Source organism: Bos mutus, chromosome 18 (genome assembly GCF_027580195.1).
Source record: "Bos mutus isolate GX-2022 chromosome 18, NWIPB_WYAK_1.1, whole genome shotgun sequence".
Taxonomy (NCBI): Eukaryota; Metazoa; Chordata; class Mammalia; order Artiodactyla; family Bovidae; genus Bos; species Bos mutus.
The window spans coordinates 4,683,039-4,745,939 of NC_091634.1; the positions used below are offsets into that span (position 1 = coordinate 4,683,039).

The window sequence follows — 62,901 nt, forward strand, 5'->3', positions numbered from 1 at the left end:
GGCCAGGGCCAGGACCCCGCACACGTCTCCCGAGCCCCGCACTGCCACCCAGGGCCCCCCGAGGCCGCCGGGAGGGGGCAGCGAGCCCCAGCGGGCCCGCAGGCCCAGCTTCATGGCAGCCACAGCCAGGAACACGGGCAGGAGGAGGGCCAGGGCGAAGGAGGCCAGGACGAAGCGAAGGCCGCTGCTGGCCGCAGCCAGGAGGAGCAGGGCCGGCGGCCGGGTCAGCGCGTGAAGGGCCACGCGGTTCTCTGTGTCCTTCACGCCAGCCTGCGGGCAGGAGGAGCAGTCAGCGAGGGGGCTCCCGAGGGCGGCAGGCAGTGGGGGCCGAGGCAGGCCCTGCCTGGGGTGGGAGCAATCGGAGGGGAGGGGACAGCACTGAGCCGGGGCCTGTGGCAGGTGTGCCTCGGCGTGAACACACTGCTGGCTGGCACACTGGGCTCTGAATGTGGGAGCAGGTGAATTAGGAACGGTGGGCAATCCGGGTTCAGCGGAGTTGCAGGCGTGAGGCACCAGGGGAGACTGGACAGAGGAGCCGCCCCACCAAGAGAGGAAGCTGGAAGGGGCTTGGGGGTCCTCGAGGGCCAGGCTTGGAGTAGTAGGAGGCCGGGGCACAGGGCTGAGGGGACGTGGGAAGATGGAAGGGCTTGTACTGCGGGGGGCATGGCTTGGATCTATGGTGGGTGAGCACTAACATCCCGCGTGCCATGTGGCGTGGCCACACACACACACACAAAACCGTTCTCGATCCCTAGGTTAGGGAGAAAGCACTAGAGAGAGAAGGGTCCAAGGCCGGAAGTGTCTTAGGAGCAAAAGATTGCTCTCCAGCGTCACCGCCGGCTCAGGAGGGTGGCTGAAGCCACTCGGGATGCCCCCCGCCCCCTCCTGGGCTCCCTGGTGCCCCTCATTCTGTCCCCGCCCCTCCCAAGCTCATTGGTGTCCCCATTCTTTCCCCGCCCCCTGCCGGGCTTTCTAGGGTCCCGCCCCCCCACCCCAAAGCGGTACCCTCCGTCCCACGCCCCCCGGGCTCAGTGGTGCTGCTAATGTCTCTCACCTTCAGCATTTCCAGCACTAAGGGTTTCTCATCTTCCCTCATCTCCCGCACCGACAGGTGGCTGGGGGCCATGGCAGCCCCCAGGCTCCCGCGCCCCCAAAGGAGCAGGCGTGCACCTGGCGAAAACAAGCAGGTCAGTGTCAGGAGGACACCTCTTGTTCCCCAAAGTGTCCCAGAGCTGCGGGCCAGCAGCTGCAGCGTGTCCAGGTCAGGACGCGGGATGCTGGCGGCCTCCAGGCGAGGGCCGAGACAGGACAGGCTTCCCGGTCAATCCAGCGACCTTCCGAAGCCTCTCGGGTCAAGCCCGCCCCCGGCGGTATTCGGCGACCCACGCCTAAAAGCCTGGTGCCTGCCAACACCTGCCAACACCGCGCTGCCTCCAGGCCCCGCGGCTGCCCTGGGGGTGAGTGAACCCCCCCAGCCAGGGAAAGGACCGCGCTCCCCGCCCCCAGCGCCCAGAGCGCCTCTGTCCCCCGGCCGCCCCGGAGCAGCGCCTGTCGCAGGAACAAGGACTTTCAGACACCTCTGTGGGTCGCTCCCACTTTTGACAAGGTGCGGGGGGCGGGGGGCAGGGTCGGGGAGGGGTCGCCGGCGGAAGTGACGTCAGACCCGCGCACTGGGGGCGGGGCAGCGCCTGCTCTCGGGCTTAGTAACCGTTGCCAAGCGTCTGGCCGGATAGGTTAGAGCCTGGAGGAGCGGCGGAGAGAGCGGGAGTGCGGGACGCTGGCAGGGGAGGGGGCCTGACAGAAGGGCCTGGAACTGTAGACCGGGTGGAGGCGGGCAGCGGGGCTTACCCAGCGCGCGCCCCGGCGGCTTCCCCGGCCGGCTTCCCGATGGCCCCTGGTTGCTAAGCGACCTGAGCGCAGGGGTGAGGCCGCGAAGGCGGCTTGATTCCCAATGGCTCCCCGGCTTCCGCAGGCGGGGCCGCGACAGCATCTCAGACCCACAGGTTCCCCAACTGCCCACCAGGGCTCTCAGTGATCGTCGGGATAAGCATCCCCGCCATCCACTTATTTTTCTGCGCGAGGAAGAGCGCGGTGACTTACAGAGAACAAGTGGCAGAACCGGTGTTCCAGATTCCAGTGCCTCCCCTACACCGTGACCGTTGCGTCCCTTTTCTTAAAAAATGGATAAACAGGGCCCCCACATAGGAGCAGCGGCTGGCCCCAAGACGCAAAGCCACCTGCGAACCAGGAAGCAGGAGACCCCCCAGTTTCCAAGTGGTGGCTATGGTCATGACATTGACCTCCCACCCCACCAATTAGAAAAAACACAAGAGAGGGGATTCTGGTCTTTATTAGCAAGCCCAGCCTGCAGCTCCCTCCGCCCAGCCCAGCCCAGCCCAGGCGGAGATGGGGTCCGGGCCTCTTCGTGGGGCAGGAAGAGATACCGGTGGTCCGACTCAAAACGTGTGCACCAGCTGGACCGAGGGCAGAGTCTGGACAATCTGGATGGAGGGCAAGCCCTGTGGGGCCACGCCCCCAGGTGCCGCTCCTGCGGGGACCACTTGTACCATCTGGGGGCCCGGGGCCGCGGGGACGCCCGCAGGAGCAGAGGCTGGGCCAGGCGGTGGGGGCGCCAGCAGCTGCAGCGCAGCGGCGCCTCCCCCAGCGCTGCCGTTCTCCAGCAGCTCTGCGGCCGGGGCGCTGCGGATAATGAGCAGCTTCTGTCCGGGCGGGCCGGAGGCTGGCGGCTCGGCCAGCCCCGACGGTAAGGTCTCTACCTCCTGCACACACAGCTGGGTCTGCTCCCCATCGGCCCCGCTCAGCACCAGCACGCTCTGCAGCCCCTCCTCTGTCTGCAGCGTCTCAAAGAGCACATCTGGGACCACCCCCGGGCCGGCCTCGCCCTCGCCAGGCTCCCCTGGGCCGGGGTCCGCCAGCAACTCCTCGGCTGCCCCGCTCTGAACCACCAGCAGATTAGGCGCCTCGGTGGTCACGGCTCCCCCGCTGGAACTGGACAGCGGACCCGTCACAGGCTGGAGCTGGACCGTGGTCACCTCCTGGGCCGGCTGGAGCTGGACGGTGGTCAGTTCCGGGGCTGGACGAAGGGGCTGGAGCTGAACCCCACTCACTTCCTGCGGGCCTGTCTCCCCACCCGCCACGTTCTGCAGAACTATAAGGCTCTGCCCTCCCACGTTCCCGGCAGCGTTACTTCCTCTCTGCACGCCTAACCCCCCAGGGCCTGGCAGCCAAACTACTCCAGCCCCCGGCCCAGCTTTCCCCGCAGCCCGCAGGCCCTGCCGGGCGCAGCTGCCCCCGCCAGCGGGGCCGGAGGAGGGCAGCAGGATGAGCTTGGGGGGCGCAGGCGGGGGCGGGGGCGTGGGCGGCTGGACGCTGCTGGGAATCAGCTGCAGGCCCTGAGCCGTCTGCACCAGGAGAAACGTCTGCGAGTTGGGAGCGGCGGGGCCGGGGGCCGCGGCCGGGGCCGTCCCCCCAGCCACCTCTAGGGAGAGCGTGGCCTGGAGGTGAGGGAGGACGTGCACATCCTGGGTGGCCGACGGAGCAGCGGCGGCGGCCAGTGGGGCCGGGGGCTGGGGGCCGGCTGCAGGGGCCGCAGGGGCATGCGTCCTCAGGTGCCGCTGCAGGTAGGCGGCCATGACGAAGCTGCGGCCGCAGACTGGGCAGGTGAAGGGCCGCTCGGCTGAGTGCGTGCGCTGGTGCAGCAGCAGGTTGGAGGAGTGTGTGAAGGTCTTGGGGCAGAGCGGGCAGCGGAAGGGCCGCTCGCCCGTGTGCACGCGCTGGTGCTGCCGCAGGTTGGAGGTCTGCGCGAAGCTCTTGCCACACACGCCACAGGCGTGGGGCCGCTCGCCCGTGTGCACGTGCCGGTGGCGCCGCAGGCATGACGTGTTGCGGAAGGCCTTGCCACACTCGCCGCAGGCGTAGGGCCGCTCGCCCGAGTGCAGCCTCAGGTGGTACTGGTAGTGCGAGGACCACTTGAAGGTGAGGCCGCACTGGCCGCACGTGAAGGCGCGCAGGCCCGTGTGCACGCGCTGGTGGATGGCGAGCAGCGACGAGCGCTTGAAGGCCTTGCCGCACTCGCCACACTGGTAGGGTCGCTCGCCCGTGTGGTCCCGCAGGTGGTAGCGCAGCCCCGAGGAGCCCTTGAAGGCCTTGCCGCACTCGGCACATTTGTAGGGCCGCTCCGCCGAGGCCGGCGCGGGCGCGGGGGCCGGCGGGCCGGGCGCTGGCCCCAGCGGTTCCTGCGGGCAGGTGACCTCGGCGGCTTCGGCCTGGGGGGGCGGGCGCCCAGCTGCGGCCTCCTCCACGTGGCTCTGCTGATGCGCCAGCAGGCTGGCCAGCTGCGGGAAGGCGCCGTCACAGCTGCCGCAGCGGAACGCCTGCCCACCCGCCGCCCCGTGGCTGTGCTGGTGGCGGGAGAGGCCGGCCACCGTCCGGAAGGACTTCCCGCAGGGGAGGCAGGCAAAGCCAGGGGCAGCGGCGGTGGCGGGAGCGGGCTGGGGCAGCGGGGACCGCGGCGGTGGCGGCGGGTCGGCCTTGGGCGCCTCGGAGGGCGCGGCAGCTGGCGGAGGCAGCGCCTCGGGCCCCGGGCACGGCTGGTGCTCCAGGAGCAGCTCCTCGCTGCCGAAGCCCAGCTCGCAGCCTTCGCAGCGGTACACCAGCTCCACCGTGGTCTCGGCTGCGGCCAGGAAGAGCTCGGGCACCACGGGCGGGGGCGCGGGTGGTGGCGGGGCGGGCGGGCTGGGCGGCGGCAAGGGCCGCTGCAGGTAGGCGTCGGAGACCAGGACCTTGCCACCAGCGGCGGGCTCGCGCGGCGGAGGCCCGGGGCCGGCACCCGGGGCAGGGGCAGTGGCGGCGCCGCCATGTGTGCGCTGGTGCAGCAGCAGGTTGGAGGAGTGTGTGAAGGTCTTGGGGCAGAGCGGGCAGCGGAAGGGCCGCTCACCCGTGTGCACGCGCTGGTGCTGCCGCAGGTTGGTGCTCTGCGTGAAACTCTTGCCGCACACGCCGCAGGTGTAGGGCCGCTCGCCCGTGTGCACGTGCCGGTGGCGCCGCAGGCTGGACGAGTTCTTGAAGGCCTTGGGGCAGTCCGGGCAAGGGTAGGGCCGCTCGCCCGTGTGCTGCCGCAGGTGGTACTGGTAGTGCGAGGACCACTTGAAGGCCAGGCCGCACTGGCCGCAGGTGAAGGCGCGCAGGCCCGTGTGCACGCTGCGGTGGATCTGCAGCAGCGAAGAGCGCTTGAAGGCCTTGGGGCAGTCGGGGCACTGGTATGGCCGCTCACCCGTGTGGCCCCGCTGGTGGTAGAGCAGCGCCGATGAGCCCTTGAAGGCCTTGGGGCAGTCGGGGCACTTATAGGGCCGCTCGCCTGTGTGCGTGCGCTGGTGGTGCAGGAGGCGGGATGACCAGCGGAAGGACTTTCCGCACTCCCCACACTCATACTGCGCCGGCGGGGCGGGGGCCACGGGCCCGGGCTTCTCACTGGCCCCCTCGGCGGTCGAGGCCGGCGCCATGTCCACGTGGGAGCCGACCATCACACCTGGGGAGGGACGCGGGGTCAAGGCAGGCCGGGGGCTCCCCGCCACCTCCACTCACACACCGGACCATCGCAGCCCCACACCCACAGGCCGGCCCTTTCAGAGGCAGGGAGCACCTCCCTTCGGACAAGGAGGCTGCTGCCCACGATGGAGACTGCCCGCGATAGAGGCCTTGGGTGCTCAAGGGGAAACTTCGGGCACACTGGGAGGAGCTGGTCACTCCCTGATACGGGGCATCCCCTCCAAGAGGCTGGACGGCTCTCTGCCCCGTCCCCCTAAAGACAGGCGTGTCCTTAAAGGACGCCGGGTCTCTAGTGCCCTGGCTCCAGATCCTTCGGTCAGCTCCCTCTAAAGACCTCCTCCTCCATCCTGCTTAGTACCTGCTCCCACTGCCGAAGCCCTTTCCCTCTAGACAAGCCTCTCCGACACCTACTCTCCACCGCTACGCATTCTGCTCCAGCGCCCCCTTCTGGCGGCTGAACCCCAAACCGACCACGGACGCTGCAGCCCGCACCCTAGCCCCCATCCAGACCCTCGCCACCCCCTTACCCAGTATACGGTGCTGCTGGTGACCCGAAGCCACCTGGCCTCGTCTCCCTGCGCATCCAAGCCCAAGGATCTCAAAGCTCCCTCCCCATCGCCCTGCACTGCCCACCAGGTGACACCTGGCGCGTCTTCTCTCCTCTCCTCTTGTCCCCTCTTGATCTTAGCAGGTGGAGCTTGCCACTGACCCTGTGTCTGAGAAAATAAAAGCAACCAGAACAGAATGTTCCCACAATGCAGCAATTACACCCGTGGTTCTCAACGAGGCCATGTGATCTGCACACCCCCCACTACGCCCCCACCCCAGGGGACATCTGGCCATGCTTGCAGACTGGGTTGGCTGTGTCAACTGGAGGGGCAGGGGCCAATGTCATCTAGTGGGCAGCGGCCAGAGACTCTGCTCCACGTCCTAAATGCACGGGACAGAACCACTCACCCCTAAACAGCAAAGAGCCATAGGTTCAAAATGCAAGGGGTGCTGAGGCTGAGAAACCCGGAACTGCCCCCCACCCCTGCCATCTGCCTCCTGCCTCTGGGCCAAAGACTCGGACTTTCCTCACCTCCTGGACCGTCCCCATCACTGCACCCAAGGGCTAAGTCTCCCATCTTTAAAAAGAACAAAGACCCTTCACCCCACTTCCTCCTCCAGCTGTGGCCTCCTTTCTGTCTCTGTGCAAAGCCACCCCAACATGCCATCAGTACACCCTTCCTCCCATCTCAAACCCTGCCAACCAGACCCTGCCCCACTCTCATGGCCTCCATGGTGCTAAAGCCAGTGGTCTCTGCTCAGTGGTCAGCAGACACTGTGGTTCTCTCTCCTTGACCCACTGCCCTGGCTTCTGGGCTCCCCGCTCTCCTCACCTGCCAGCCCTTCTCTGTTTCGAGTGGCAGTCCTACTTGTGAACACTGGAGGGTCCAGGGCTCTGCCAGCCCTCCTCTTCTGCACCCACCCTCTCCCTGGGGGCCCCACCACTCCTGGGACTCCACAATCTACAAACGGAACCATTCCAAAACTCCTCGCCACTTGACACCTGACCTTGGATACCTACACCCCTGCTGGGCGCCTAAGAGACACCTCACACTTAGGCCCCACACCCAGCTCCAGCTCCAATTTCTGTTCCTGCTGTCTCCCCTCTGTGTCCTGGCCCGCTGCAAATCTCTCTCTCACCCCAGTCTTCTCCATCTCTGAAAACAGCTTTGTTTTTCCTCAGGCCAAAAGTCCCCGGGCACCCTCGACTCCTCTCTCTCTCGCTCTCTCTGACCAGTCCATTAGCTGACTCCCCTATTCTGGCAGGAGCATCGCTGGAATCTGACAGTTCTCTTAGTTCCCATCCTTACTCTTCTCACCCCCAGCCTGTTCCCAACACAGAGGCTGAATGGAAACTGCTGACACAGACCATCTCATTGCTCTGTGCTAAAGGCTTCCACAGCTCCCATCTGACAGCAGAAGACAGATCCCTCCCCAAAACCTACAGACTTCCCACGGCCTGTGGCCTCCTCCCCTCCCTGACTCTCTGCCTGCTGGCCTCTCCAACCCTCACAGCTCCCTGCTCATAGGGCGGCGGCAGGCATGCCCGCTCCCACCTGGGGCCCTCACACAGGCCCCTGCCTAGAAGCCCCTTCCCTCCCTCACCTCCAAGGCTTTGTGGAAACATCATCTCCGGGAGGTATTCCCTGATCACCCTACTAAACTCCGCAGTCCCTGCCAACACGCTGCAATCTCTTTCTCTGCCTTGTTATCCCCCCACCATGGGGCTTATCACTTTCTGTCCGACTCTTTGCGACCCCATGGACTGTAGCCTACCAGGCTCCTCCGTCCATAGGATTCTCCAGGCAAGAGTACTGGAGTGGGTTGCCGTTTCCTTCTCCAGGAGATCTTCCCAACCCAGGGATCGAACCCCGGTCTCCGGCATTGCAGGCAGACGCTTTACCATCTGAGCCACCAGGGAGACTGCTATCACTTTCTAACCTACTTCATAATCAGAGTTTCCTAGCATCAGCGCTGTTGACATCTGGGGCTGGTCGGGGGTCCAGGGGTCTGTTCCCTGCACTGCAAGTTGGTCAGCCCCTGGTCTCTGCCCACTGGATGCTAATGGCATCTTGTTCACTGTTGCTTCCCGGCGCCTAGAGTCTGGAATGCATCTGCCACAGAGTGAGTGCTCGGTGAACACATCTTGAGTGAAACAAAGCGGGGCATCCTCTCTGCACAGGCCATAAAGATCCCCTTTGAGAAAACATGAGCAACCCCTTTGAAATGGAAGCACCTCCTTTTAAGAGACTACCCCAGGAAGCTGCACGTGTCTTTCAGAAGGCAGCATGCCTTAAGAAGACAGCCGTGCTCTGGAAGGGACCGGACCCTGCTGATCCGGTCAACAGCAACCCGTCAAGAGGCCAGGCCACACCCTTCCATCAGGCCCGACTTCCCCTTTAAGAGGGTTCTGCGCCCGCGTACCCACCTATCTTGCTGAGCTAAACTAGGGACCTGCTTTGAAGCCACTAGGATTCAGAAGCTTTTTCCTTCAGCGTGTGGGACACTGTCAGCGGCCTTTAAGAGGCGAATTCTTTCTGGGGGTGCGGGGTGGGGCAGAGGGGCGATGGGAGAGGGGAGAGCTTACAAACTGCACTACCTGCCCCGACCCTTTAAAGAGAGGTCCCTTGCCCTTTAAGAGGGCGGGGGCCAGCCCGGCGGACAAAAGTCGGAGGTGAGGCAGCGCCCTTCCCTTTAAGGCACCCCTTCCGGTTTCACGTTCGCCGTTTCCCCAACGTCTCCGCCCTCCGGTCCCTCCCCCACCCCCGCCCCTCCGGTCTCTCACCTGCGGCCCCGACCGGGGAACGAGCGGAGGCGGCCCAGGGCCCTCCCGCAGGGGTCGACGGGAAGGCAGGGCCCCGGCGGCGGCGGGGCGGGAGCGGGGGCCGGGGAGGGGGCGGGGGCGCGCTCCCTCCCAACGGCCCCCGGCGCGAGGCACCCAACCTTTATCGGCGGCCTCTCGCGCACACAAACCCCGACGTCGCCGCCGGTGCGTCAGGACGCCACGTGCGCCGAGGCCCCGCCCCTCCACCCCATTGGCCGCCGGCGGCCGCGGCGCTTTCGGGCTCTTACTGCGCGTAGCACCCTGGGAGTTGTAGTTCTCCCGGAAGCCCGACCACCGGTCGGATCCACTAGGCGGTCGCTGGGATGGGACCAAGGCCCGGCAAAGTCGGGTCGGGGCGCGGGGTCGGACGTGTCCCTTTACTAGCATCGACTCCCTCTTGTCTGTGATAGAATCCCGAGCAGGCGTCGCCCTGTCACTCCTGGCCCACGCCCAGGCCCTCGGGGTTCCCGTTACTCCCATGAGGGAAACCGAGGCCCGCAGTGCTGGCAGTTGCGGGCGTCTGTCGCCTGCTCGCGAGTGCGGCTGTCGGGCAACCTGGGCCTGGCTTTGCAGGGTGCTCGCCCAGGGCACTAGGGACTCCTGGGGGCCTTCGTACCGCCGGGACCGTTCTGAACCCCGTGTCTGCCCTTACCGTGTTCACCAGCCTCCAAGCCACACCGGCTTTTCTGCGGGCCCTCCAGCCCAGGTTCTCAGCCAGGGCACTACTGACATCTGGGCTGACCTCTCCTTGCTGTGGGGGCTGACTTGTACCTTGCAAGCTGGTTCAGCCTGGCCCCCACCCACCAGAGGCCAATAGGGCTCCCTCTACCACACCTTAAGACGGCCCCCTCCAGACCTGGCCACAGTCCCCTGGTTGAGAACCACTGTTCCAAGGCAACTCCCCTCTGCCTGATGGACATGCCTCATGCCACCCCATACCCCATCCCTTCTCAATTCCTACTGGAAAGTCGCTGTGTTAGGGATAGAATCGGGTAGTCATTCAGGTAGCTGCAGATAGGGAAACCTAGGAAACTTTGGGAGGCCACTGTAAGTTGATGATCACTTAAGAAAGTTACTGGACCGTGTTCCCTCCCCCGTGTTCCTTTACCTGTAAGATTGTAGCCCACCTAATCCTTTGTGGCAGGGAGGGGTGTCCCTGGTGGCTCAGATGGTAAAGAATCCACCTGCAATGCAGGAGACCCGGGTTTGATCCCTGGGTTTGGGAAGATCCCCTGAGAAGGAAATGGCAACCCGCTCCAGTATTCTTACCTGGAGAATGCCATGGACACGGGAGGCTGGTGGGTCTTCACTCCCTGGGGTTGCAAAGAGTCCCTCACAACTGAGCAACTTTTTTTTTTAATCCTTGGGGCAGAGCTCTCTCACCCGCCCGTTCTCACCTCTTACAAGCATCCTATATTAACAACTCTACTTCTTCCTCTCACTTTGTCTCTCACTGAATTCTTTCTATGATGAGACCTCAAGAATCTGAGTTTCATTAAGTCGTGAGACCAGCTGTGTGATCTTAGTTGGCAGACTGTGGGTTTGGGCCGGGTTCTAGTCCCAAGTGGAGGTGAATGGTCTCCGCTTTGCTAGGTGGGGATCCCATCACGTGCTCATCTCTGCTCCATGTCAGAGGGGTGGGGTCTGCCTTTGCCCCCAGGTGTCCCCAACAACTAACAAGGGGCCCTGTCAGGAGCAGGCAGCACTCTTGAATAAGTGAAGTTCTACAGCCTCCCAGATGGTTGGACCATAAAAAAGGCTGAGCATCTCAGAATTGATGCTTTGGAATTGTGGTGTTGGAGAAGACCCTTGAGAGTCCCTTGGACTGCTAGGAGATCCAACCAGTCCATCCTAAAGGAAATCAACCCTGAATATCCATTGAAAGGACTGATGCTGAAACTCCAATACCTCGGCTACCTGATTTGAAGAGCCTGATGCTGGAAAAGACTGAGGGCAGGAGGAGAAGCGGGCGACAGAGGATGAGATGGTTGGATGGCATCACCAACTCAATGGACATGAGTTTGAGCAAACTCCGGGAGACGGTGAAGGACAGAGAAGCCTGGCGTGCTGCATGCAGTTCTCGGGTCGCAAAGAGTCTGATTCGACTTAGTGACTGAAGAACAAAAGACAGTTCCCCAAGGCCCCCAGGCAGGCTGGGACTTGGGTTATCTAAGTGGTCAGACCTACCCTGCCCAGCAGGGTCTTTATGAAATCCCCACCTAAACATTGCTCTCCCTTTAGCTTTTCTTTACCTCCCCTGCCAGAAAAGAGGCCCTGGAGGGACACCTGAGCAGAGCACTGAACTGTCCAGGAGGACGAGGGGAAGGCTAGGGAGAAGCGAAAGCTGCAGGCCGCGCCCCCGGGTTCTGTATCCCCGGCTCTTCCACACGCCAGGCCCCGCCCCCTGACCTGGGCTTGGGAAAGGAGGGAGGAGCCCCCGGGAGCAACAGGATCCCGCACTCTGGGGGCCTGGGGCTTCCTTGGGGAAGGGAAAATAAAATCTGCAGATCTGGCAGGCTTATTTTCAAAGCAGCAGTAACAGCCCTGTGGGGCGCCTGACGGAACGCCGGCACCGTGTCTGGCTCCTCGAGGACACGCGCGGGAGGAGCCGTGCCCCGCACCAGCCATGCCTGCGCTGGAGCCCTCACGGAGCCTTGACTGTGGACCCCTCAGCACAACCCTGCGCCAGACGTCACGGGTCCTGACTCAGAGGGGCCAGCTGACACAGACATCACAGGAGGTCATCAGAGGCACCCGGTCCAGGCTCCGGAGCCTCCAGACCCTCAGTCGCGACCCACGACCCTCCCCTGGCCTCGCTCTAAGAGCTGGGACATAGTCACGCGGGGCGGGGGGCGGGGGCGTGGGGTGCAGCAAAAGTTGGGCCCCAGTGAGTTTACAAAGTGTTAGTCGCTTCAGTGGTGTCAGACTCTTTGTGACCCCATGGACTGTAGCCCCCAGAATCCTCTGTCCATGAGATTCTCCAGGCAAGAGTATTGGAGTGGGTTGCCATTTCCTTCTCCAGGGATTCTTCCCGACTCAGGGGTCTAACCCCAGTCTCCTGCATTGAAACTCTTCACCATCTGAGCCTCTACAGGAGATGAGGGGTGGCAATAAACAGGACATAATAAATAACGCATATCCTATGGCTGTGTGCTGCTAAGCATCTCAGGGGAGAAAACAGCAGGAGAGATGGGCAAGGGCGTGTGTCCAGGGCTAGGGGCAGGTGGTGAAGGCTCCACGGAGGACCAAGCCCACGTCTGGACATCTGCCTCTCCAGTCCTCAGGTGGGATCTTGGTTCCCAACCAGGGGCTGAACACCAGGGATGGAACTTGCACCCCCTGCAGTGAAAGCATGGAGTCTTAACCACTGGGCGGGCAGGGAAGTCCCCCAAGGCATTCTTCTTCCTGGCCAAGGACACCCTGCCCCAGTGCTTTACAGGGGGACGGACCCCGCCCAAGGAGATCAGGGGTCCCATCCAGCCCCAGTGCCTTGAGCCCCCCGCCTGGCCAGTCGGGTGGACGGTTCTTCCCGGGGGACAGGGCTGAGGGAGGCCCGCAGTCTTTGAAGGTGGCCAGGACCTGGGGAGCACAGGGATCACTTCTGCCCCAAAGGCCCTGCGTGCGGCGGGGGTGTCCCTCACTCCTGTGACCCGTTCTCAGCATGTGCAATCAGGGTCCTCATCAGCTGACTTTGAGTTAATCTATAGGAAACGTGAGAGTTCATTTCATGAGTAACCTTGATTGGATCACAGGCTGCCCAGCAGTTAAACATGATTTCTGGATGTGTCTGTGAGGGTGTTTCTGGAAGAGTTTGCATTTGGATCAGTAGACTGAGCGGAGCTGGGGGCCCACCCCTGTGTGGGTGGATGCCATCTGATCCACTGAGGGCCTGAACAGAACCAAAAGGTGGAAGGAGGTGGACTTCACTCTCTGCCTGACGGTCTGAGCTGGGACACTGCTCTCTGCCTGCACTCACCACTCCTGGTTCTCGTGTCTTCAGACCCAGGCTGGAGCCTGCAACATCAGCTCTTTGGTTCTCAGGCCTTTGGACAATACCATGGCTTTCCTGATATGCCGATGACACCACCCTAATGGCAGAAAGTGAAGAGAAACTAAAGAGCCTCTTGATGAAGGTGAAAGAGGAGAGTGGAAAAGTTGGCTTAAAATTCAGCATTCAAAAAACTAAGATCATGGCATCCAGTCCCATCACTTCATGGCAAATAGATGGGGAAACAATGGAAACAGTGACAGACTTTATTTTCTTGGGCTCCAAAATCACTGCAGATGGTCACTGCAGCAATTAAATGAAAAGATGCTCTTTGGAAGAAAAGACCAACCTAGACAGCATATGAAAAAGCAGAGAGACATCACTTTGCTGACAAACATCCGTCTAGTCAAAGCTATGGTTTTTCCAGTAGTCATATGAGAGTTGGGCCATAAAGAAGGCTGAGTGCCAAAGAATTGGTGCTTTCAAACTGGTGTTGGAGAAGACTCTTGAGAGTCCCTTGGACTGCAAGGAGATCAAACCAGTCAATTCTAAAGGAAATCAACTTTCAGTATTCATTGGAAGGACTGATGCTGAAGCTGAAGCTCCAATACTTTGGCCACCTGATGTAAAGAACTGACTCACCTGAAAAGACCCTGATGCTGGGGAAGATCGAGGGCAGGAGGAGAAGGGGACAACAGAGGACTAGATGGTTGGATGGCATCACCGACTCAATGGACATGAGTTTGAGCAAACTCTGAGAGATAATGAAGGACAGGGAAGCCTGGAGTGCTGCAGTCCCTGGGGTTGCAAAGAGCCAGACATGACTTAGCACCTGAACAACAACAATAGGGACACTGCTCATACTGGGGCTTCCCTCATAGCTCAGTTGGTAAATCATCTGCCTGCAATGCGGGAGACCCGGGTTTGATTCCTGGGTCAGGAAGATCCCCTAGAGAAGGAAATGGCAACCCACTCCAGTATTCTTGCCTGGAGAATCCCGTGGACAGAGGAGCCTGGTGGGCACAGACCATGGGATCGAAAGAGTTGGACATGACTCAGCGACTAAACCACCACCACCACTCATATTGGACTACGGCCCACTCAACTGACCTCCTTTTCATTTAATTACCACTGTAAAGACCTTATCTGTGAGCACAGTCACATTCTGAGGTCGGGTGGCTGGGACTTCAACACACGAGTTCAGGAAGGCATAATTCAACCCATCCCTCTTCTCAGAAGAAGAGATATGAAACGAACGTGACGGTGCGGGCGCCTCTGGGTTATGGGTCGAGCACACCAGGAACTCTCATCTGTAAATGTTTACAATAAATGCTACGGGGAACAGGGACTTCCTGGTGGTCCAGTGGCTGAGACTCTGCGCTCCCAGTGCTGGGGGCTGGGGTTCAACCCCTAGTCAGGGAACTAGGTCCCACATGCCGTAAGAGCTTGCATGCCGCAACTAAGACCTGGCTCAGATAAAGAAAGAAAGAAATATTTTAAAAAGAAAATATTATGGGGACAAAGTCCCCCTTGGACTGGGTTGAGGGAGGCAGCATATGACGGGGTGGAGGCAGGGAGGGAGAAGCCTTGTCTGGGCTCCCAGCGGGGTCCTGACACCCCTTCCACACACCAGAGAGGGATGTAGGGGCAGGGTCAGCGAGGCCAGCAAAGGAGGTTTGGGGCAGGGCCCTGAGCCTCGGGAACTACCTCTGTCCCAAACCTTCCATGGCTCCCATCACTCTTGCACTCATAACAACTCCTGCCTAGCCTACAAAGCCTCACGTGTCTGGCCCCTGACCACTTCTCTGACTTCATCTCCTCACATCGCTCTCTCTCTCTCTCTCTCACTCTCACTCCCTCCCTTCAAGCTTACTCCTGCCTCAGGGCCTTTGCACCCACTGTGCCCTCTACCTGGGAAGCTCCTGGTTGCCACCCCTTGCATTAGGGTTGCCAGACAATTATCACCTTCTCAGAGAGGGTTTCTCTACCTGAAGCATCACCCCTGCCTGCAACTTCCTGTCCAGGCTCTGCATCTTCATGGCACCTCTGAAACCGTAATTTCTAGTTTACAGACTGCTCCCTCCCAGACTCCTGCAGGGAGAGACTGTGCTTGTCTTGTTCACCACTGCATCCTGAGTCCCTGCACACAGCAGGTGCTGCATAAATGCTTTCTGACTGACTCCATGCACCCTCTACCACCAGTTCCGAGAGCTGGGATAGGAGAAAGGAGTCTGTGAATACTTTCTCATACCTGCAGGGGCAGGTCCTCAGATGAAGCCAACCCCCAGCTGCGGGGGACTTTCATTAAGGAAGGAGACAGGGGGGCTTCCCCAGTGGTTCAGTTAAAGGATCCACCTGACAATGCAGGAGATTCGGGTTTGATCCCTCATCCCCGAAGATTCCCACATCCCGCAGGGCAACTAAGCTCATGCACCACAGCTGTTGAGCCCGTGCTCTAGAGTTGGGGAGCCACAACTATTGAAACCCTCACGCTGCAAAGCCCCGACTCTGCAACAAGACAAGCTGGCCCAACGAGAGGCCAGAGCACTGCATATACAGAAGGCCCACGCAGCAATGAAGACCCAGCACGACCAAAAATAAATGCATTAAAAAAATTATTTTTAGGAAAGGAAGGACGCAGGGGACTTTCCTTGGTGGTCCAGTGGCTAAGACTGTGCTCCCAATGCGGGGGCCTGGGTCCCGGTCAGGGAACTAGACCCCACATGTCGCAGCTGGAAGATCCCGCATGTGCAACTAAACAAATAAATTTATTTGGTGCAGCCAAATAAATAAATATTTTTAAAGACTTTTTTTGCCCTTTTTTTTTTTTTTTTTTTAAAGGGATGGAGACAGGAGAAGGAGAGAGGCTCAAAAGTGCAAGCCACACACACCCTGGAGCGTCCCTCCCTCAGGGCATCCCAAGGCTGGCCTCGGACGTTGGCGCCCCCTGGTGGGCCATCCAGGCGACACCCTGCCGGCGGGCCGCCCGCCCACGGGGACCGAGTGGTCAGCAGTTGTTGCCTGTGACCCTTGATGGCTTGGATGTGAGTCCGATCCTGGAGCTGGGCTGGCAAAGATCATGCCAGCCATGCAGGGGCAGCCCCTTGCCTGTCCTGGGGCCTGAGCTCTGACATCTAACCCTGCAGAGACCTGGGGCGTCCACTCCCCCCAGCACCCCGCTGCCCAGGCATCCTGGACTTTCCCCTCTGGGCCTGAGAGCAACAGGTCAGGAAACCTTCCAGGCCTACCTAGCTAGGACACCACATGCCTGTCCAGGACACGTGTGCGCGCACACACACACACACACACACACACACACAGTCGGCCCAGATCAAGACGGAGACACATTCAAAGTCTGAGCGATGCTCTGGAGATGGTGACAGGTGGTGACAGAGACAGCAAGACAAGCCAGAAGCACAGAGTGGGGGCGTCATCAGAGACACTGCAAAGGAGAGAGGTGCAGACCCGGCGCGGGGCAGGAGAGCTGGGCGCAGAGGAGGAGAAAGCAGCGGTGACACAGAGCCAGCCCTGGAGTCAGGGAGACTCCCAGACGGACAGTGAGGGGCCAGGGCAGAGCGCAGGAGGCCCGTGATGCCGCCAGGCAGACCCGATGCCCAGGCCCCCATGCTGCGTCCAGGCTGCCCTGTCCCTGACCGTGGCGTGGCACACAGGTGGCACTGGGGATGGGAGGGACAGCCCTCAACACACTGGAGCTGTGGCTGGCATGGGTGATACAGGGCATCTGGCCCACCCTCTGCTACTGGCCGCACTGGCTGCAGCTCTCAACACACTGCCAGGGGGACTGGACCTCCAGCAATGTTGCTGGCTGCCTACTGCTGGCACGGGTCGCCTGCCCCATGCAGGCCGCCACACTCAGTGCCCGCTGCTACCGTGCTGCGGCTGGCCTGGTGCCCCCTCTGAGCCCTGTGCCCGGCTGGGCTTCAGCCACTGCCTACTGGGCTGCCACCCGGGGCATGGCTGGATGATGAACGGGCTCGGGAAGCAAAGGCCTGGATTCGGGCATTGTTTAGTCGCTAAGTCGTGTCCAACTCTTTGTGACCGCATGGACCGTAGCCCCCCAGGCTCCTCTGTCCAGTCCATGGGGTTTCCAAACTCAAGTTCAAACCCCATCTTTGCCACTGAGTCGCTGTGGGAGTTTGGGGGATTTCTCCCTGGGCCGCCTTCTCATCCCCATCTTACCATAATGTGACAGTTGGACCCTAAAGAAGGCTGAGTGTCAAAGAGTTGTTGCTTTCCAACTGTGTTGCCGGGGAAGACTCTTGAGAGTCCCTTGGACTGCAAGGAGATCCAACCAGTCCACCCTAAAGGAAATCAACCCTGAATATTCCTTGGAAGGACTGATGCTGAAGCTGAAGCTCCAATACTTTTGCTATATCCCATCTGGTAGCTCTCATTTCAAAAGGACAGCTTGCTAAGCATTCCCAAGAGGCTCCATTCTCTCACTACCAGGACCTGGGTTCAATCCCTGGTCTAGGAACTAAGATCCCTCAAGCCTCTCTGCCAAAAAAAAAAAAAAGGGGACTCCTGTAATATATATTCTCTTCTTGAGCCGTTTTATAGTTGTTTATAATTTGTTGCTGATAATATTACCTGGGAATCGTTCAGGGGGAAATTTATAATGGATGGACTTAGAAATAACATATTTTAGTATTTAACAATTGAGAGCTTTTTTTTAAAGATTAATTTATTTATGTTTGGCTGTGCCGGGTCTTGGTTGCTTCCTCCGGTGGCGGTGAGCGGGGGCTGCTCTCCAGTTGCGGTGCGCTGGCTTCTCACTGCAGTGGCTTCTCTTAGGACAGGGCCCGGCACTGGGTGTGCGGCCTCCATAGTTGCTGCGCGTGGGCTCAGTCCTTGCGGTTGCCGGGCTCCAGAGCGCAGGCTCAGTAGTTGCGGTGCGCTGGCCCAGTTGCTCAGCGGCCTGTGGCATCTTCCCAGACCAGGGATCAAACCTGCATCCCCTGCGTTGGCAGGCAGCCTCCTCACCGCTGAGTCATAAGGGAAGCCCTATGAGAGCTTTCAGAAAGTTCTTCGTTTCCCTCCTGAGAGCTTTTTCCCGACACCATTAAATCCCAGCTCAGTTGCCGTGACTTTGGGTGCACGTATGCCCTGATCGCAGTTTCTCCTTCAGGAAACAGGGACACTCATGACTTCCTGTGCGTGCCTGGGGGCAGGGGGCCTCGCCAAGGGGCAGCGTGTCAGGCACCGGGGACCCCGGGGTCTCCTCACCGTGCTGTGTCCGTCTGTTTCCCTGCCTGGATGCCGGAGCACGCCCAGCACCCCGCCTCGGCCCCGGGCAGCCCCGGGCTCGGCCTCAGCGGCTGCAACCACTGACCCAGTTGCCATGGCCTCCAGGGGGAGCCCGGGAGGAGCCATCACTGGGGCCAAGCCTCGCCCTCTGTGGCCTAAAGCTGCGAACGTCCTAACCTGCGGCACCTGCAACCACGTGACTTACGTGGCGAGCGGGACGTGGCGGAGTTGAGGATGTGAAGAGGATGCGAAGAGTGGGAAGTTATCCGGGGTAACCTCGTGAGTCCCTATGACGGGGGACAGGAGGGGCGGGGTCAGAAGGAGACGTTGGAGGAGGACTCACTTAGGAGACGTAGGCAGGAGCCACAAGCCAAGGACTCTGGGCGACCTCAAGACGCCGGGAAAGGCAGGAGCAGACCCTCCAGAAGCAACGCCCTGACCTCAGCTCAGGGGACCCAGCGTGATCCTGACCTAGAACTGCAGGGGAAGCCATATGCATGGTGTGAAGCCGTCAGCTTTGCGGCCACGTGTTGGGGCGTCCACGGGGCTCATGAACCTCCCAACACAAACTCCTACAGGTCTTCTCAAACGTGGAGAGGCCCCTCCCACACCAGCCAAGGCCCCAGGAGCCAGCCCTTCCTCCCTACCTCGTCCAGGGCCAGCCCTCCAGCCCCTCAGTGAAATACCTGGTGGGAAACCAGGCTTGGGTCTCTGCTTCCCCTCCCAGCAGGTCTGGCTGGCATCCCTTCCCCCACCTGAGCAGCCAGGCCCAGCCTGCAGGCAGTCCCCACCCCTCTCCCCTGCTCACTCACAGAAGCTGAGGTGGGAAAGGCCGGGTTTGGGAGTCAGCCCCGCCAGATGCCAGCCCCCCACAGCTGTTAGGCCCTGGGCAGAGCAGGCCTCCCTGAGCCCTGGAACAGAGGTGGGGGGAAGGCTTGGGGAGGCAGCATGGCGGGGGCTGGGCAGACATGGGGTGTCCGCCCCGCAGCTGGAGGCGCTCAGCACCCTCCCGGGGGCACTGCCCGCTTCCTCTGGGCGCTGGGCACCCAAGCTTCCCTGCACCCCCTCCCCTGGGCTGCAATTACGGGTCCTCCAGGCTAATCGCTGGGGTTGACTCGCTCCTGGCCCCGCTTCCCTAATGAGGCTTTTGTCCCCTTAATTGGCCATCTCCAGGCGCTTTTCTCTGACCCCCCCACCTACGCTGCCTGTCCCAGATCCCAGGCCCAACTATGTGCTAATTGGGCCTTTGAGGGGGGCACACAGAATGACCCCTCCCCTCCCTGCCCCCTGGCCGGCCTATATCAGACCCCCACCTATGGGCTCCTCACACCTCAGGGCCCGGGTGAGGGCACAGGACGGTTCCGATTCCCTGGGCCCTGCTCTGCCAACTGAGGTCCCCCCTCCCTGTATGGTCCCCCACCCTCTGTCTCTCTTCCTGTGCCCCTCCCTGGCCCTGGGCCCCCAGCCCCGGCTGCTCCTCGCCCCTCGCAGATTTGCGGGGGTGGCTGCTCTCTGATCAGCATTGTGGGGAGCCACTCCGTCACCCCAGCCATGCACCCCGGGGCTCCCACAGGCCCTGGAGTCTCTGAGGCAGGCCCCCGGGAGCTGTGTGCCTTCGTGAGTGGGGCGGCTGCTCACGTGCTGCGCGCCCTGCACCCGCGGCGGGCCAGGCCCCTCAAAAGGAGGCCCAACCACAGGCGGTTCCTACACAACCAGATCTGCAGGTGAGGGGGGCAGGGTGGGAGGGGGCTGGGAGGGGCTGGGGTGGGACCCAGGCCCAGACAGCACAGAGCAGAGGGGACCCCGGGGCCAGATGCACCCAACATGCACCTATGGAGTGCCGACTGTGTGCCCGGCCCCAGAGACCCATCCGTAGGAAGCAAAGTTCTCTGCCTCGGGAGTTCCCTGGCGGTCCAGTGGTTAACCCTCTGTGCTTCCACTCAGGAGGCGTGGGTTCAATCCCTGGTCCGGGAACCAAGACCCTGCATGCCGCGGGCATAGCCAGAAAAACTCTCTGCTTCATGGAGTTTGTGTTCCAGTGGTGAGGCAGCTGATAAGGGACTGTCAAAATAAAGAAGTGGGGCCTTCCCCGGCGGTCCAGGGGTTTTACCTTCGCCTTCCAGTGCGAGGGGTGCAGGTTCGGCCCCTGGGCAGGGAGGTAAGAGCCCACATAGCGTGAAAGTGAAAATGTTAGTCGCCCAGTCACGTCCCACTCTGTGTGGCCCTGCGGACTGTAGCTGCCAGGCTCCTCTGTCCATGGGATTCTCCAGGCAAGGATACTGCAGTGGGTAGCCTTTCCCTTCTCCAGGGGGTCTTCCCAACCCAGGGATCAAACCCGGGTCTCCTGCATTGCAGGCGGATTCTTTACTGTCTGAGCCACCAGGGAGGCCCAAGATCCCATGTACCTTGTGGCCAGAAAAAAAAAACAAAAAACAAACATAAAACAGAAGCAATATTTAACAAACTCAATAAAGACTTAAAAAAAATAAAGAAGTGAATGACACCATACGAGGCTACAACGTGCCAGGATGGCTAGTGAAAGGACCCAGACACGGAAGGCCCCCTACTGTGCAAGTCCATTCCTGTGAAATATCCAGAATCTACCCAGCCACAGAGCACGAAGCAGGTTGGTGGGTGCCAGGGGCTGGGGGCTGGGCTGGGCAGACATGCCTCACAGGTGCCAGGTCTCCTTCTGGGATGTGATGGAAAGTTCTGGAACTAATTAGAGGGGGTGTTTGCACAACATCATGAGTGTACTGAAGGCCACTGAATTGCATGCTTTAAAATGGTTCCCTTTAAGTGCTGTGAAATTTACCTCAGTTTTTACAAACAATACGGCTTGTTTGAAGGTGGTGAGTGCTGCCGAGGGCGTGCTGGGGGCGGGCTGGCATTTTGGGAAAGGTGTCCAGGAGGGCCTCCTGGGGAGGGGAGAGAGTAGCCCTGCGGAGATGAGGGGGGCAGCCCTGGAAGGGGGCGCACTGCAAAGGCCCAGAGGCGCCAGGGAGCAGGCCTGGGGATGCTGGAGCAGAGTGAGGGGACAGACTCAGGTTCAAGACAGAGAAGGGACTGATCGGGGGACCTCGTGGGCCCCGGAGGGACTTGGGCTCTGGGCGGGGACGTGGTGGGGTCTGAAAGGACCCCCAGACTGTCGATCGGGGATGCAGGCAGCTAGGGATGGTGGTGGCTCAGACGATGGAGGCGGGGTCCGACTCCGGGGCGGTTTGAAGGCAGCACCTTTCTAACCCACACACCATGCACACTCGGCCTCTCTCCTGCTCGAGCACCCCTCCCGTGGCTCCCGTGGCCCTCAGCACAGAGGCTCTGCCCCGCCAGCCCCTGTTTCCCTGCCAGCCGCAGCTCCCCACCTAGCTCTGCACCAGTCAGCTTCTTGCGGGAGCCACGCCTTGCCCTGTCTCCAGGCACGTGGATGGAGACCTCTGCTCCTCTGGGTCTCTGCGCAGCCTGTCCACGCCCACACACCAACCCGGGCCTGTGCTCGCCCCTCACCCTGTGACAGTGACCATTTTTTGAGGCCACTGTGTGCCAGGTACACTGTCCTAAGGCCCTGACATACGCCAGGTCGCTTACCACTCCCACAAACCTGCACTGTAGGCTCTCTGTTTTCCCCATATTACTGACGGGGAGCTCAGAGAGGTGCAATGACTTGTCCAAGGCTACACAGCTAGAGAGGTGAGACAGTTGTAAGGCAGTCTGAGTCCATGCTGTGGACCACTCTGTAGTCCTGCCTGGGTACAGCATCTGAGGGACTGGGTGGTGAGGGCGATGGTGGTGATGGTGATGAGGATGAAGATGATGATGGTGATAATGATGAAGGTGACGGTAAGGATGATGGTAGTGACTGTGATGATGGTGACAGTGATCGTGGTGAGGGTGATGGTGGTGGTGGTGACGGTGATGGTGATGGTGGTGATGGTGATGGTGGTGATGGTGAGGGTGATGGTGGTGATGGTGGTGATGGTGGTGATGGTGGTGAGGGTGATGGTGGTGGTGGTGATGGTGAGGGTGATGGTGGTGGTGGTGACGGTGATGGTGATGGTGGTGATGGTGGTGAGGGTGATGGTGGTGGTGGTGATGGTGAGGGTGATGGTGGTGGTGGTGACGGTGATGGTGATGGTGGTCATGGTTATGGTGGTGATGGTGATGGTGGTGATGGTGGTGATGGTGGTGAGGGTGGTGGTGGTGATGGTGATGTGGATGAAGATAATGATGAAGGTGACAGTGAGGATGATGGTAGTGACTGTGATGATGGTGATGGTGGTGAGGGTGATGGTGGTGATGGTGGTGGTGGTGGTGATGGTGAGGGTGATGATGGCGATGGTGGTGAGGGTGATGGTGGTGGTGGTGATGGTGAGGGTGATGATGGCGATGGTGGTGAGGGTGATGGTGGTGATGGTGACGGTGATGATGGCGATGGTGGTGAGGATGGTGGTGGTGATGGTGATGTGGATGAAGATAATGATGGTGATAATGATGAAGGTGACAGTAAGGATGATGGTAGTGACTGTGATGATGGTGATGATGGTGGTGGTGATGGTGGTGGTGGTGACGGTGATGGTGATGGTGGTCATGGTTATGGTGGTGATGGCGATGGTGGTGAGGGTGGTGGTGGTGATGGTGATGAGGATGAAGATAATGATGGTGATAATGATGAAGGTGATGGTAAGGATGATGGTAGTGACTGTGATGATGGTGACGGTGATGGTGGTGGTGGTGACGGTGATGGTGGTCATGGTTATGGTGGTGATGGTGATGGTGGTGATGGTGAGGGTGATGACGGCGATGGTGGTGAGGGTGGTGGTGGTGATGGTGATGTGGATGAAGATAATGATGAAGGTGACAGTGAGGATGATGGTAGTGACTGTGATCATGGTGATGGTGGTGGTGGTGAGGGTGATGGTGGTGATGGTGGTGGTGGTGGTGATGGTGAGGGTGATGATGGCGATGGTGGTGAGGGTGATGGTGGTGGTGGTGAGGGTGATGGTGGTGATGGTGAGGGTGATGATGGCGATGGTGGTGAGGGTGATGGTGGTGAGGGTGATGATGGTGATGATGGCGATGGTGATGGTGCTGAGGCTGAGGTGATGGTAAGGATGAGGGTGGTGGCGATGGGAGCTAAAACCTAAGGGACACTTCCCACGTGCCTGGCACTGTTCTAAGTGCTTTAGTTTTGGCCCCCGTTGCCCGTTACAGTGAGCATAAGCTCAGGAATTGCTGACAGCAGCCCCAGGAGGCGGGTGCTCTCACAGTCCTCCCTTTTCAGATGAGGAAACTAAGGCACAGAGCGGTGAAGTGACTTGCCCAAGCTCCTGATTTTCTGGAGGTGGGTGGCTCCAGGGACTCGCCGCAGGACATCCTGGACCACACGTGAATGACTGGGAGCCTCCTGCCCTAACCGCTTCTCCCCTGCCGCAAGCGGCCTTCCTCCTGGGAGCCCAGGATGGAAGACCCACCTGCCCCCAAACACGGTCCGCCCCACGTTCCAGAGCCGGCCTCCTCACCAACTGCTCAAGAACCCCTCCCCACCTTCAGCCTGCCCCCCAGCCTGGACCCCATGGCGATGCCGCTGATTGGCACCCCGCCACCACCCCCCAGCTCCCTGCCTGTCCTCCCCACCCCCCAGAGCCAGCTTCGGCAGCACAGACCTCCCCACCCCCACAGCTGCTCTGCCCCAGGCTCCGCGGAGGCCCAGGCCGCCCACAGTGAGCACATCCCCCTGGGCACGCAGGCGCGGCCCAACAAGATCCAGGGCAGGGGCGAGCTCCTATCGCGTCTCCCCACCCACGCCCTCCTCTCTCCGTGTCCCCTCAGGCCCCGCTCCCCCGGGATCCCCCTCCACCCACGCTTTTTTTTTTAACTCCGTGTGAAAAAATTTCAAACTTGCAGAAAAGTCAAAAGACAGATGTCTGATGCAGCAGCTCCTTTACTGAAACTTTAATTATTTATTTGGCAGCTCTGGGTCTCAGTTGCGCCCTGCGGCATGGCGTGCAGGGAATCTAGCTCCCCAACCAGGGATCGAACCCGGGGCCCCGGCTTTGGAAGCACGGTGTGTCTTAGCCACTGGACCACCGGGGAAGTCCCATCAGATATATTTTCTAAAATTAATTAACTTTTATTTATCTTCGCGGCTGTGTGGGTTTCTCTCTAGTTGTGGCGAGCAGGGGCTCCTCTCTAGGTGCGCGCGTGGGCTCCTCTCCTTGGGGAGTACGGGCTTCGCGCACAGGCTCAGATTGTGGTGCTCCCGCTTCCTTTCTCCAGGGCATGTGGGGTCTTCCCTGATCAGTGACCCAGCATGCTTCCTGTCTTAGTCACTGGGCCACCAGGGAAGTTCCAACGGATACATTTTTAAATAAACCTTTCCCTGCAGGTTTAACATAGTACAAAAAAAAATGCACACATCATCCGTGCAGAGCTTAATGAATTTTTCCCAAAGGGGACCTGCTGATAAAATCAACATTCAGATCTAGTAACAGGGCATTTCTTGCCTCCAGAGATCCTGGTGGGATCTCCTTCCCATGAGTCGCCATCCTGACGTTTCTCCCTGTTGATCGAGTTAGCCTGGTTTTGAACTTTATTTCTATGGTGTCACGCACTGACTGGGAGAAGGCAATGGCACCCCACTTCAGTACTCTTGCCTGGAAAATCCCATGGACGGAGGAGCCTGGTAGGCTGCAGTCCATGGAGTCGAAAAGAGTCGGACACGACCGAGCGACTTCACTTTCACTTTTCACTTTCATGCACTGGAGAAGGGAATGGCAACCCACTCCAGTGTTCTTGCCTGGAGAATCCCAGGGACAGGGGAGCCTGGTGGGCTGCTGTCTATGGGGTTGCACAGAGTCGGACACCACTGAAGTGACTTAGCGCGGCAGCAGCACACACTAAGTCTCACTGCTTTTGTTCAACACCATGTTTTTGCATTCATCTGCTGGAAAGTCCACGATCAAACATGACAGACTGGGCGGGGTGCTGAGAACAACCTCATGATTCTGGAGCCTCAGGCCCCAGACCAAGGTGCTGGCGGGGAGAGGCCTCCTCCTTGGCTTCTCTTGTGGTCATTCCTCTGTGCGTCCTCATCTCCTCCTCCCGGGTTACGAACCACCCTGATGATGTCATTTTGACTTAATCACCTCTCTAAGGACTCCATCTCCAAATGCAGTCACGTTTTGAGGCCCTGGGGCTTCCCTGGTGGCTCAGTGGTAAAGAATCTGCCTGCGATGCAGGCGACCTGGGTTCAATCCCTGGGTTGGGAAGATTCCCCTGGAGAGGGAAATGGCAACCCACTCCAGTATTCTTGCCTGGAGAATTCCATGGACAGAGAAGCCTGGTAGGCTACAGTCCATGGGGTTACAAACAGTCAGACATGACTGAGTGACTTTACTTTCTGAGGTGCTGGGGGTTAAAACTGCAACATATAATTTCAGGGGGACACAGTGCAGTGCGAGATCCACCTGCATTGCTACTGAGGGGTAGGGATACTGGGGGAGACCTGTGCAGTGGCTACTGCGGTCATCCAGGGAGGCCAGGACCCCAGCCAGGGCTTGGTGGCGATCCTGAGAGGGCTGGTGGAGATGCAGATTCATAGCCCTTTAGGAAGCAGAATCCACACGGCTTCAACGTTACAGTGGTGCTGCCAGTCCACAGAGTGCCTTTGTGCAAAAAAAAAAAAATTGTGAAGGCACCTCTTAAGACATTTTTTACTTCTCCATGTTGGAATATGGTCAGAATAAATCTAAATGCCAAACATACCAGGATTTCCTGGTGGCTCAGTGGTAAAGAATCCTCCTGCTAATGCAGAAGTCATGGGTTCGATCCCTGGTCTAGAAAGATCACACAGGCCTCGGAGCAACTAAGCCCACTCGCCACAACTGTTGAGCCTGTGTCCAGAGCCGGGGAGCCAGGACAACTGAGCCTCACGCTGCAACTACTGAAGCCCGTGCACCCTAGAGCCTGTGCTCTGCAACCAGAGAAGCCACTGCAATGAGAAGCCCGCACACCCCAACTAGAGAGGAGCCCCCGTGAGCCTCAAGGAAGGAAAGCCCTCACAGCAACGAAGACCCAGCACGGACAAAAATAAATAAATAAATATTTTTAAGTGCACAGTGTTGGACGGGACCTGCCTCCTTGTGCAATGCACAAGCCCCACAGCTGTTCATAGCTTCCCAATGGATGGGGTTGAAAGTGAAACAAAGGGTTAGTTGATCAGTCCTGTCTGACTCTGTGACCCCATGGACAGTAGCCCGCCAAGCTCCTCTATCCATGGGATTTCCCAGGCAAGAATACTGGAGTGGGTTGCCATTTCCTTCTCCAGGGAAATCTTCCCCATCTAGGGATCGAACCTGTGTCTCCTACATTGCAGGCAGATTCTTTACCATCTGAGCCGCCAGGAAAGCCCATGGATGGGTTAGAGACACTGAACTGTGGGACTCAAGAAAATGGACCCAGGGCAGAGACAGTAGCGTAAAGACAAGTGGGGAGGGAGAGCAGAGACACGTCACTCCTGGGATGGCAGACGGGAGGGGATTTCTTCATGGTCACCCCTGTAACGCCCGGCTCTTTCCGCAGGCAGTTTGCCAAGATCGAAGCTGCCACCCAGCACCTGGCCATGTCCATTCTGTCCCAGGAGGCAGCTCCCCAGAGACTGACGCCCCAGAGGCCGCCCCCACCACCTCCCTCCCCCTTCCTGGGCGTGGCCTGTGCTGTGGCACCCACCGAGGCACTGCATGCTGGCCCCAGCCTGAGTCTCGCTGCCCTGGACGCCTCCACCCTCGACCTCTTTGAGGACATTGCGCTCCCCCCAGCGTGTCCTTCAGCGCCATCTGACCTGTCCCTCTGTGTGCTGGGCCAGCCGGCCCTGAGGCAGGACACACTGCTCTACGACCCCCTGCTCCCTCCACCACGTTCCCTGGGGGGAGGGGAGGAGCTCTTGGCTTCTGAGGGTCGCTGCGGGGGCAGGTGGGAGGTGTCTTGTGCCTGCCCTTCTCAGGGTACCCCTGCAGGCTGGGGGACCTACTTTCCGTGACACCCAATCACAACCCAGCCCAGGCTCCCAGAGGGACCAGAGCCCCCGCCATGACAGCTCCTCAGCTGCCTGCCAGGCAGTCCTCTGTCCCATCCACGCCCCTCCTGGCAACCTCTGGCCACAGGAATCAAGCCCAGACTCCTGCCTCGGCCTCAAGGGTCTTCTCCCAGGTCCAGGGCTCCCAGTTCAGCCTCTGGGATGGAGGAGGGGGTGCTCTCTCCCTTTCTCACCTTCTCCCTTCTTTCTGCTCAGCCCCACCTCCTTGTTGACTGTCCCCCCACCCCCGGCACCCTCTCACCCTGGTTCAGCTCTGTCTAATGTCTGGTCTTGTCTTGTTTATTCCCAAAGATCTGCGGGCTGCCTACTGCATACCAGGCCCAGATCTGGGTGTGAGGACTCAGCAGTGAATAAAACAGACATCTCTGCCCTCACGGAGTTGACATGGCAGGGTGGGGGATAAAGTTGGGAGCGCTGAAAATAAATGAGTATATCTATACTTTTTTTTTTTTTTTAAGGCAAGATAAATTTCCAATTTCAGATTGGTATTAGTGCTGGGAAGAAAATATTGATAGGATAGCAACCCGATTGGGTGACTCCTTGATACAGGGTGGTCAGGGAAGGCCTTCAATGACAAGGAACTGGTACTGTGGAAAAGTCTGGGGTTTCGAGCAGAGGGACCAGCCGGTGCAAAGGCCCTGAGGTGGGACGCTGGGGACCAGCCTGGCTGGAGCAGAGTGAGCTGGAGGAGAGTGTAAGACAGACGGGTGGGCGGTTGAGGGGCTGAAAAGGCACACAGCAAATTGGAGTTCAGTTCAGTTCAGTCGTTCAGTCGGTCTGACTCTTTGCGACCCCATGAACTGCAGCACGCCAGGCCTCCCTGTCCATCACCAACTCCCGGAGTTCACCCAGACTCACGTCCATTGTGTCAGTGATGCCATCCAACCATCTCATCCTCTGTCGTCCCCTTCTCCTCCTGCCCTCAATCTTTCCCAGCATCAGGGTTTTTTCAAATGAGTCAGCTCTCCGCATCAGGTGGCCAAAGTATTGGAGTTTCAGTTTCAACATCAGTCCCTCCAATGAACACCCAGGAGTGATCTCCTTTAGGATGGACTTGTTGGATCTCCTTGCAGTCCAAGGGACTCTCAAGAGTCTTCGCCAACACCACAGTTCAAAAGCATCAATTCTTTGGCGGTCAGCTTTCTTTATAGTCCAACTCTCACATCCATACATGACTACTGGAAAAACCATAGCCTTGACTAGACAGACCTTTGTTGGCAAAGTAATGTCTCTGCTTTTGAATATGCTGTCTAGGTTGGTCATAACTTTCCTTCCAAGGAGCAAGCGTCTTTTAATTTCATGGCTGCAATCACCATCCACAGTGATTTTGGAGTCCAAAAAAATAAAGTCGGCCACTGTTTCCACTGTTTCCCTGTCTATTTGACATGAAGTGATGGGACCAGATGCCATGATCTTCGTTTTCTGAATGTTGAGCTTTAAGCCAACTTTTTCACTCTCCTCTTTCACTTTCATCAAGAGGCTTTTTAGTTCCTCTTCACTTTCTGCCATAAGGGTGGTGTCATCTGCATATCTGAGGTTATTGATATTTCTCCCGGCAATCTTGATTCCAGCTGTGCTTCATCCAGCCCAGCATTTCTCATGATGTACTCTGCATATAAGTTAAATAAGCAGGGTGACAATATACAGCCTTGACATACTCCTTTTCCTATTTGGAACCAGTCTGTTGTTCCATGTCCAGTTCTAACTGTTGCTTCCTGACCTGCATACAGGTTTCTCAAGAGGCAGGTCAGGTGGTCTGGTATTCCCATCTCTTTCAGAATTTTCCACAGTTTATTGTGATCCACACAGTCAAAGGCTTTGGCCTAGTCAATAAAGCAGAAATAGATGTTTTTCTGGAACTCTCTTGCTTTTTCGTTTGGCTTTTATTCCAAAAGTGATGGGAAATTCTCTCTCAACCCCTTTCTCGCAACCCCACTTCCAAGCACCGTCTAAACATTAGGACACCACCCGAAGAGGCAGGTGCTGTGAGAGGGAAAACTGAGGCTCCAAGAGAACAGACGAAAGAGCGCGGAGAGGGAGGGACTTCTTGGCTTGTCGCGCCTTTATAGCCCTTTCCTGGAAAGTGCGTGGGTCTAAATTTCTGTCTCTGGCTAGAAGGGCCAGGTTCGGACCCAAGGTCTGCCCCTGCGCCGCGCACTCCCCGCCCTTCGCCCTTCGAACTTGACAGTCAGTCTGATCACGACCCGCTAACCTTTCCGGCTGCAGTCCAGAGTTCTCTGTACCCGGCGCACCGCTCCGCCTTTAGACACGCCACGCGTGCCTTTTGGGACTCCCCATTGGCCTGACGCTCTGCCTTTCTCCAGGGCGAGCCAATCACGCTCTCAAAACGGACAGCCTGGCCCACGGCCCCCGAGGAGGGGTGGGAAGAAGCGGCGTTCTCGGACTGGCTGCCAGCGGAGCGGAGCAGAGCTAGGCGAGTGCCTATTGGGCGGATCGGCTCTGGAGGCGGGACGTGGAGGGCGCGGGGTGGGGCTCCGTATCCAGAAGGTGAGAAACGTTGACCCGGCCTGCGGACCGTACTGGAGGAGCCGAGCTGCGCGAGTCCGGCGGCAGCGGGTGAGTGACTGCAAGCCTCACCTGCGGAGGGCAGGCTCGGCTTCCTCTGGCGCCTTCCGGGTAAGGCCCCGCCGGCGCTGCGGGAGGACCGACCTCCCTGCCCGCCGCTGGGGAGACCGAGGCTCCGCGGGGCCATCCGGGGCCGAGGGGACGCGGCCGGGGCAGGACTCCTGCCCACGCCCGACACTAGTGGCTGGCCAGGGCCGATTCCACTCCCCGCGTCGAGTGCCCGCATCACCCCTGCGCGGAGGGTGTTTCCCCAAGAAGGAAACCGGCTCAGACGGAGCGTGAAACTTGAGGGTCACACAGCCAGCGAGGCTGGGTGCGGACGCACGCCGCCCGGGCCACCTGGGGGATCTGAACAGACCGATTGGCTCCGCAGGTGGCCGCCCATCGCGGGCCGCTCCTCTGCCCGACCTCGGGCTTCCTCTGCCCCGAGCTGCGTTCTGGATCCTCATCACTCCCCTAGAGCACCCCCAAACTCTGTCTCCAGCCCAGGCCCCGCCCCCACGTGTTTCATCTCCTCTGCCTCAATCAGGTGGGCTCTCCAGGGAATTAGCCCACCCTCTGACGACTGGAAACCAGGCCCGCCTGCCCCCTCCTCTCCGTCCCGGCTGCCTGGACTGGACCCTGCCCTCCCGGCCTCCACCTCCAGTCCAGCCCCACAGGCTGCCAGCGAGGCCTCCCTGTTTTCTATTTTCAAAACTTTCTTGTGGAAGTTTATTACACGTGTAGGGAAAAGTACAAATCACAGATACACAACTCACCTAACTTCACCAAGAGTATGCGAACAGCATACAAACGCAGAAACCAAACACCCCCGACGCGAAGTCCCAGCCCCTCCTTCATCACTACTGCCCAAGGACAACCATTATCATGACTTTAATGCCACCGATGGGTCTGGCTGGGTTCTTGCCTTATGTAAACGTTTTGTATTGTATTCAGTATATTGTATTTACCTGACTGGAGAACCTGTTTACACACTGTCAAAAATTCAAGAGCAACAGAGTCTTACATACAGTGGTCAAACATCCTTCACACTCTGCCCCTCAGAGACCTGTCCCTGCAGAAAAAGCCTGTTCTTACTTGCTCGCCAGAGAGCAAATACGGACTGCAGCAGTATGCAGGCTTTTTTTTTTTTTCCTTCTTGCATTTTGGCACAAATGGGAGCACTGTTTACACACTATGTTTGTCCCATCTGTGCCCCGTCACCCCCCTCCTTAACATCTCTCAGACATTTCTCCACATGGTTACTTAAAGATCTTGCTTGTGATTACCAGTGCCCTAACCGTGGATGTTTAGATTTATTTCTGTTCTTTGGCTCAGGGAGGGGGTCTCATAGTGAATAACCTTGTCCCATAATGAATAACTTGTGTCATTTCAAGGCATGTCTGCAGGCATGCACTTAGGCTAAACACTTGGCATGAGTTCCCTGGGTCACAGGGTTTGTGACTCTGTAATTTTGAGAACTGTGGGCACATGGTTCTCCCTAGGGGGTGCTTGCTGCAGTTTACACTCCTACCAGCTCTGCAGGCGCACCCGTCACAGGCTTTCGGACATTCCAGCACCCCACCCGCTCCTGACCCTGTCCCTCCAGTCTCTTGGAGAGTTACCAGTACCACCCAGAACCGGAGTGAGGAGAGCCCTCCAGGTGGAGGCAGCTGCCTGGGCAAAGGCCCTGAAGGGGGATGTGGCAGTCCAGCGCCTTGTGGGAGGAAGGTACCTCTTAGTCTTGAAGACAGAGAAAAGCCATGAGGCCTGGGGGAGAGCTAAGATGGGGTAACAGGGTCACCTGTGTGTTTTCAAAAAGATTGCTTTCTCTCTCTTCACTTTCTTTGGGAGAACTCTGCCAAGACAGAGTAGCTTCCCCAGAAATCCTCACCCTGGCCACAGCTGTAACTACGCAATGAAGTAATGCAGTGTGGTTTCATTTTTGAGGGAGTTTCCCTTCCATTTGTATTTAGAGACAAAATTCCCATAGCATAATATTCACCATTTTAGCCATCCACTAAGTTTTAAACTTTAGATATGCCACATGTAGGAAACATTTTCAGTGGTAGATGTGCTCAGTTTAAAGAATAACCAAAAGCACCTGTGGGACTCCCGACACTGAAACTTGCCCTGAGCAAGGGTCAGCTGGCTTGCCCTCCACTGGGTGCACTGGGTCCGCAGGGCCTTTGTTTCCTAAATAAATTAACAAATAAGTAAGTGACATGCAGAGGTGGGGGGAGCTGCAGACACAAGCCAGGACTCCTCGTTTGTGCAGCAGTTCCAGGAACCAGAGACACAAGTCTCTGGGAACATGGGCTGGGACCATGAGACTCGGGGTGTCCAGGGCCCTGATGGGGAGAGGTGGCAGTCACCCCTCTAGTCCCCGCAGCACCTCCGCCTTCATGGACCCCTCCCCTGGACCTCAGGGTCCTCCCCTTTAAAAGGGCTGCTGCCCAGGTGACTCTACCAGTGCCCCCCTTAATTTTTACATTGCTTGCTTTCTTTTTAATGGTGGGAGGGGCTTCCCCTGGAAGCCCAGGGGGTTAAGACTGTGCTTCCAGTGCTGAGGGCATGGGTGCCATTCTTGGTTGGGGAACACTTGCCACACAGAAATTAAACAAAATAAAAACAATTTAAAAAATAAAATTGTGGCAAAGTATACATAACCTAAAACTTACCATCCTGACCATTTTAAAGTATACAATTAAGAGGCATTTTGTATATTCCTAATATTGTGCACCCAGCACTACTATCTGATTCCAAACACTTCCATCTCCCCAGACGGAAACTCCGTGCCCCTCTTCAGTCTCTCCTTCGCCCCACCCCACCCCACCCCGCCCCAGCCAGCTCCGTCTCTGTGGACGGTCCATGTAAAGGGACTCCTGCGCCACGCTCTGTGACTCGGCAGCATTCACGGCGAGGGGCGTCCGCGCTCCTTTCCTTTTCGTGGCCGAATACTACACGTCGTGGGTACCCCAGCCTTTCTAAGACCCCTAGGCGGCGGGGTTCAGCTAGTGAGTCTCAGGCGTGGGCAAACTGCATTCAGAGAGGCAATCAGACCTGAGGGATCGCGGGTTGGGGTGGGGTGGGGAGGGTGGGGGCGGTGGGCGGTGGGTGGGTGTGCAGCTTTGCCTCAGGACCCCATCCCGACCCCTCAGGGGCTGACCGTGCCCTCCGGGGGACTTCAGAGCCTCAATCTCTCTCCAGGCTGCGGGAGGGTCACAGTGGGAGTCTAGGGGGTGAGTGCGTGGACCCCGGACATGCAGAGAAGCCCCCTCCGAGCCTAACCGCACTCCCTGGGCCCTCTGTCCACTCCAGGACATGGCAGCTGCGAGGCCCGCGTTGGGCCGCGTCCTTCCCGGATCTTCCATGCTCTTCCTGTGCGACATGCAGGAGAAGTTCCGCCACGTCGTGTACTTCCGTCAGATCGTCTCTGTGGCTGCGCGCATGCTCAAGGTACAGCCCTGCTCCCTCGGACCCAGGTCCAGACCCCATGCCTCCTCCCTCAGACCAGGAGTCCAGGCCGAAGCCCCTTTTGGGCTCAGACCTGCGCTCCTCCACCCCCATGCCAGGTGGCCCGGCTGCTGAGTGTGCCGACAGTGCTGACTGAGCAGTACCCACAGGGTCTGGGCCCCACGGTGCCCGAGCTGGGCGCCCAGGGCCTCCAGCCATACTCCAAGACCTGCTTCAGCATGGTGCCTGCGGTGCAGCAGGAGCTGGACGCACGGCCCCAGCTGCGCTCTGTGCTCCTCTGTGGCGTGGAGACACAAGCCTGCATCTTGGTGAGACCCCCACTGACCCTTGGGACCTCCTTTCCACCTGGGACCTCCCCAACCTGAAAACCCAGAACCCTGGACACTGCTTCCTGACCCGTGGCTCCCCTCCTGACCTGGGACCTTCAACTCCACTCAGGATCCCTGGGCTTTTGTCCTGCCAAGCATACCGCTATAATCCGCACCCCTCCTGCCCTGATCCGCCCTCAGCCCCACCCTGGCCCCCGTCATTCCTGGCTGGGGTGGTCCTGACCTCTCTCCGCCCCCAGCAAACGGCCCTGGACCTCCTGGATCGCGGGCTGCAGGTCCACGTGGTGGTGGACGCCTGTACCTCCCGGAGGTGAGCTCTTCTCAGGGGTGAGGTGCGTGTGGGTTGGGTTTGGGGCACCCAGGGAGAACCCGGGGGTGGATCCTTGCTGAGTTCACCGGCTGTCTGGGCGTGGGGTAGGGACCGAGACACCCTCTCTCCCACCCCCTCAGCCAGGTGGACCGGCTGGTGGCGTTGTCGCGGTTGCGCCAGAGCGGTGCCTTCCTCTCCACCAGCGAGGGGCTCATTTTTCAGCTCGTGGGCGACGCCACCCACCCTCAGTTCAAGGAGGTACTGGACCCCCCCACACCCGACCTCCCCCTTCTCCCACACAAACAGCAAATGCCTTTTCAGCGCCCACGGTACAGCGGCAGAATACATCCGGGAACATAGCAGGCTGCCGCCCCCAGGGGAGACTGCAGGTCAACACCGTACATCCCGGAGGGGAGAAGCCGGCTGGCCCTGAGGGCTGTAGAGAGAGAGAGAGAGAGAAAGCAGGGGAGGGCCAGGTGTGCCAGGACGGGTTGCTGAGGGTGGTCCAGAGGCCTCCCGGAAGAAGGGGACTTTAGAGCGAGGTGGAGATGGAAGGGAGCCACGGGGACCCTGTCAACAGCTCCACCCGGCCCTTCCCCAGCACCCCTCCTCCTCCTCCTCCTCCAGTCTGTGATACCCGGTCCAGCCTCCACAGCCACCACCCAAGTGGCCTTCCCAGTACCCAGGTCTGACTGGGTAGCCACGGCTTCGCACCTTGGCCCTTAGGGTAACGGAATATGCCAATGTCCCAGTCCTCTGAGATCTGCCCCTTCTCCTCCTCTTAGATCAGGTCTGTTGAGCATTTACTGAGCACCTACTGTGTGCCAGCCAGTGTGGCAGATCCAGGAACAATCGCAGAAAAAGACAATCTGTATTCAGTTTCACATGGGGGCCAGGAGCTGGGGAGGGAATCTGTGGGGTGTGTGAGAGATGAGATGGGGGCCGGCAGCACGGAGGCCCCTCCTGGGGGTGGCCTTAAAGCGAAGACCTGAAGTGGGGGCGGTGAGCAACCGGTCATCCGAAAAGCAGTCTTGGCAGAGTGGACAGCTAGGGCAGAAGCCTGGACGTGGGACTAAGCTTGACTTATTCAAGGAACCACAGAAGGGCACGGTGAACTCAGGGTGCAGGAGGGGCGGGGGGCTGGGAGAAGCCAGAGTGGAGTCTTCCCAAAGATTCTGGTGCAGTTGCACCCGGGATCTGGACACTGTCAGATCTGTGTGTGGCGCTGGGCAGCTAATGGACATGGGGTAGGAAGGAGGGAAACGAGGGTGGAGGCAGCAGAGTTACAGGCCTGGCTCACTTTCATTTTGTAATTTCTGTAGGTTAGCATGAGAGGACTTGCTGGTGGGTGCAGTCCATGAAAAGGCAGCCCAGAGAGGTTGAGCACAGCCGCTCAGGCTGTGCACTGATGGGGGAGGGGGTGGAAGGTCAAATGACCACCAGCATCTAAGAGGCAGTTGCATAAGTGCCTCCAGAGTTGAGGCACAAGGCGTGGGCTGGACCTGAGAGTTGAGGGGAGATTACTTAAGAAGTAGGTGTACACAGGAAGCCCCAGGACAGTCAGTCACCCTCAGTGGTCGAAGCCGGTAAGGTGGGCCCAGGTGACAGATAATCAGGCATTAACCCTGGTAGCTGTGGTGAAAGGGAGACCACCAGCAAAAGTCTTGAGGGGAGGGGGCGGTTAGTTTGGCCAGTTACTGCCCGGGGGTTGGGGGAGGGGCGGGCGGTGCGGCGAGGGAGATGAAAATGATCTGTTGTGGAGACGGAAACCCCTGACTCCTGACTCCCCCTACAGATCCAGAAGCTCGTCAAGGAGCCCAGCCCCGACAGCGGGCTGCTGGGCCTTTTCCAAGACCAGAACCCCCTCTTCCGCTGACCTCGCCACCCTGCGCTGTGCGGAGACACCCTCTTCTCCTGTCCTCGGGACTCTGGCAGGCGCGCTTTCTCCCCCCGTCGCCGGGTCCCGAGAGTGGTGCAGTCCACCGGGAGAACCGCCCCCTCGGGAGGGCGGTGGGTGCCGCCTTCCCATTGGGCCGCACCTCCCGGAAATGCAAATGAAGCTCCCGGAGCTGGGCGAGGGTTGGTCGAGCCGGGCTGGAGGCGGGGCTCGGCCCCGGGCCACTCCAAGGGGCGGCGAGGGGGAGGGCGTCACAGTCTATGTGGGACCAGCTCACGGAGAATAAACACTGATGTGACTGTGGGCCGAACCATTCTTGGGCTGGGGGGTGTCCCGGGGGCGACCGGGGCCCGCGGGCGGCAGGGGAAGAGGGATCCCCCGCAGGTGGGGAGGGGGTGGTGCCTCCGCTCAACTCCGAGCCGGCGGCGCGAGGCAAAGGCGAGGGCGGCCACTCACATCTGCACCGCAGCCGGCGCGCATCTGCCCGCAAAGGGACTGCCGGCCCGGGTCCCCGACACGCTGCCGGCCGCCCCCCAGGCAGCGCGCGCGCACACGCCCAACCGGGTTGGCTCGCAGACACGCGCTCGCTCTGCCTCCTCCGGCCGGCCCCCCACGTCGCCGCCACCCCCCCGACTCCCCCAGGGTCCCGCATCCGGAAAGTGAGGTGAGCGCGGCCGCACCCCGGTGCGGAGGGGGAAACTGAGGCAGGAGGGACTTGGGGACGCGGAGGAAGAGACAGGCATGCGGTTGAATGGATGGACGGATGGATGGGAAGGACAGATAGCTTCATCTGAGTGGTCCCTGTTCCCCTAAGACAGGAGCCCGAGGATCCGCATGGGGGCTCCCAGAATTCTACAGCCCCCTTGGAAATCTGGGAGTCGGGACTCAACGAGACCCCCAGTCAGGGCCGCTCAGCCCTTTTAGATTGTCAGGCTCCCCCACCCCCATCCCGTAACCTTTGGGGGCCCAAGAAGGCAATCCGAGTCCCCCAGGGACCCAAGCGTCAGAGCTCTCAGCCAGACCGCCCCCACTGGGGAATCAGAGCACCCCCCCTCCCCGTTCCTGGATCCCAGACCTCGCTCAGAAGGCCCGGTCACCGGACCCCGCGTCAGAGCGCCCAGGGGCCTCTCTCTACAGGGACCTACGAGTCCCTGCTTCCCCCTCCTCCAGGAACCCCTGGGACCGGGAGCCAGCACCCCCGGCCCCCGCCTTCCGGATCCAGGTGTCCCCCCCTCCTCACCCCCCAGCCTGAAGCCTCGCGTCTCGGAGGCCGCGCTCGCGTCGCCATGGCAACAGGAGTCTATTTTGCGCTGGGAACACACAGCTCCCGTCGCAGCGCCCCCCCCCCCACCCCGCCCCTCTAACCTGAGCCTGAGTGAGAGTGAGGGGCCCGGGGAGGGAGATGGGTGGTCCGGCGTCGGAGGGGGCACAGAGACACTCACAGGGTCAGAGATCTGTAGACAGCAAACCTGGGAAAGACACACACAGAGATGCAGACACGCAGTCAGAGGTAGCGAGAGACGGGGATGTGCAGAGAAGAGACGGGGCAGAGGGGAGGAAGAAATGCTGGCACGCGGAGGAGACGTAGGGCAGAGACGGCAGGATGCAGAGATGCGCTGAGACACGTGGAGAGAGACGGGCTAAGAGAGCCCGTGACCCCGGGCACCTCCCTGCAGAGATGAGACTGGCCGGCGGGCCGAGGGAGGGGCAGTGGGCGCGAGATCCGGGAGGAGGTCAGGACAGGGAGACGCAGAGACTCCCAGAGACAGAGAGCGGACGGGAAGGCCTAGGCACCCGGCGGGCTGCGAGGGGTGCGTGGGGACCTGCCGCGTCTCTTCCTCAAACCCCGCCCCCGGGCGGCGAGCTGGAGGCGGGGCCGGGTGCCTCCACCCCGCCGCCCCCGCCGGGAGCTGGGATCCCCGCCCACTACCCGGACCCCTGCTGCCGGGTCTGCCTCCTCTTGAACCCGGATCGCCCCTCCTACTGCCTTCTCGCCACATCCCTACCCCAAACCCACCCTCAACTCCAGACATTCCCAGGAGGCCCGCCCGCCCTTTGCCTTCTGACCCCCGCACCCTCAGCGCCCACCTGCCCACCCCTCTCCAACGCCCTGCAGCCCGAGATCAGGCTTCTGACTTTCTCTGGGTCTCCTCCCCCTGCGGGTCTCTGTCCTCCTTCTCAGGCTGTCTTTCCTTCTCTCTCGCTCTCCTTTGATTCCCAGTTATCTGGGGTTTTTTTTCCCCGTCACTGCTCGCCCTCCCAGGTCTCAGCCCTCTTCTCTTGAATATCTTCAGTTTCTTTGAAAGGAGGAGAATATCCCTTCTCTTCATCTCTGTTCTTCTCTCCCTGGGTCTCTGACCCTCTCCCTGTGTTTCTCTCTCTGGGTCTCTGTGTCTCTCTCTCGGTCTCCGTCTCTCTCTCTGGGTCTCTGTGCCTCTCCCGAGGCTCTTCCCTGAGTTTCTATGTTTCTCTCTCTCTGGTTCTCCGTCCCTCTCTGTGGTTCTCAGTCCCTCTCTCTGGGTCTCCATCTCCCTCTCCCTGGGTGTCTGTCCCTCTCCCTGAGGCTCCGTTTCTCTCCCTGAGTCTCTATGTCTCCCTCTCCCTGGGTCATTACCTCTCCCTCTCTCTAACCCTCTGCCCTCAACCTGAGACTCTCTCCCCGGCCTCCGGCATCCTGTTCTCACTCTGCTCCCAGGCATCTCACGAGACAGTCCTTGCCCCGCCCCCCCAGCCCAGCTGACAGGGTCAGAAGAGGGGTGGGGGGTGAGGTGTGTGGCGCAGTGCTGGCAGGGCAGCAGGGGGAAGACGGGGTTCTCCAGGAGCGCAGGGACCCCATCTCACACTGGCTCCCCGAGCTCTGTGCCCACATCTGTTATCTCTCAGGTCCTGGACTAGGATCCTGGGTTCTGGCCCTGAGCTGCTGGCTGTGCCCAGGGCGGTGAGGGAGAAGACGGCTTGGGGGAGGAGGATCGTGCCTTCCTGCGTGTGTGTGTGTCGGGGAGGGGGTGCTGTCTGGGCATGTCTGAAGGAGGGTCATATGCCTGCTTCCAGACGCTCCGCCCCGCGGGGTTTGCACTAGTGTGTGTACCCATGAGGCTGCCCGTCTGGCTGGGATACAAGCATCCACAGTCTACAGGCGGTGGGCAGCGTGTCCAGGTGCAGCTGGCTGGGGCGGGTCTCTGGCCGCGTTCTGGAGCTGTGTGTGGTCCCAGGGTGTCATGGTGTCTGAGATTGTGTCTGACTGTTGGGTGCTGTGGGCGGGAATGCCCAGAGACGCAGGGCTGTGTGTCCACAGGGAGCTGTACTGCACGTGTGTTGGGAGGAGGCTTGGGTGTGCTACCAGGACGATCCTGGGTGTCCTTGTGTGCTGTGTCCGGGCCACCACGTGGGTGTCCTGTGTTCCGTGTTGCCACGCACACAAGCTCTGTTGTGCATCTGTGCAGAGTTCTGTGAGGCCGAGGAAGGCTGGTCCTCTGTATCCGTGCATCTGGCCCAGTGTCGGCAGGGATAGGTGCTGCAGGGCAAGAGGTGGGACACAGGGGTGGGAGGCTCTGGCCCCCCGCTGACACAGGGGCCGTGTGTGTGTGTGTGTGTGTGTGTGTGTTGCTGGACCTGAGCGGGTGTATGCCCCCGCTCCTCCTACCCCACTCCCCGGAGCTGTCAATGACCAGGAGTTGGAATTTCCCTGGGAATGCGCCTGTGTGTGAAGTTGGAGGGGACCACGGCACTCTGTCAGCAGAGGGAGAAATTCTGTGATGGAGCCCTGCCAGAGGCTTGGCACAGCATAGGGACCGAGCCTGCACACTACTAGCCCATGTGGGGCAGATGAGACCAAGGCCCCCCTTGGCCCTGTGCAGCTCCCCAGCATCTGTGATTTAGCAGGCAGATGGCACCCTTGTGTGTGTTTGGAAGGAGTGCCCCTTCCCACAGATGGATGATGCCCCCCCAGTGTGCTTTGGGAAGGAGAGCCAGTCTCTCTGCCAGACCCTCTTGTGCAGTGCACAACCTGCCCAACCATACGTGGCCGCCCTTGTATGAATGAAGGAGTCCACATCGCCACGTGCATGTGTCGCTCTCAGAAGGGGTATCTCTGTGAGCATGAAGGCCTGCGTTTCTCTGTGTGGGACAGAGGCATCCATGTTCTATGGGCGGTGGTGCCCTGAGTTCAAAATCTAGCTGTGACACCATTTGATGTATGTTGGTTGTTTTTCTGTTTCTTAACTGTAGTAAAATATGTGTAACACAAAATTTAACCATTTTAAATGTACAAGTCAATAGTATTTAATGATGGTGTGTGACTACCATCACTGTCTAGTTCCAGAACATTTTCATTACCCCCAAAGAAGGCCCTGCCCCCACTGAGCAGTCAGCTCCTCTTCCCACCTGCGCTCAGCCCCAGGCAACCACTTATCAGCTTCTGTCCGCATGGATGTGACTATTGTGGACATTTCATATCAATGTAATCATCGATATGTGACTTTTTGTGTCTGGCTTTTCTCTCTTAACATCCTCGAGGTTCCTTAGGATGTAGAATCTATCGGTGCTCTGTCCCTTTTCATGGCTGAGTATTATTCCACTGAATGGCTAGACTGCATTTTGTTTACCCATTCATCAACTGATGGGCACTTGGGTGGTCTTCCCTCTGGGGCTGTTGTAAACATTTATGTATTCAACTCTTTGGGGCAGATACCTAGGAGTAGAACTCCTGGGTCATGTGGTAACTCTAATTTTTTTTTTTTTTTTTTTTGGCCACATCCTGCTGCATGCGGGATCTTAGTTCCCAACCAGGGACAGAACCTGTGACTCCTGTATTGGGAGCACAGTCTCAACCATTGGCCCACCAGTGAAGTCCCTATATGTTTAACTCTTGAGGAACTGCCAAAGTGCTTTCCAGAGTGTGGGCCAAGGCACTTCTTAGAGGACTGTGACACACCAAGTGGGGGCGTCCAGAAGGCAGCGGGGAGTGCAGGACAGGCGCCAGAGCAGAGCTAAAAGGGAAGGTTGAGGCCCCATGGAAACGTGGGTGGCGCCTCAGCTCCCACAGCCCTCTCCGCATCCCAGCCCCCAGCAGCCTTTGATAATGCTGTGGTCCCAAGATACACGTGCACTCAAAGGGGAGGAATAAAGGGTAAAAATAACAGCGAACAGACATCTATTAAACTAGTCCCACCCACCCACCCTCACTCCCACCTCCTCCCGCTGCTTTTATTTCTTCATGGCCTCCTTCATAATTTCTTAGTGTTTCTTCATAATAGTTTTCAGCGTGCATCCCATTGATACGTGTCTGTGTACTAGCTTTGTCTGCGTGCCAGAATGCGAGCCCCATAAAGACAGAGGCGGAACCCTGTGGTTCACCCACTGCACCCCCAACCTCAGTCAACACTGCTGCAGGAACCCGCCTGCCGGGCTGCTGCCGCAGACACAGCGAAGCCGACCTGTCCGTCTGTCTGGCCTCTCTCACCCTGTCCCCTCCAGGGAGTACAGTGCCTGCACTAGGCCAGGTGCTGCTCGGAGCCCTCTGAGTGCGCGCTAAGTTGCGTCTGACTCTGCGACCCCATGGACTGCAGCCCACCAGGCTCCTCTATCCATGGAATTCTCCAGGCAAGAATACTGGAGTGGGTTCGTCCTTCCAACCACTCAGTGATAGCCACCCTTACCCCCAGTTTATAGATGGGGAAACAGGCACATGAGGACTTAGGTGTGTCCAATGCCAGGCACCTGGCACATGGTGGGGCTGGGAGATGAACCATTGCTACTCTGACTTGCCAGCTGTGCAAGGAGACACTTCAGAGCTGAAATTGTAAGATTGTGTGTGTGTGTGTGTGTGTGTGTGTGTGTGAGGGGTAAGGGTGGGGAGTGGGGCAGAGAGAGAAGGGAGACAGAGGCTCAATTCCCCTCGACTATCAGACCTAAATAAAGGAAAAAAATAAGCTTTGGGGGAACTGAGGACCACAGGGGTGTAGGCCAGCAGTTCTAACTGAGGGCAAATGTGCCCCTAAGGGGACACTGGGCAATGCCTGGAGGCATCCTATGTTGTCACAATGCGGTGGGGGGTGTGAACGCTCCTGCACCTAGCAGCTGCTGCTAAACACGCCAGGGTGCAGGGACCGGCCCTCAACAAAGTGCACTCCGCCCCCTGCCAGTAGTGTAGGGCACTCCCTCCCTGCCCCGCCTCCTGGTCTACGAACTCAGATTCTCAACTCCGATCTCTCTTTCCTCCCGTCTACTCTCCTCTCTCTCCTCCCCGTCTCCCCACCCCCGTCCCCCGCGCCCGCTTATTGCCGCCCTTGGTCCCGCTGACCCTGCCCGCCTCCGCCCTGGCTCCCTGGCTCCCCTCGGCCTCTCCCTCTGCCCTCTCCCTCACCTGCCTCCTTGGTTTCTTCTCCCTTCATCCCATCTCTCCTCTGTTTTTTATCCGTCCCTCTCATTTCTTCACACCCCTGTCCACTTTCCCTCTCTTGCTTTCCCATTCATCACTCTCTGACCCTTTCTCTGCCCGTGATCGTTGCTGTTCCCCCTCTGCGGCATCGGCACATTCTTCTGTGGCTCCCGTATCACCGACCACTGCCCCTGGCCAACCCCGGGCCCATGCATGTCCCCCGCTTTTCCGCCTCCTGGCTCCTGCCCGCCCGCTCCCCGTGCTTCTGTCTTCCCTTGGGCTGCCTTCCTCATCCTTTCCTGCCACCATCTCCACATTTCTGCACCTCTGGCGCCTTTCTTCCGTGCACCGTTCCAGCCTCGGTTCGCCCCCCAGCCTGGCTGCCCCGGCCGAGCTCCTGCGCGCCCCATGCCGGCCCTCCTGCTCCTCGGGACCCTCCTGTTCCTGGCCTCGACTACCGGCCAGGCTGGGGCGCGTCCGTCCAACGCCACGAGCGCCGAGCCCCCGGGTCCGCTGCCCGCTCTGCTGGCGCACCTGCGGCGCCTGACCGGGGCGCTGACGGGCGGCGGGGGAGCAGCGGGCCCGGGGGCCAACGGCACCAGAGCCAGCACCCAGAGCTCGGCGGGCGCGGCCGCACGTGCGCCCCCTCCGGCCGAGCTGTGCCACGGCTACTACGACGTCATGGGCCAGTACGACGCCACCTTCAACTGCAGCACCGGCTCCTACCGCTTCTGCTGCGGCACCTGCCACTACCGCTTCTGCTGCGAACACCGCCACATGCGCCTGGCGCAGGCCTCCTGCTCCAACTACGACACGCCGCGCTGGGCCACCACGCCGCCGCCGCTGGCCGGGGGCGCCGGGGGCGCCGGGGGTGCGGGCGGGGGTCCTGGGCCCGGCCAGGCCGGCTGGCTGGAAGGGGGCCGGGCGGGGGGTGCTGGGGGGCGTGGGGGCGAGGGCCCAGGGGGCAGCACGGCCTACGTGGTGTGCGGGGTCATCAGCTTCGCCCTGGCCGTGGGCGTCGGCGCTAAAGTGGCCTTCAGCAAGGCGTCCCGTGCGCCCAGGGCGCACCGGGAGATCAACGTGCCCAGGTGTGTGTACTCTGGGGCCGGGGGGCGGAGAGGGGGTGCTGGGGCTGGACTTGGGCGACGGGGGCGGGGCCAGCATGGAGTGAGGTGGGTGGGCCCGCATGGCCAGAGGCTGAGGCAGCCTCCCGAAGCTCAGAAGCCGATGCCTTGAGGAGATGGGCGGGGCCTGAGAATACAGGTGACTTAAGTGACAGGCTAGGGAGTGACGAGGTTGGTTCAGGCCTTCATTCAGCAAATATTTCTTGAGCGCTTTCTGTGAGCCAGGAGCTGGGGCACAGCGCTGAACAAGACAAAATCCCTGCACTGACGAGTAAACCTAGCCTCTAATCCCAGGTCAGCCGCCTGTGGGCTGTGTGACCCGGGGAAAGTTGCTTAACCTCTCTGCCTGTTTCCTGTGTCTGTACAGTGGGGCTAATCATTGTTCCCCACCCATTCGGGCAGCAACGAAGATTAACTGGGTTGATTCATGTCCAGTCCTGGCACATGGTAAGCCCTCAATAAATGATGGCTACCCTTATCATTAAGATAGTAAGCAAGCAGTGTTAGTTGCTCAGTCGTGTCCAACTCTTTGGGACCCCGTGGACCATAGCCCACCAGGCTCCTCTGTCCATGGGATTCTCCAGGCAAGAATACTGGAGTGGGTTGCCATTTCCTTCTCCAGGGGATCTTCCCAACCCAGGGATCAAGCCTGGTCTCCTGCATTGCAGGCAGATTCTTTACCATCCGAGCCACCAGGGAAGCCATGCACATGGGCAGTATACTTTCAGATACTAATAACTGCTGTGAAGTAAAGCAGTATGACGAGCTGTGAGTGGGAGGGGAGGTGCTGTTTTACACGAAGGGGTCAGGTAAGACCTCTCTGAGCAGAGACCTGGAGGATAAGAGAGAACCAAACAGGTATCTATGGAAAGGGCACTCCAGGCAGAGGAAGCCGTAAGCGCAAAGGCCCTGGGGTGGCGTGTTGGAAGGACTGTGAAGAGACCCACGACACTGGAGCGCAGTGGGTGAGGAGGAGGTGGACAGAAGCAGGCAGAGGTGGGTTCATCCTAAGTGTGGCAGGGGGGCCCCTGGAGTGTCCTGAGCTCCGTGTGCAGCCACCTGAGCCCTGGGCTGTGCATGTGAACTTAGCCTGCAAGGGACAAGGGCAGAAACGGGCAGGCCAGGTGGATCTATGGCTCTGAGAGGCAGGCTGCTGGCCGCAGAGGTGGCGACAAATGGTTGGGATATATTTTGGAGAGCGAATCCAGGGGATTACTAAGGGCCATGGAGGAAAGACAAAGAAGAGTCAAGGGTGAATCTAAGGTTTTATCGCCATGGGGACGGCAGCAAAAGAAACAGGAGTAAGGTCCCAGGTTCGGGGTGGCGCGGGGCCACAGAGAGGACGCTGTGGAAGGGACCACACAAGGGGTAGGGTCCAGATGAATTGGGGAAGTGAGTCGAAGGGACCTTGAGGCAGGCGGAGCTCAGACTGACGCTAACAAGGGGCGTGGCCAAAGGCGAGAAGCCGAACTGAACTAAGACACCCGCAAAGGTGAGAAGGGGAGGGGAAAGAGGCCTGCGCCCTCCCTCTCTCCATCCCTACCCGCAGCCCCCAGGCCACTGACCATCCGTCTGCCCCTTCCAGGGCTCTGGTGGACATTCTGAGACATCAGGCGGGGCCCGGGGCCCGCCCGGACAGGGCACGAAGCAGCTCCCTAACCACAGGGGTCGGAGGCCCGGACAGCATGCCGCCGAGGACGCCCAAGAACCTCTACAACCCCGTGAAGCCGTCCAATCTCGGTGAGCAGAGGCGGGGCTGCGGCTGCCCTCGGCCCCGCCCCATCATGTGGCCCCGCCTCCCACCGCCCTGGACTCTGCCTTCCCCGCACAGTCCGGGCTGAGCCCTGTTTCGGACACTGCTCCGGACGGTGCAGTGAGCCCGCCCCACTCCCTGCCCTTCCGTGGGCACCCTAGGTGGGCACCGCGGGCGCGTCGACGGTTTCTCAAGCCACTGCGCTTGAGAAACTCATGTCAGATCACCCAGCAGCCGGTGACACACAAGGACGCAGGTAGCCACTGAGTTGGAATGTCTGGAGCTAGACGCCTGGTTAGACTCCTAGTTCTACCACTGTGACCTGGGGCGACCGTCTTCAGTTCTCTGGGCCTCAGTTTCCTCATCCATAAAATGAGCATCAGAGGAGGGCTCGCCTCACATCACCACTCTTCTTACGGGGCGTGGCCAGAGCGTCGGCGGAGAGGTCCAGGCGGCTGGGAGAGAGTCAGAGGGCCTGGTCTGGGGAGGCAGAGGAGGCGCCCTCAGAAAGAGATCTTGGGGCAGTGGCCAGGGGACGGAGGAGAGTTTCTTGGGCAGCTCAGCTTGTGAGGCCCCCAGAGCTGAGTCTGGGGAGAGGGTGGGCAGGCACCTCAGGAAGGGCCTCGAGTGCCGGGCCAATCTGAGTAGCTCTGTGTCCTGAGGGCAATGGGGAGCCAGGGAGGAGTTTAGAGCGGGAGAGGGGCAGAGTCCCGAGTGGGCAGGTCTATGTCTCTGGGACCCGTGTGCAGGGAAAGAAATGAGAGGAGGAAGGCTCCGGAGGAGGCTGGGAGGCGGGTCCAGGCAGTAAAGTACGCGGATTGATCTGAGGTCAGGAACGCAGGAGAGAAGAGGGCTTTGAGTACTAGTGATGAAGAAGAGACATTTGACCTGGATCTGGAGGGATGAGCAGGAAGGAGGTCTGCAGGCAAAGAAGGGGAGGAAGGGGTTCAACGCGCAGGAAACAGCGGAACAGAACGTGCAAAGGCCCTGTGGCAGAACTGAGCTGGGCCACTGGGCATCAGAGGGAAGCAGGGCTTGAGGGGAGGGGTGAGAGATGAGACTGAGGGCAGGTCGGAAGGCCTCAGAGGCCGCCCCCAGCTTAGACTGTGTCCCATCGGTGATGGTGAGATAGGTGGAGGGTTTCGCGCAGCAGAGGGGTGTGTGTGTGTGTGTGTGTGTGTGAGGAGCACCGTGGCTGGGCTGGTCTTGGAGCTGGGCGGAAGGCTGGTTTGACGATCCAGAAGGGAGAAGGAAGTCAGGGCAAAGATTGCAGAGCTGGAGACCAGGAAGACGCGAGCAGGGAGCCTTCCACACGGACCAGGACGGGGTGCCAGCTGGGCGCCGGCAACGGCAGTGACGCCCTCCCCTCTTGGTCCCCACAGATAACCTGCACAACTACCTGCACCTCAGCGTCAACAGCCCCAAACACCACGCTGCCACTCTGGGTACGCAGCCGGGGCGGGCAGGGCTCCCTCCCTCCCCACCTGGCACTAGTCGGAGCCAGGTACCCTGATAGGGCAGGGCTGAGGCCGTGGGAGCCTATCCTCACGGACCAGCCCGGTAGCCCTGGAGCGGTCCGCGGGAAGCGGCCTGGAGCGCGCCCCTCCTGCCTGGGGTGGGGCACACAGGACGTGCGGGCTGCACCTCCTGCTCCTTCCCCAGCAAGGAGCCCCCGAGGGGACGTGGGGGGAGTGAGCAGAGGGAGCTTGGACTGCTGCAGCTTTGAGGGGCTGGAACCCCAGGCTGCTAAAGCTCTAAGGGGGCGGGGGCGGAACCGCGGGGTTCGAGGGAGCAGGGCCTGACTAACCCGGGCCGTGCCCTCTGCCCCAGACTGGCCTGGACTGACCCCGGCCGTGCCCTCTGCCCCAGACTGGAGGGCCATCCCGCCGCCCAGCCCCTCCTTGCGCTACTCCACGCTGTCCTGCTCGCGGTCCTTCCACAACCTCTCGCATCTGCCCCCGTCCTACGAGGCCGCCGTGAAATCGGAGCTCAACCGCTACTCCTCTCTCAAGAGGCTTGGTGAGTCCCGGGAAGGGGGCTGCCTGGGCGGCGGGGCGGGGGCAGGGCCTGGGTTCAGGACCCTGGACAGTGGCCCGAGCGCCTGCTCAAGCCCTCGATTTCCCTTCCCTTTCCGGCCCCCACCCCCCCCCCCCACCCCACACCGCTTAGGGTTCTTTTTTTTTTCTCCAAGGGCTTCCAGAAAGACTCAAGGTCATTCTGCATCGCAGTTAACTACTTAGGGTGCTTTTCATAAATGCAAATCCATGGTCCTCTCCACAAGATCTATTGCATTCATCAGGACTTGTGTTTGCGATTAATAGAAACATAATTTAAAGGGAAAAAAAAAGTAACTATGCTGAAACACAACTTAGAAAAAAAAGCTAACTACACTGGCTTGATAAGGCAAATTCTGTGTGCCGAAGCTTCAGGTGTGGCTGAACCCAGGTACTCAAGAGCTGGCGCCAAGATTCTACATCTCTCAGCTCTGCTGAACAGTGGGCTAGCTTCGTTTTCAGACAGAATCTCCCTCTGTGATGGCAAAGACTGCCCTGACAATCTTCAGCGTAGTTCTTACCAGAAGAGTCTCTCCCAGTGATTGCAGCAAAAATCCCAAGCCCAAACTCCACTGGCCAAGAAAGGGTCATGAGCTTGTCCCAGAACCAGTCACCATGACTCTTGATTGGACATTCCTGGTCGTGGAGGAGGCGTCACACATTTTAAACTGAGATTCACAGTCAGAAAGGGTTTTTATATTGTGTCTCATGAAACCCACATACACCGGCAATTTTTTAATTACAGCGAAGTTTTGAAACTTGCTCTTGTGGACATTTTCAAACAGGTTCAAGAGCAGAGAAATGATAAAATGAACCCCTAGGTTCCTATCATCCAGCTTTAACATTTTCTTACTCCCTCCTTCCCCCACCCCATCTTTTGGTGGGTTATTTCAAAACAAATCCCAGATATTATGTCACTTCAACCATTGATATTTCAATAACACACACAGCTGAAACAAAAATTGTATGAATGGTACTCACCCTTATTCTCTTGATGGGCTTCCCTGGTGGCTCAGACGGTAAAGCATCTGCCTGCAGTGCGGGAGACCTGGGTTCAATCCCTGGGTTGGGAAGATCCCCTGGAGAAGGAAATGGCAACCCACTCCAGTACTCTTGCCTGGAAAATTCCATGGACTGAGGAGCCTGGTGGGCTACAGTCCATGAGGACACGACTGAGCAACTTCACTTTCTTTCAATTTTTTCTTATTGTGGGAAACTTTCTAATAATTTTCTATCCTATTTCATTTTGCAAAATACTGTCTCTACCCCACAACCTTGACTTTACAATCCACGAATGGGTCGAATCGAAAAATACTTTCTACAGGATGAAAGAGAAGGAAGTTTCCTCAAAAAGCAAGAGCTGGGTTCTACGCCCAAAAGAAAGGATATTCCCAAGCGATTTAAAAAACAGTCCCCCTCCTCATCTACGGCCCCAGCACCGCAAGCTGGGCCTGGGAACATGCATTCTTCTAGCTTGACTGTTCCCACTGGTTAAAACCGTGCCCCTGCCCAGGCTAATGCCCAGGAAGTTCCGGTGATGTCTGGAGCTCCCTGGGGGCGGGAGCCCAGTGCGAGGAGAGGCAGAGGGATGGCCCAGGGAGGCGGGCAGCTTCTGGGCCGGCAGGGGGCCCAGCTCTACGGTTTCCCCGCTTCTCCCGCAGCCGAGAAGGACCTGGACGAGGCCTACCTGAAGCGCCGGCACCTGGCGGAGGTGCCCCGTGGGACGCTGCCCCTGCACGCGCTGCGGCGACCCGGCACGGGGGGCGGCTACCGCATGGATGGCTGGGGCGGCCCCGAGGAGCTGGGCCTGGCTCCCGCGCCCCACCCTCGGCGCGTCATGTCCCAGGAGCACCTGCTGGGCGACGGGGGCCGGTCGCGCTACGAGTTCACGCTGCCGCGCGCGCGCCTCGTGTCCCAGGAGCATCTCCTCCTGTCGTCGCCCGAGGCCCTGCGCCAGAGCCGCGAGCACCTCCTGTCGCCGCCGCGCAGCCCCGCGCTGCCCCCCGAGCCCTCCGCGCGAGCCAGCCTGGCCGCCTCCCACTCCAACCTGCTGCTGGGGCCCGGGGGACCCCCCACGCCGCTGCACGGCCTGCCGCCGCCACCCGGACTGCACGCGCACCACCACCACGCCCTGCACGGCTCGCCGCAGCCCGCCTGGATGTCAGACGCCGGCGGGGGTGGGGGCACGCTGGCCCGCAGGCCGCCCTTCCAGCGCCAGGGCACGCTGGAGCAGCTGCAGTTCATCCCCGGCCATCACCTGCCCCAACACCTCCGCACGGCCAGCAAGAACGAGGTGACTGTCTGAGCGTCCAAGGCTGGGCCGGGGGCTGGGGCGCTGCGGCCTGGGGCCCCCATCCCAGCCTGCACCCCCTGCCACACCCGGCTGGGGGGCCTGTAATCCAGACCTGCGGGGGCCAGGAGGGCTACCTCCAAGGACACGGTTTTGGACGAAATCCTCACGAGAGAAAAAGTTTCCTTCTCCAATGTCATGGCAGATAAGATCCTCCTGTCACAGTCTGAGGCAGGGCCTCCTTCCCATGACGTCATCACAGAGGAAGAGGCCTGTATGTGAGGTCATCAGTAGTAAAAAACGTCTGTGTTCATCACAGGGACAAACCCTGCTTCCCATGAGGTCATCGCAGAGGAACAGGCCCACTACAGACATCGCTGGAGGCCGTGTCTGTGCTCCACGGTGTCATCACAAAGACCTCCCTCCAGTGACGTCATAAGAGGACCAATGCCTTGTCCCATGACATCGTCCCGAGAGACAAGGAGCCCTCCTGTGACGTCACTGCACAGATAAGTCTCACCCTCTGATGTTGTCTCTGGCACCAAAAGGCCTCTGTGGACCTCATCGTCACCAGGAAAATATTTTCTTCCAAAGAAGATGCCTCTGTCTATGAAGCCGTGCCTGCAGACAAAGCCATCTTCCCAGGACGCGCCACAGGGAAAAGCACCTCACGTCCTTACCAGACACAGGCCTCCTTTCTAGGACATCGCCACGGGGGTTCTGCTTCCTTCCTGTGACGCCATCACCAGAGGAGCTGGCTTGCCCTGTGATGTCATCCCCGCAGACGGGCAGCCCATTAGGGGCCTCTCCAGGGTGAGGCCCCTCTGCACCGCAGCACCAGACTCTGCCTGCACGGAGATTACGTCCCCGTGAGACACATCCACTGCGATTGCCCAGCATCCACAAGGCGGGCTGCCCAGAGCCCACGACTAAGCTGGGGGCCACCAAGGAAGGGACCGGTCCTGAGATGGCATCTCAGGTGTCATTGCTGGGGCGGCTGCCCTGTGGGGAAGCTTTGGCCAGAGGTGACAGCCTGCCCCTGGGGCCCTGGAGCTGTGACGACACCACTGGAGACACTGCCTGCTCTGGAAGGCCATTCCTTGTGATGGTGTCACCAGAGTTTCTGCCTTGTCCCACCATGACTTAGCTTGGATGCTCTCTCCCCTGACCCTAGGGACAAGCCCTATGTGATTTCCACCAGACCCTCCCCTCAAGTGAGGCTGGGCCATGGGTCCTCCCCCCATGCAGAGATGTCACCTCCTGGTGACTCCTGGAGGACAGCACACATTCCCAGACTGGCTTCTGCTCCCAAGGAGGCCGCTCCACTGCTCCTAGAGTCCTGGGGACTCTTAGGCGGCCCCACATCTCTCTGCCACAACTACAGACATCATCAACTCTGCAGAGTCCTGGCCTCCTGTTGGGGTGGGGGGTGGGGTGTGCCTGCTACTGACATCATTGGCACCACAAGACTTCCACCACTCATGGCCGCATTGCACCTGGGGTCCCGTGGTAACCATGGCTGGTGATGACATCATTTCCCAGGGTTCCCTATGATCTATGGCGTGTTCATCTCCCAGGATCCACCACAGCTAGGGTCTCGTTCTCATCCAAGATTCATCATAACTATAGTGTCACCTTCTAAGGTAGCCTAGAGCCAGTGGTGTCACCATCATCCATGATTCTCCACCAACATGGTGTCATCATCTCCCAGGATTCACCACAGCTGATGATGTCATCATCCCCAGAACCCACCATGACCAGTGATGTCATCACCTTCCAGAATCCAGTATGGCCGATGGTGACATCTTCTACCAGGATCCACTAGGACTGATGATGCCCCAGTTTCCCACAGACCCCCACAATTGTGCTGTCATTATCTCCCAGGATCCACTCCAACCGCAATGTCTTCATGCCCCAGGATCCACCTTAACCATGCTGTCATCACCTCCCAGGAGCCAATTCAGCCATGATGCCACCAGGCCCCAGCATCCCTGAGAGTCGATGGTGTCCCGGGACCCATGACATCCAACATCATCATCTTCCGGGATCCACTTCAACCTTGGTACCATCATCAACTGGGATACACCAAAACTGTGACATCATCATCTCCCAGGATCCCAGACACCCAATTATGTCATTTATCAGGATCCATGTCAACCATGTATCATCACCTTGAAGATCCATCCCCTTGGGAGCCAAGTACTATATAGCCAAGTACAGCTATATTTCAATTCTCTTGTGGGGTCACCTACAGTCGTTCCCTTTAGAGGAACCAGCACAATATGTATTCTTTCCCCCCTCCCTCAAAAAGAGCGTGGGGTGGGGCTCCCTCTGATGACATCATCCTACTCCAGCCCTTCTTGGTGATGTCACTGCCTTGCTCCTGACTCAGGCTGATGCCTGCCTCAACCTGATCCCAGACTTGGCCTTGGCCAGTCCCCCTCACCCCTGGGTGAGGGCACCAGTTATCCCCCCTCCGGATAACTGCCCTTCACCCAACCATCTGATCGGTGACAGGGTCAACACAGAGACCTCTTAACATCCCCAGAGGGGGGCCTTCCAGTCCTTGGGTGATGTCACTGCCCCAGTCCCAACCCTGGCACCGGAGCCGCACCCAGCGCCGCACGCCATTGGCTTGGGCCAAACTCTCCCTGGAGATGCCCAGGGCGGGGCCAATAGCTGCCGACCTCCCCGGGGCCTTCAGTGGTGTCTGCCGCTGCCTCATCCCGGGAGGGCACATCTGGAGCGCGGCGGCCACCGCCCCTACAACCCGCAGGGCAGGGTGTGCTCTGCATCTCCCCGGGATGGCAGAGGAGCACCACTCTCTCCCCTTGCCCCTTCACCCTCTGGGGAGTCCCCAACACCCAACGCACAATTTGCCCCAAATTCTCTTTGTACATAGCCATGTTGGGGGGCGGCCATTCCCCCACTCTTAAAGGGCTACACGCCCCCTCTCCCAGCCCCGAGGGCCAGGTCGGGGGGCCTCTTCTCCCTCTTCTGAGCCGCCCCCCTTCCTCTCCTCTCTCCCCACAAATAACGGCACCTCAGCTCATCCCTTCTCATCGGGAGCCTGGGGCAGAAACTTGGCCCTCAACTCCCACCATGGTCCCCTGGAGGAGGAAACGGCAACCCCCTCCAGTGCTCTTGCCTGGGAAACCCCATGGACAGAGGAGCCTGGAGGGCGATACTCCATGGGGTCTCAAAGAGTCGGACACCCCTGAGCAACTGAGCACACAGCATGGCTCCCACCACACTGAGGACACTGAGGGGCTAGCCCCAGTCTACCAGGGCCCCAGGGCCAGTGTTTCAGCCCCGGCTTGCAGCTGCTCCGCTGGGCTCCCCCAATCCCTCCAAGGGCCTCGACACGCCCAAGGTCCCTAGGGCAGACTGTGACTTCCCCCAAAAGGAGCCGGCTTGAGCACCTGCCCCCCCAGAGCCCCTCCCCTCCACTCACTACCCCCAAGGAGCACTCAGCCTTCTCCAGCCCCCACATCTGCAGGGTTTGGGGCCTCTCATTTTTTATATGCCCCCTCCCCTTCCACTCGCTCTTTCCTGGCCTGGATTCCAGGCATCTCGCTCCCTGCCACACACCACACATCACTCACTCTACACAGGCTGCCCGACCCTGGGGCCTTGACCTCTTATCTCAAATAAGCCATAGTGGGGAGAGGTCTTGAGGTGGATGAGGAAGTGGGCATGTCCTGCCAGACCCCCCTGATGCTTCCAGAGCTGAGACCTCGCCATCTGAGTCTCCCCCCTGCCCTGCTGCCTTGTACATCATACAGGCTTGTGTGCGTACGTGCACGCACACACATACACCCATTCCAGTGAGGGGGCAGTGGAGGACAGTATGGAGAGAAGATGATCCATTCTGGACCAGAAGACCTTCTGCAGCTCTGCCTGCTTCCTTACCCCTCCCCACCCTGCTCCGCCACCCAACACTGGACTCGTCCCAGCTCCTTAGTGAGGACAGCCAGCCAAGCTGCACTTGGTATTTTTTTTTTAAATAAACAGATGTTTTCCTGATCCCCGGCCTCAGGTTTACTGTGGGGAAAGGATGGGCTTCCACCTCCACATTTGCAGGTCACTGGGGAGTCTTCTTTGTGGCCGAGGCAGGGTGAGCATCTAAGTGTCTTTGCAGATGGGTGGTCAGGAGTCTGGCAAGGGGCTGCACTGCTAGGTGCTTTTAAATCCTTGATTTCTTCCTATGTGTCCTGACTCAGCATTTAAGCATTTGTTTGCAGATTCTATTTGTTTGCACCTCCTTACATCAAATTTTTTGACTGAATATCATTAAAATGTGTGTGTGTGGGGGGGGCGCTGTGTTAGTTTCCCTAGGCTGTGGTAATAGTAGTACCACACTCGGGGCAGCTTAAACAGAAGTGCATTCTCTCCCGGAGCTGCTGGAGGCCGCAGGTCTCAGAGGGCGGTGTCGGCAGGGCCCGCTCCTCCTGAGGCTGGGTGGGAGGATCTGCCCGTGCCCTCCCCCCGACAGCTTCTGGGGGATTGCGGGCAGTGCTGACACTCAACACATCGTCTTCCCTGTGTACACCCGACTCCTTGGCAAAATGTCCCGTTTCATAAGGACACCAGTCATGACAGATTAGGGCTCACCCCAGTGATTTTCCCTGCAAAGACCCTATTTCCAAACAAGGTCATATTCACAGGTCCTGGAGGTTAGGACCTAAAACACTTTTTTTTTGGTGGGAGGAGGGGACAAAATTCAACCCATAACAGTATGTGTGACAGAATACAGTCTAAGTGTCAGTTTTTATGATAACCAGGAAGCATTTTCCACACCTCTCTCTTCCCGCCCAGTGCATTAACATATATGCATAGTGAAGACAGAACTGTCCCCTCCTTCTGTCTCAGGAGGTGCCCCGAAGGCAAGGTTTTATGAACTTTAGGACAACCTACCCCAGGAGTATCTAAATGCTTGTTTATCAACTGCCAGCTCTCATTACATCAAAGCATGAGTTTGCTCGTCTGGGTCGTGTGTGCAGGGCATTCCAGTACCAGTTTTATCACTAAGAAAACCCCTTCCTCTCTAGTGCATTTAAGTGTTTGCGTCTCAAATATTAGATTTTATTCTGTATCAGTCAGGGTACTCCAGAGAAACAGAACCAGTGTGTGTGTGTGTGTGTGTGTGTGTGTACTTCTGTCAAGGAACTGGCCTGTGTGAGTGTGCATGCTCAGTCGCTTTAGCTGTGTTCAACTCTTTGCGACCCCAAGGACTATAGGCCATCAGGCTCCTCTGTCCATGGGATTCTCCAGGCAAGAATACTGGAGTGAGTTGCCATGCCCTCTTCCACGGGATCTTCCCTGACCCGGTGATTGAAACTGTGTGTCCTGCATCTCCTGTGGGGGCTGGCAAATTCAGTCTGTAAGGCACTTCAGAAACTCAGGCAGGTTTTCTAGGCTGCAGTCTTGAGGCAGGATTCATTCTGTTCCAGGAAACCTCAGTTTTTTTGCTCTAAGGCCTTCGACTGATTGCATGTGGCCCATCGTATGATCTAGGATAACCTCCTTTACTCAAAGTCAGCTGACTGTAGATGTCTACAGAATACCTTCACAGCAATACCAGGGCTGTGTTTGAACCAACAACCAGGCACTGTCACCTGGCCAAGGTGACACATAAAACCTAACCATCCTGGCAGGGAAGGGCTAGCTGGGAGACAGAGTGTGATCTGCAGTTGAGAAAGACTCCTCCCCTTCCATGACATGTTCACCACCAGCTAGGTTTCACCTGCTTGGGTCCATTTGTTTGACTCTAGATTAATGGGAGGGGAAGGGAGTAATGCCTTCAAAACACTGATGTTGGGTCACTGGTAAAATGCCCCCATCTGGTCCATGTAAGGGTTGTTCGTCCATCTATTCTTTATGTTGGAGGCTTTGTCTACAGGTAATTGGAGGGTGGGGTGGAAGGAGAGGCAGGGTGGTGATGCAGTGCATCTAAGTATGGGATCACTGAGCACTCAGAGGGTCTCCTCCTGGGCACAGACTAGCAAAGTACTTCCCTGCCTCCCAGACGTTATTAGACATGCCAGATATAAACAAACCCTGCTGCTTTAGCACCTGGGGCTGCTGTTACTGTGGGACACTGCAACCTATTCTGCTGATGCACCTTGCCCGTGGAGAAGGGGACTGGATGGCTGGGGGCTATTTGCTGTACTCTCTTGCATTTGTATCTTACCTGCCTCCTGAGAAATCTGTATGCAGGTCAATAAGCAACAGTTAGAACTCAATATTGAACAACTGACTTGTTCCAAATTGGGAAAGGAGTATGTCAAGGTTGTATATTGTCACCGTGCTTATTTAACTTATATGCAGAGAGCATCATGCGAAATGCCAGGCTGAATGAAGCACAAGCCAGAATCAAGGTTGTCAGGAGAAACATCAATATCCTCAGATACACAGATGACACCACCCTTACGGCTGAAAGTGAAGAGGAACTGAAGAGCCTCTTGATGAAAGCAAAAGAGGAGAGTGAAAAAGCTGGCTTAAAACTGAACATTCAGAAAATTAAGATCATGGAATCCGGTCCCATCACTTTACAGCAAATAGATGGGGAAACAATGGAAACAGTGACAGATTTTCTCTTCTTGGGCTCCAAAATCACTGCAGATGGTGACTGCAGCCATGAAATTAAAAGACGCTTACTCCTTGGAAGAAAAGCTATGACCAACCTAGACAGCATATTAAAAAGCAGAGACATTACTTTGCCAACAAAGGTCCGTCTAGTCGAGGCTATGGTTTTTCCAGTAGTCATGTATGGATGTGAGAGTTGGACTGTGAAGAAAGCTGAACACCAAAGAATTGATGTTTTTGAACTGTGGTGGTGGAGAAGACTCTTGAGTGTCCTTTGGATTGCAAGGAGATCCAACCAGTCCATCCTAAACGAAATCAGTCCTGGGTGTTCATTGGAAGGACAGATGCTGAAGCTGAAACTCCAATACTTTGGCCACCTGATACGAAGAACTGACTCACTGGAAAAGACCCTGATGCTGGTAAAGATTGAAGGCAGGAGAAGAAGGAGGTGGCAGAGGATGAGATGGTTGGATGGCATCATCGACTCCATGGGCATGAGTTTGAGCAAGCTCCGGGAGTTGGTGATGGACAGGGAAGCCTGGCGTGCTGCAGTCCATGGGGTTGCAAAGAGTCAGACATGACTGAGCGACTGAACTGACTGACTGACTTGCACTTGTGACTTTTTTGTAGTTGTGTAACCTGCCTTTGGGCTTTCCTGGTGGCTCAAATGGTAAAGAATCCACCTGCAATGCAGGAGACCAGGGTTCAATCCTTGGGAAGATCCCCTGGAGAAGGAAGGGAATGGCTACCCATTCTAGTATCCTTGCCTGGAGAATATCATAGACAGAGGAGCCTGGCAGGCTACAGTCCATGGGGTCACAAAGAGTTGCTCACAACTGAGCAACTAACACTTTTACTTTTTTCAACCTAGTTTTTAAAAATAAAGTTTAAATTTATTTTTTAAATTATTTACTTAAATTTTTTTATATTTTCAAATTTAAAAAATGTTTAAATCTGAATGTCAACAGTGCCAACTTTGGCTGCCATTGCCCTCACTAAGGAGCTAGATGCCCAGGAGTGAGGGTGATATGGGAGACAGGAGTCTCTTCCCTTCCCATGCAGTTGTAATGCCAGGGCTTAAATGTTACCTATTTTTCATTCAATGTAGACTCTATGTGCCTGTCAACTATTTCACTTCTGTTAAGTCAACAAAGTAATCTGATCCACATGTCCCGTGCTTTGGTTGGGCAAGTCAAAGACAAGATCTGGCACAAGAGTTTTGCCTTTGTAACCTTACACTTGCTCAATTTGCAACTTCACTGTGTTGATTAAACAAAGTTCAGCCTCTGAGCAGGTATTCTTAACCTGCGTTTGCCGGGGTAGGCTTGCGAACTTCTGATATCTATACCAGATGCTGTGTGCATGTGCCTTTTTTTCTTTTCATGTCTTTTTAACTTTATAAAGTTTCAAATGTACATGAATTACAAGAACAAGCCCAAGAATTCCTGTACAGCTTTTGTCAACTCACCAATTGTTAGCATTTCATTACACTGCTTTCCAGTTTTCTTCGCATATGAATATTTTTTAAGACAATTGAGGGTGAGCAGCTCCTAAGGAACATTTCTGAAAAACACAGACATTCTCTTACAGAGTTACAGTACAGTTATCAAAAATCAAGGACTTAACATTGATGAAGTCCATGTTCAAGTTTCACCAACTGTCCCAATATTGTCCTTTGGAGCAATTCTCTTTTCAGCTCCTGGGAAAATCCCCCTAAACCCTGGGATTAGGTGTTGTAAGTAGTTATTGTGTCTCTCGAGACTTGAACAGCTTCTCAGTATCTTTCATGAGTTTTGGAGTCCAAGGAGCAGCATAATTTTTATTTCGGTCCCTACCAGTAGATATCTGGGGTTTTCCCATTTTCCACTATGATAATGCTTTGAGGAATATGTTTTTGCACGCCACATGGAGCATTTACGTAGTTTTCCCTGGGATGAGCTCCTAGGAGGGTGAACTTTTGGGTTGGAGGGAGGTGTGTTTTTAAGACTTGCTACATGATGCCAAGATGCAGTTCCTAGAGCCTTGCCAAGCCCATGTATGTGAGAATGCTCATTTGCTCCCACAGTCGCCAGCATCAGGCATTGTTCTATTTAATCTTGCAGCGCATCAGAGAAGTCAGTTTTACAGCCATTTAAGGAAGCCTCTGGCAGCTAAAGTACGTTTTTATCCAAGGCGAAGTCAGCCCTGCAGTCTGGGGTTTTGGAGCAAGATGAGAGCCAGCCAATGCGGTTCACTGCCGCTGCCACTAGAGGGAGCACCTGATCCACTGCAGGCACTGTTGTCCAGTCACTAAGTAGGGTCTGACTCTGGGGCTCCATGGTCTGCAGCACTCCAGGCTTCCCTGTCCTTCACTATCTCCCTGAGTTTGCTCAGACTCATGTCCACTGAGTTGGTGATGCCATCCAACCATCTCATCCTCTGTCATCACCCCCTTCTCCTCCTGCCCAGCATCAGGGTCTTTTCCAATGGTCAGCTCTTCACATCCGGTGGCCAAAGGAATCAGAGCTTCAGCTTCAGCATCAGTCTTTCCAATGACTATTCAGGGTTGATTTCCTTTAGGATTGACTGGTTTGATCTCTTTGCTGTCCAAAAGACTTTCAAGAGTCTTCTCCAGCACCACAATTCCAAAGCAGCAATTATGTGGCACTCAGCCTGGAGAATCCCAGGGACGGGGGAGCCTGCTAGGCTGCCGTCTATGGGGTCGCAGAGAGTCAGACACGACTGAAGTGACTTAGCAGCAGCAGCAGCCTTCTTTATGGTCCAACTCTCACGTACGTACATGACTACTAAAAAACCATAGCTTTGAGTATGGGGACCTTTAACAGCAAAGTGATATCTCTGCTTTTTAATATACTAAGTTCGTCATAGCTTTTCTTCCAAGGAGCAAGCATCTTTTAATTTCATGGCTGCAGTCACCATCCTGTGATTTTGGAGCCCACGAAAATAAAGTCTGTCACTGTTTCCACTGTTTCCCAACCTATTTGCCATGAAGTGATGGGACCAGATGCAATGATCTTAGTTTTTTGAATGTTGAGTTTTTAAAGCCAGCTCTTTCACTCTCCTCTTTCACCCTTATCAAGAGGCTCTTTAGTTCCTCTTTGCTTTCTGCCCATTAGAGTGGTATCATCTGTATCTCTGAGGTTGTTGATACTTCTCCAGGCTGATGCTTGTGATTCCCCCAGCGTGGCATTTCACATGATGTACTCTATATATAAATTCAATAAGCAAGGTGACAATATACAGCCTTGACATACTCTTTTCCCAATGTTTTCCCAATTTTGAACCAGTCCATTGTTCTGTGTTCAGTTCTAATTGTTGCTTCTTGACCTGCATACAGGTTTCTCAGGAGACAGGTAAGGTCGTCTGGTATTCCCATCTCTTTAAGAACTTACCAGTATTGTAAATTGGTAAATATGGTAAATGTGACTGTGTTCATATTTACCAATTAACTAGCTCTGACCACTGAAGAGAGTTCTAAGTTCTGCTCAGGGACACAGAGGAAAGTGGTTCTTGTTAATCACCTACCACAGCCCCTACAGATGACATGTTTTAAAATATTAAGGCCACTAAGGGGCAAAGAACTTGTCAGCAACCACAGACCATGGACTCAGTAATAAATATGGAGGCATTTACCCATGAAAAGATGCTCAGCCTCACTGAGAAGAAAGGGAACACAGGAGAAAGACAAGGCACCTCTGTCTTTCCATGACTGACACACGTTTCAGAGACTGCTGATGCTTGGTCTCATTTCTGCATCAGGACATTGACATTGGCAGCCTCCTCTGCCTGGAACAGTCTTTCTCCTCTGGATATTCACAAAACTTGTTCCCTCACTTCCTTTAAATGTTTATGGAAATGTTTCCTTCTCAATAAAGGTCTACCCTGACTCCCCTAATCTAAAAATTCTCCCCCTTCCTCTCCCCCTAGTGTTCCTGAACCATCTTGCCTTAGCTGCTCTAATTTTTTTTTTTTTTTTTAGCTGCTCTAATTTTTATAGTAATTATCTTTTTGTACCACCAACTTTTCTTACCAACTAGCCTGGGACTTTCCCAGTGTTAGCACTAAAGTTCGGCATTGTGGGCAACCTGGACAGTTGGCCACCCTAGGTTTAGTGCTTACTGTTTATCATCTGTCTCCCCACACAATGGATGCCCCAGGAAGGTGGTGCCTTGCTTCCTGTCTTGGTCACTGATGTATCCCAAGCACACAGAACAGAGCCTGGCAGACAGCTAGCTATAAATAAATACTTGAATGAAGGGACCAGATCCCAGTGGTGGGGATCCAAATAAGGAGAGCCCTGCCAAGGGCTACTTGGCAGAACTTCAGACACTTGTGCTCTTTGAGCCTGCAATTCCACTTCTAGGAACTTCCCCTTCAGGAAAGCTCACAGCTTTGCCTGAGGATGCTCACTGCAGCTCCTAACCACACACTAGACCAGCGTAAACACGCTCCAAATTAGCTGGAGAATGCTAGAAACTCCTAGGTTCTTATGGAGGATCACAGTGCACGCTGCTGAGGAAGGATATATGGGAATGTAAATGTGCAAGTAGTGTGGGGAGGAAGACACCAGATATTCACAGCAGGTACGTGAGGTGTCGTGAATCGGAACGTGAAAGGGGAAGGAGGGCTAGAGCTGTGCTTCCTCCTTTCACTGCAGTCACTGTGAATTTCCCTCCAAACATGTATTTCTTCCATGAATTAATACATATGAACAGAAGAAATGAAGGTTCATTTCTAAAGCTACAAATTTGGGTTTCACTGAGCAAAAGTTGTTTCTGGGCCTTCAGCACTTAGCAAAGGAAGGACACCCCTCTCCCAGCCCATCTCCTGCCCATCCATCTCCCAAACTAACTCAAAAGGCCCCATCACTAGGCCACCTCCGGAGTCCTTCTCAGATCTGCCCACTTTTCTCCCACCATGGCTATGGCCACCACCCTAGCCCAAGCCACAACCAACTTCCTGTTGAAGTTTTGCTTCCACTCTGGGCCCTCCAGTCAAGTCTCTAACCAGCAGCCTTGAGCTAGAATCACAACAAATCCATTCACGTCTCCAGGTCAGAATTCCTCACTGGCTCCCTAGGGCCCTACCTACCATGCCCACCTCTCCCAGCCCAGCACATTTCTCCAGTCAGACCTTTCTTTCCCCACTCCTCTGCGCTTCTCTCAGTTCCTCCCATCTCAGGGTTTTCAAAAAATTCTTTTTAGAAAATAACAGCTTTATTGAGATATAACTCACACACCATACAGAAAACTTTACCAATTTAAAGTGTTTTGGTATACTCACAGAGTCACACATCTATGCCATCACCACAGTCAAGTTTAGAGTATTTTCATTGTCCCCAAATTTACCCATTAGACATCACTTTCCCATCCCCCAACCCTAGACAATCACTCATCTACTTTCTGTTTGCATGGATTCAACTGTTCTGAACATTACATATAAATGGAATCATACAAATGCAGTCCTTTGTAACCGGCTTTTTCCCTTAGCAGTGTTTTGGAGGTTTGTCCATTCGTAGTAGGTAACAGTACTTCATTCCTTTCTATGGCTGTATTGATCTCACATTGTGAGTATACACCACATTTAGTTTACCCATTCCCCAGGAGTTGAATATGTCGGTTATTTTCATCTTTTGGGTATTACAAACAATATGATATGCATATCTGCACAGCTATGAATATCTGTGTATGACTTTCTGTGTAGACATGTTTCTGTTTCTCTGGGGTACGTACCTAGCTGTGGAATTGCTGGGTCATAGGGTAACTCTAGGTTTAACCCTTTGATGAACTGCCATACTGTTTGCCAAAGCAGCTACACCGTTTTTCATTCCCACCAGCTGTGCGAGGGTTCCAATTTTTCCACATCTTTCCCAACACCTATTATCTCACTTTTTGATTACAGCCACCCTGGTGGTGTGAGATGATATCTTATTGTGGTTTTGATTCTCCTTTCCCTGATAGCTGATGACACTGAACATCTTGTCATGTGCTTACTGGCCATTTATATATCTTTGATCAGCAGCACTGTCTCTTCTCAGGGTTATTCCAACAGCCTCTTCTCTGGCCTCCCTGCCTCTGCCCACATCCCCATGAGCATCCCCCTTCATCCTCTTCTCCACCCAGCAGTCATAGTGAGACCACAGCAGTCCTCTGCTCAAAATCTGGCAGTGGCTCCCTATTCCCTCAGAGACAAGACCACAGTCCTAATCACCGCCTTCAAGGTCCTGCATGATACCCCCTCCCCAACTCCATCCACACATACATTTCTCTGACCTCATCTCCCCATACTCTCCCCTTGCCCACTCCATTCTAACCACACTGGCCTCCTTGTAGTTCCTCAAGTGTGCTAGACCTCTGCCCCAGCTGTTTCAACTGCCCAAATACAGCTTCCTGATAAGCACATAGCTCGTTTCCCCCCTTCCTTCAAACTTGTGTTCACATGACACCTGAGTGGCAAGGTTTCCCTGGCCACCTGGCTTAAAATTCATTCCAGCTGGCATCCCACAATCTGGCACCCCCACCCGAATCCCTCCCCCCTTGCTCCACTTTTCTCTTTTTCCACAGCACTCGCTCCCTTCTAAACTACCACGTATTTTACTTATTACCTTTTGCTTCTGTGTCTATTTTCCCTTACCACAGGAAACCCCAAATAAGGCAAAGATCATGAAAAGTTCTTAGCAGAGATGGGGCCTGTTGGAATTTCAGGTGTCGGTAAAGGGCAGCCTCCCTGAGGACCGGCCCCAGCCACTACCTGTTGCTGTCAACAAAGGCTGACTGGGACACAGCAGCTCCCTTCATCTGCACATCCACTGACTGCTCTGGCTAGGGCAGCAGAAGAGACTCGG

General features: G+C 57.5%; 5 protein-coding genes across 13 annotated transcripts in view; 3 read left to right on the plus strand and 2 right to left on the minus strand.

The window, feature by feature from the left end:
• Positions 1–9,034, minus strand: part of NAT14 (N-acetyltransferase 14 (putative)) — a 9,902-nt gene extending 868 nt beyond the window's left edge. Inside the window, exons 1-3 of one of the 3 annotated variants that reach the window (XM_070387151.1) lie at positions 8,903–9,034; positions 1,055–1,170; positions 1–270 (exon numbers count right to left, since the gene is read on the minus strand). The exon at positions 1–270 is cut by the window's left edge and continues 868 nt beyond it. In XM_070387151.1, coding sequence (XP_070243252.1) covers positions 1–270; positions 1,055–1,126 — 342 coding nt within the window. In that variant the 5' untranslated portion in view covers positions 1,127–1,170; positions 8,903–9,034. Of the gene's footprint in view, positions 271–1,054; positions 1,171–1,577; positions 1,661–1,848; positions 1,868–8,902 lie in introns of those variants that run through there. The other 2 variants (XM_070387150.1, XM_005906136.3) reach the window with 2 other exon arrangements.
• On the minus strand, positions 2,334–9,033 carry ZNF628 (zinc finger protein 628). Of its 2 annotated transcripts, none has more exons than XM_070387134.1 (2): positions 8,903–9,033; positions 2,334–5,548 (listed from the first exon to the last, which is right to left on the minus strand). In XM_070387134.1, the coding sequence occupies exon 2, from the start codon at positions 5,541–5,543 to the stop codon at positions 2,457–2,459; it is 3,087 nt and encodes a 1,028-aa protein (XP_070243235.1). In that variant the 5' UTR covers positions 5,544–5,548; positions 8,903–9,033; the 3' UTR covers positions 2,334–2,456. The 2 variants fall into 2 exon arrangements, with proteins under 2 accessions (XP_070243235.1, XP_070243236.1); XM_070387135.1 differs by lacking the exon at positions 8,903–9,033 and adding an exon at positions 6,096–6,255.
• A 10,659-nt stretch (positions 9,035–19,693) lies between the features above and the next one.
• On the plus strand, positions 19,694–27,325 carry C18H19orf85 (chromosome 18 C19orf85 homolog). Its single transcript, XM_070387154.1, has 2 exons — positions 19,694–19,921; positions 26,778–27,325. The coding sequence occupies exons 1-2, from the start codon at positions 19,749–19,751 to the stop codon at positions 27,232–27,234; spliced, it is 630 nt and encodes a 209-aa protein (XP_070243255.1). The 5' UTR covers positions 19,694–19,748; the 3' UTR covers positions 27,235–27,325.
• Positions 27,326–29,768: 2,443 nt separating this feature from the next.
• On the plus strand, positions 29,769–36,172 carry ISOC2 (isochorismatase domain containing 2). 3 transcript variants are annotated; one of them, XM_070387153.1, is made up of 6 exons: positions 29,781–29,928; positions 33,178–33,315; positions 33,432–33,641; positions 33,902–33,972; positions 34,113–34,230; positions 35,768–35,964. In XM_070387153.1, the coding sequence occupies exons 2-6, from the start codon at positions 33,181–33,183 to the stop codon at positions 35,846–35,848; spliced, it is 615 nt and encodes a 204-aa protein (XP_070243254.1). In that variant the 5' UTR covers positions 29,781–29,928; positions 33,178–33,180; the 3' UTR covers positions 35,849–35,964. The 3 variants fall into 3 exon arrangements, with proteins under 3 accessions (XP_014337056.2, XP_070243253.1, XP_070243254.1); XM_014481570.2 differs by lacking the exon at positions 34,113–34,230 and having other exon boundaries at positions 29,769–29,868; positions 35,768–36,172; XM_070387152.1 differs by lacking the exon at positions 34,113–34,230 and having other exon boundaries at positions 29,778–29,928; positions 35,768–36,172.
• Positions 36,173–36,190: 18 nt separating this feature from the next.
• Positions 36,191–53,518, plus strand: SHISA7 (shisa family member 7). Of its 4 annotated transcripts, XM_070387139.1 has the most exons (6): positions 36,191–36,533; positions 42,606–43,336; positions 44,958–45,112; positions 46,508–46,570; positions 46,956–47,144; positions 48,841–53,476. In XM_070387139.1, the coding sequence occupies exons 2-6, from the start codon at positions 42,657–42,659 to the stop codon at positions 49,482–49,484; spliced, it is 1,731 nt and encodes a 576-aa protein (XP_070243240.1). In that variant the 5' UTR covers positions 36,191–36,533; positions 42,606–42,656; the 3' UTR covers positions 49,485–53,476. The 4 variants fall into 4 exon arrangements, with proteins under 4 accessions (XP_070243240.1, XP_070243238.1, XP_070243239.1 ...); XM_070387137.1 differs by lacking the exon at positions 36,191–36,533 and having other exon boundaries at positions 36,541–43,336; positions 46,995–47,144; positions 48,841–53,518; XM_070387136.1 differs by lacking the exon at positions 36,191–36,533 and having other exon boundaries at positions 41,750–43,336; positions 48,841–53,477.
• The last annotated feature ends 9,383 nt before the right edge of the window (positions 53,519–62,901 follow it).

What these genes read in the sequence shown, in the direction of transcription:
- C18H19orf85 (XM_070387154.1), top strand. Translation starts at nt 19,749, where the DNA reads ATGCACCCCGGGGCTCCCACAGGCCCTGGAGTCTCTGAGGCAGGCCCC. An exon ending in CTACACAACCAGATCTGCAG is followed by an intron (nt 19,922 to 26,777) that starts GTGAGGGGGGCA and finishes CTCTTTCCGCAG; the next exon opens with GCAGTTTGCCAAGATCGAAG.
- ZNF628 (XM_070387134.1), bottom strand. Translation starts at nt 5,543, where the DNA reads ATGGTCGGCTCCCACGTGGACATGGCGCCGGCCTCGACCGCCGAGGGG.
- SHISA7 (XM_070387136.1), top strand. Translation starts at nt 42,462, where the DNA reads ATGTCCCCCGCTTTTCCGCCTCCTGGCTCCTGCCCGCCCGCTCCCCGT. An exon ending in CGTGAAGCCGTCCAATCTCG is followed by an intron (nt 45,113 to 46,507) that starts GTGAGCAGAGGC and finishes TGGTCCCCACAG; the next exon opens with ATAACCTGCACAACTACCTG. An exon ending in CTCCTCTCTCAAGAGGCTTG is followed by an intron (nt 47,145 to 48,840) that starts GTGAGTCCCGGG and finishes CTTCTCCCGCAG; the next exon opens with CCGAGAAGGACCTGGACGAG.
- ISOC2 (XM_014481570.2), top strand. Translation starts at nt 33,181, where the DNA reads ATGGCAGCTGCGAGGCCCGCGTTGGGCCGCGTCCTTCCCGGATCTTCC. An exon ending in TGGCTGCGCGCATGCTCAAG is followed by an intron (nt 33,316 to 33,431) that starts GTACAGCCCTGC and finishes CCCCCATGCCAG; the next exon opens with GTGGCCCGGCTGCTGAGTGT. An exon ending in GACGCCTGTACCTCCCGGAG is followed by an intron (nt 33,973 to 35,767) that starts GTGAGCTCTTCT and finishes CTCCCCCTACAG; the next exon opens with ATCCAGAAGCTCGTCAAGGA.